Source organism: Nicotiana tabacum, chromosome 6 (genome assembly GCF_000715075.1).
Source record: "Nicotiana tabacum cultivar K326 chromosome 6, ASM71507v2, whole genome shotgun sequence".
NCBI classification, from domain to species: domain Eukaryota; kingdom Viridiplantae; phylum Streptophyta; class Magnoliopsida; order Solanales; family Solanaceae; genus Nicotiana; species Nicotiana tabacum.
In genome coordinates this window covers 3,715,633-3,787,721 of record NC_134085.1, presented here as the reverse complement: position 1 = coordinate 3,787,721, position 72,089 = coordinate 3,715,633, and the positions used below count along the sequence as shown (strand labels likewise).

General features: G+C 37.4%; 1 protein-coding gene across 2 annotated transcripts; it reads left to right on the top strand.

The window, feature by feature from the left end:
- Positions 1-20,177: 20,177 nt before the first annotated feature.
- LOC107803593 (ALBINO3-like protein 2, chloroplastic) lies at positions 20,178-58,746 on the top strand. 2 transcript variants are annotated; one of them, XM_016627337.2, is made up of 14 exons: positions 20,178-20,720; positions 21,805-21,911; positions 23,206-23,333; positions 31,192-31,263; positions 35,882-35,983; positions 50,556-50,615; positions 54,243-54,308; positions 55,454-55,501; positions 55,983-56,159; positions 56,251-56,306; positions 56,399-56,516; positions 56,778-56,867; positions 58,095-58,204; positions 58,340-58,746. In XM_016627337.2, exons 1-14 carry the CDS (start codon positions 20,311-20,313, stop codon positions 58,494-58,496), a joined length of 1,701 nt encoding a protein of 566 aa, XP_016482823.1. In that variant the 5' UTR covers positions 20,178-20,310; the 3' UTR covers positions 58,497-58,746. The 2 variants fall into 2 exon arrangements, with proteins under 2 accessions (XP_016482823.1, XP_016482824.1); XM_016627338.2 differs by lacking the exon at positions 31,192-31,263 and having other exon boundaries at positions 20,179-20,720.
- Positions 58,747-72,089: the final 13,343 nt, after the last annotated feature.

The window sequence follows — 72,089 nt, the reverse complement described above, 5'->3', positions numbered from 1 at the left end:
TTGTTTCATCACAAAATAATAACGCTCATTTGTTCTGCACCAAGAACAAACATTTGGTATTATTTTGGGTTGATTCAGAGTGCCAAATCCAAGTTCGAGCTTGTCCGGTGAGTTCTTTCCTAGTTTTTGTTTATTTTCATTAGTATTATTCTATTGTTCGTCTTTCCCCATCTCTTTTTCTTTTCTCTGGTCGATTTCAATTGAAAACTCGACCAATCTTTTGGTATAAACTATCTTCTGTTCGTTGTTTTGTTTTTCAGAATATTTGGTGAATTTGTTCTCGGTTTCATAAGTTCGTGTGGTCAGTTTGTTTAGAATTTGGAAATCATATCTCGTTTAATAATTTAGTCAGTTAAATTAAGGATTAGCTTGAGTTTGGTTAAATGTGTATAATAATCGACTGATTAATGTAAGTTTAATTCAAGTGTTTACCTAATTAAAGAAGTTTCTAGTGGATAATAGGGTTAGGATTGCACTAATTGAGTGTATAATTGAGTGGATAATTGAGTGGATGATTAAAGAAATAAAAAGCTGAAATTGATAATGGGAATGGCACTAATTGATTAATTTAGAGAAAACAAGTTAGTGGGGATAATTAAAATAAGAGAAGGGTACTCGTAATGGGGATTGCATTAATTGAATGCCCATAAAAAGGCTGAAAATATAGACCTAAAGGAGGAGAACATTCTAAGAGAGAGAGAGAGAGAGAGAGAGAGAGAGATAGGCACTGAGTTCATATACACAACAGTCTGGTACTCTGAAACACATAGAAGGGAAATTTTGAAAATACTGAAAAGGGAGAAGAACATTCTGGGATTCTGAATACTATACTATTTTTTTACTGTTCCATTGAAATTTCTTCTTCTCTTTATGATTTCTGAATTTTTCAAGCCCTGAAACATTTTCTAATTCAGATGGGGGTTGAAAGGGTTTGATTTTGTTTGGTTTAAGAGTTTGGCCTGAAGTTCTGGTTGATCTTTGTTATTATTACACATTATTTTCTGGAATTGAGTTGGTTTTTTGCTGGGAACTGTTGCTTTTTCCTGCTGTTTTCTGTTGTCTTTGCTCGGCTGTAGCTACTGCTTCTTCACCTTTGTTTCCTCTGTCAATTTCCAGGTATTTCCTCATACCATTGTTAACAAATAAGGGGTTACAAGTTAGAACCAGACTGAATCTGTGTATAGAGTTGAGGATTTAAGCTGGAATTTGAACAGAAGCATTGGTTAATGTTGAACTTCTATTAGCTCCTGTTGTTTTTATGTCCTTAATTTTCCCTGTTCTGAAATAATTCAGTATTTTTCTTTCAAATATGTTTAGTCTATTTACTCATGCTCAATAATTTAAGGTCGTTTGGTCATTTGGAATGAACGATTGGATTCTTGGCCCTGTAATTGTAAAAGGAAGCTCATGTGTGAATGGACTGTTAAACATGTTGTAGATTGCTTGAGGGTGCCATTTGGTTTTCTATAGCTCGAAATTGGGGGATGTTATGATGAAGTATTGTTTATTCTGCAATTTGGATTTGCATTGTTATACTTAATTAGAAGTACCGTTTAAATGGCCTGTATGAGTTTGAATTCCTTGTGTTTACGTGCGAAAGTTAGCTCGGAAATTAAAGTGCAAGTATGATCCGTTCCGATGTTAAAGATGAGAGTCATGCTAAAATATGTGAAAACCGATTTTTGAAATTGTTAATTGGATAATTGGTTGAATCAGAAATCATGTAAGTGGCCGGTATATGATAGTTAGGGAACTGACTGTTTTAAAAATAGAAACAAAAGTTTCTTTTTGTTAAATTAATCTAAATGATTCCAGTGTGGTATCAGTTGATGAATATTCTGAGTTGGCATTAATGTGAAACCTAACTTCTATGTGAGTTGATATGGACTCACAAAGATTCGATCCTGAGTCTCTGTTTTTCCGCTGAAATGTTCATGAATTGAGCCTGCTATCGAGGATTGGCACAAATCATTTTTAAAATCACTAGTTCATTTGTCACTGCAAGTTCTTGGGCTCAGGTTCTAAAAGAAACAGACCCTTTGTTTATTTATTCTGTTTTCTAGGATTAAGCTTTAACACAAAACACCCTTTTGAATTCCATTGGGCCTTTCTTTATTTAAGTTAGACTGTCACAAAGTAGATTGGAGATGCGCCGTATTAGACAATAAAATAGTTTATGACCCTTTTAAATCTAATACCCTTTAAAATTAGACTTGAGGTGCACCATACAAAAAAATGACAATTGCATGGCCCTCGCTTAATTATTTCTTTTAAAATTCTTAGAACTCGAGGCGCGCCATTTAGCGAATTTTCCATGGCCCTCGCAAAGTTAAAAATGCGTAGTTGCTTTAGGTGCGTTATTTTAATAATTAATTTCTTTAAATTCGGGTGCGCATTTCATGTGACCCAAATCCAAATCTCAACAACATTGGATAAAATGTGTCGAGGACCGCGGGTGCATTTATGTGACGTGGTTCAAGACGTATTTCAAATAACGTTGAAATCTTCCTTAAAATGATCAAAAGTGGTTATAAAGTTAAAATTTCACATAGGTTCGAAATGTTTTAAAATCAGAGGGTTAAACCGAATATAACAGTTGAGCGATCGTGCTAGAACCATGGAACTCGGGAATGCCAAACACCTTCTCCCGGGTTAACAGAATTCCTTACCCAGATTTCTGTGTTCGCGAACTATAATACAGAGTCAATCTTTTCCTCGATTCGGGATTCGAACCGGTGACTTGGGACACTATAAGATATCCCAAGTGGAGACTCTGAATTTAATAAATAAATAATTCTGTTTCGATTGTCCTTTAATTGAAAAAACTCCTTTATACACTCTTTCCGGGGGTGTAGGTAAAAAGGAGGTGTGACAACCATCCACTTTTAATACCTTCCTCGATCCTTTCCCCTAGCTTAATGATGTCGGTAAATTTCTGGCCTTTAATCAACATCAACCTCTCATAATATTGTGGGTCTTGAGCCCGAACGAAAAACCTATTCATTTGTTCTTCTTCTAAAGCCGGCCTGACCTTAGCAGCTTCTGATCTCCAACGAGTAGCACACTCACGGAATGTCTCCATAGGTTTCTTCTTTAAGTTCTGGATGTAGAACACATCTGGTGCATTCTCCATGTTGAATCTGAATCTGTCCATGAAATCGGACGCCATACTTACCCAATTCGACCACTTCTTCGGGTCTTCGCTAATGTACCAAGATAGAGCATCCCCTTTCAGGCTTCTCATAAAGAGCTTCATACGAATCTTTTCATCCTTCCCTACTCCGACCAGCTTGTCGCAGTAGATCCTCAAATGGACTCTAGGATCCCCTGTGACATCAAACATCTCAAACTTGGGAGGTTTGTACCCCTCGGGCAGTTCGACATCTGGTTGAATGCAAAGGTCTTCGTAATTCAATCCCTTGATCCCCTTGTTTCCTTCAACACCCTAAACTCGGCTAGTCAGCTTCTTGCGTTCTGCGGCCAGATTCCTGATAAGAGAGTCTTTGTCATCAGACACCGGTGTGCTTGAAATAGGTTGAGTATAGTGTGGTATGGTTTCCACATAGATGGGGGTGTCGTGGAGATGATCATTTGTGGAGTTTAGTGGTTCAGAGATGAGCAGTGGGGTGTTGTTTGAAGTGTGGCATGTGTTGCAATGGTGATGGGGAGTGGGTTGTTTTGTGGTTTCAGGATGTTTTGTGGAGGTGTGGGGTTTCGAGTGTTGGGAAAGTTGACATCTGGGGTGGTGAGGGAAAATGACAAGCTTGCCAAGTTCCGAACTTGGTCCAGTTCTTCCTGAAATTTCAACAACTTTTGCTCGAGCTGGGAGGCACTTTCCTTGGAAACCTGAATACCATGAGGAACCTCTACCCTTTCAACTGAGTTCTCCTTTCTGATGTTGCTCAAATCTTCCATTTTTCCCTTGTTCTTTTTTCCGATAGGAGGAGGAGGATGAGGAGGGCCCTTAAATCTCGTGGAGTATGATGACGATGCCAGAGTACACGAACTAACCTTCGGGAGGGGAATAAAACAAAAAAACAAAAAAAACAAAGGTAGCAAATTAGTGCGGGTGTAAGAAAAAGAAGTTGCGATATTTAAACACATAGTGCGAGAATATAATTCGTGTCCTAATTTGGGAGCCTAGTTGTGCCCGAGGTAGGCCTAGCGATAAGTTAATTTGGAGAACTTATAATTCTAAATGCCTCATTTTATTGATAAAAATAAGACGAATCCCAAAATGCCACTAAAAATAGCAGAAAATAAAATGTCACTAATGGCCATTGGCCTTATTACATTCTTAAAGCAAAAGAAAAGACTCCTAGCTACTTGGTCTCAGAAGGACCTTCTTCAGGTTGAATGTTTTCGTTGATCAGATCCTCCAGCTCGCGCATATTTTCTAGTAAAAATGCCTTCTCCAGGCGTTCTCCTTTGCCTTCATTAGCGTTTTGACAGTCGGTGACTCTTTTCCTCACTTTCCCTTCCAACTCTAGCAAACTGTATTCTAGATATTCCAGCTTCTCACTAGCCCCGGTGACTTTCACTTTCCATTCGTTAATTTGGTTACTTGATGGGAAGTTCCTCCACCAGGTTAGCAAGAGTGAGGGTATGTTGACCATACCAAAGTCGGGAACTTTGTCATTCATTTCTGCAAAACAAAAGGGTAAGGCCATACTTTTGACAGATTCGGCTATTAAATATCAACAATTAGCATGAGCAGCATTTAGTTCTCCAAATAAATGCACAGACATGGTAGCGTCCGTTTGGGTTTCAAGGAAACCTAGTGGACTTTGGATAAGGCTATCTTAAAGAGTCATTATGCGAACAGCATAACTGACTCGACTAGGTTTGACAGTGATGCATGCACAATTGAACAGAGTAAGGTTTCTATGGGTATTAGACCGGTACCCTTGAGTGGACAACTCAAGAGGGAAAGGTACGGAACCGTCGACTGCACCGCTGATCGACTGGTTTTACCGCAAATACGCCTTTGCCAAATTTAGGGGTGATAATATTGGAAGGGCGCAACCACTCATTATAAGCGTTGCTATGGTATTTTGTTTGGCACAAGTGAAATATGATGCTGAATATGCAATTACAAGAATGAAACAAGTTGTCACGTATTTGCACGTTCATAAAGTAATGATTACAATAATTGCTCATAATTACAACGGCATTGAAGGAAAGCGGTAAAAGAAAGCATTAAAATAAGGAACAAAGAGCCAAGTCAGTTTCATAGCAGAAAAGAGGTAAAGACATTAAATAAAGGTATTAAAAAAGCAGTGAAGTCACAAGTAACATGAGATGGTAAAAGCCTAAAGAAGTCCACCATGATGCGTTTGACATCGGTATCTAAAATGCGTAAAGTAATAACAAGGGCATTATTATAAGGGAAAGTCAAATTGTCGGCATCCGACTTGTCGAAGACGATACTTTCTTCGAGTTCGTCGTATCGTTTGCAGGTGATATACCACCTGAGTTTGTTAGTGGTGGTGAACTTCACACTGTTGATAGAGGCATCGTCGTTGCTGTCGATGATCATGTTGATGGATGAGCTGGCGATGACGGCTTTGGCGGGCCTTGATGTTCATATCCTCTGGCAAAGTTGGTCCTCCCTTTATCGCTTAATAGCTCTTTGAGGTGCCCATGTCGTAACATGTTTACGACCTCTTATTCGAGGGTGATACAGTCTTTCATTTTATGCCCACGTTCCTGGTGGAACTCACAGAGAGCATCAGACTTTCTAGTGTTCAGATTTGATCTCATCTTTGGGGGACACTTCACTTTTGTTCTGAGTTTCTCAAGAGCGTAGACAATTTCTGTAGGTGACACGCAAAAACTGTAAGCAGATAAAGGAGGCATACCGTTTTCATTCTGATGGGTCCCTGTCCTTGGCCTAGACGGGTGGGGTGGGTATGGATTGGTGCCTTCTTTGTTAGGTCGCGGAATCGGATGATCTCTTCTAGTACTGTCTCTTTGTTCTTTTCTGGATTCGGCTTGTACAAGGTTAGCCGGTGAGTAGGTCTATTGAGGTCGTCCTCGTCTACTCGGACTTCGGCATAATTAGCATTGTGGATTTCGTCCCATGTGGTTGGAGGGTACTTCATCAATCGGCTCAACAGTTTTCTAGTTGCTCTTGAACCCTCTCTACCCAGCCGGTTCTGAAAAGCTGCGACCGCCATCCCTTTGGATACATTTGGCATAGTCATCCTTACTCTGTTGAACTGGGTGAGGAAGTCCCTTAGTCCCTCTCCCAAGGACTTCTTAATAGCAAATATGTCATTTACTCTTGCCTCGGCCTTCTTGGCTCGAGCATGGGCGGTTACGAATTTATCAACCATTTCTTTGAAAGTTTCTATGGAGCGGACTGGTAGCTATGAATACCATATTAATGCCTCTCCCGTGAGGGTTTCGCCAAACTTCTTCAGCAAAATAGAGGACAGTTGTTCCTTGGCGAGATCATTGCCTTTCATGGCGGTGACGTAATGAGTCATATAATCTTCAGGATCAGTCGTTCCGTTGTATATCCTGAGGTAGGTGTCACGCCCCTTTTTCTAAAAGCAAAATTCGGTTCATGACATTTGGGAGGACAACTCGTTCCCTCTTGGGAACTGGGTTTTTTGGGTTGAAGAGTCGCCACCTAATGATTAAAGTGCATTAGGACACTAAAGAAGAGTTCGAGTTGGAAAATCAGAGTTCGGGTAAGGGCTAGAAATTATCTCGAGGGGAAGGTGTTAGGCACCTCCCAAGATCCACTAGTGTGGTTCCCGACCATATTACAATTGTGACTTTAACTAACAAGTAAGCAAATAAAGGTCTCAAATAGAATGAGATTTACACATAATGTTGCAAGTGAATTTAAAGTTTGAAGAAAGATAAAGAAAACAGAAATCTTAAGAAAATAGCCTGGACAGTTAAAAAGGGATAACAAGTAAAGGGGAAGGGGTCCTAGGTTTACAAACAATATGGATCACATCAATGCAATACCCGGCAATCACTCCTCAGAAGAGGGGTCGCACGTGGTATTAGCGCACCGGTCATCATGTCCATATCTACCCTTTCCCACCCCGTTAAGGTATTAAACGCGGAATAGTGTCGTTACTTATTGCATGCTATTACTCGTCCCGATCCTATCAGTCCCGGAGGCATTTGGGACTACTAGTCCTAAAGGGAGGGAGGTTGGGGCTTTTCAGAGTTTTAAAGGGACAAAATTCTAATGCGACAAACAAAACACATAAGCAAGTAGGGGGAAACAAATAGCAGTTTAAGGGCTCAAACAGGCCTCCTCACTTAAAGGAGCAAATTATTTAGCATGAATTCAATACTGGTTATAGTTTGAATTAAATTTAAAGCGTTAGGACATGCTGCTTCATCTCATATTTCTCAGATGAGGAGTCCGAATTAGGCCTTGTCTGGTTGCAATTTATTAAAACTGACACAGTTAAACAATTACCTACTTCTTACCTAGGTGGAAGTATACTGATTTTAAAGAAGGGTTACTGATTTTAGAACCAATTAAATTCTGTAGATATTAAACAAACATTACTACTAATTTTAGACTTATAGATAAAATAGACGAATCAGATTCAGACGGCTGCTCCTATGTGCATGATTTCTAAGCGTTATTGATTTTAAAACGATTATATAAGTGTAGGAGCCCTATAGGCATGGTATCTAGAATGAAGTTGATTATTATTAAACCTATTATTGTTTGCCTAACGACAGATGAATATGCAGAAATGCAGAAACAAAACTATAGTCATGATTTCTATATGCAGAAACTTATAGGCATGGTTTCTAATGCAGTAATGAAACAACTTATAGGCAAGATTTCTACGTGTAATGCATAACTTATAGGCAGGATTTCTAAATGCATAAGTGGAGAAACTTATACATGATTTCTATATGCAGAAACTTATAGGCATGGTTCCTAATGTAATAATGAGACGACTTATAGGCAGGAGTACTATATGATATGCATAAATGCAGAATTTGTAAATAGTAATCCCTATGAGCCTGTTGTCTACCCATATGCACACATAAATGACCCTCCCCTTTTTCACTAGAACCCCATAGTTATTAAAAATTATTACAGACCTGAATGAATCAAAAAAAGTACATCAGAACTTCTAGCTGCAACCAAACAGCCTAATTATGACTCAAGGTCTAGCAATATGAGATAAACCAACTTCCAGGATCCGTTCTCCAAAAAGCCTTTCTCTTATTTAGGATGTGTCAAAGTTCCCAAGAGTCTCAAAGGGACTCAAGGCAGTACTTACACCCCAAACACATTGCAGAATTAGATTATAGTGCAGTGTGGAAGAGTCAGCCCTCAAATATCCAAGTTCAGAGGGAACTCAGGGTCCCAAAACATGGCTTATAAGAGGGGGACAGAACTTAGAATCTAAGAGTAAGTGTATGTGCATAGAGGGGGATTAGGGAAGGCCATGGCAGGCTGGTGGTCATGCCCAGCAATTTAAGAGTGCTGGCACACCCCTAACTAGCCTGTCAGCCAAAATTGGGAGTTAGGATCCATTAAGGATCAAGTTTGGATCTGGGCAGTAATTTGTATACTGCCAGGCCATGAACCTTAACTCAAATACATAGAAGGGAATAGGGGTAGGGATTCATAACAGAAAATAGATGCAAGGAAAGAACACACATAGTTAACATTAATCATGAACAACAAAGTAAACAGGATTGCAGAAAACTTAATAAACACATAGGGGTGAGGCAGGAAAGCTAAATTAGAACATACCAGTTTCAGGGAAAACAAACAAGTAAAAGTAGTCTTGAAAAAGCCAAGTTGCAAGCAAAAGTTCCAAAAGATCCCAGAAAGAGCAGAATGTTGTAAGAGTATTGAACTCAAAGCAATAAAGTGTGTAAGTAAGTTGAAGTATTGATCTAAAAGTTCGAGGTATTGAACTCGAAGTGGTCTCAAAAGTGCAGAAGGGTAGTCCCTTTTATAGTGCAGAGAAACAAGTAAGAAAGGCAAGGAAATATCATTGAAATCAATCTCCCTTTGGTTAAGGGATTCTGATTCCAACGAGTAAAATCCAGTTAAGAAAATAAATTTTAATTAAAACCTTTCAAAGTAGTACAAAAGGGATAAATACATAGAAGTTATTTAAGGAAAACCATCAATGGTACTCGGTTTGTGCCAAATATGTCAAGGGAATCAATCAAACAGCCATGAAACCAAAATTACAAGTTAAATTCGAATGAACCAAGTCAAGAAAGGTAAAGGAGGTTCAATCAAAGAAAAATTAGTGATAATTCGTCAGCCTTATTAAAAGGATTTCAGAATCAATCAATCAGTTGGTAAAAACCTTTTGAAAGAGAAATTTCACATATATAAAGCATACCAATCAAACGAAAGGAATCGTCAGGTTAGTCAGAAAAAGAGTCTAACATTGAAAGCCTTAGAGTCACAACAAAAGGGAATCGAGTTCAGTTACAGACTCATAGTGAGTCTGAAAGCCTAGGGTCCCAAAGTGGAACCCTAATATCACTTGCCAAAGAAACCCCCAAATCCAAGGGTTTCGAATTGAGTCAGACATAGAGGTGAGAGAGAAGGTCATTGAAAGAGGCTCAGAAGTCTCTTCCAAAGACTTTATGAGAAACAAACATACATGATAGAAAGAACTGATTCAAGGTCATAAGAACATGTTTGAGAAAACTCGGAGTTTAAACAAGTTCAGAAGAAAGAGATGATACGAGCAAAAGCAGGTGAAATATGCTTAGCAAGAACACAAACAGAGCTAAATAAAGGGAACAAAATCAAAGAACTCACAGTAAACACATATAGTAGAAGAGTAAGGAAAACATAACACAGATTAACATGTGAGTACAAGAGTAACGTGTATAGTAGAAAAAGGAAGTAGAAGAATAGTACATGCGTAGTAAAAGAAGTCATACGAGCATAACACAGACAAACACACATAAAGAAAGAACAAAAAGAATCAGAAAGATGCTTTTGAAAAACCTTTTAGAAACCCTAAATCGAAATTAAACGATTTTGAAAAAAGAATTTGGGGAAAACCTTAAAAAGTTCAATAGAACACAGACATTTTCCAGATCTAAGAAAATAAGCAAGTAAAGAACCTCAGACAGCTTAGGGTTTCAGAGAAAACCCTAGAAATGAGAAAGGTTTTGAGAAAAGTCAGATCTTGAGTCGAAAAGGCTCATAGTGCTTGAATATGCCGGAGTAATGGACGGAGAAGCCATAGATCTAAAAATCTGAGAAAGATCTGAAGGAGAACCATCGAGGTCAGGTCTCAAAGCTTCGAACAACCATGGTTTACTGATGGAGGGGAGTGAGTACCAACCATTCATGGCCTGAGAAGCCATGGATTCTGGTGGAGTGGTGGTTGAAGAAGGGTAGAAGGAGGCTAGGGTTTCAGAGAGTTTGAGAGACGAGAGGTTTCAAAGGCGGCTAAGAGATGGGAAATGAGGGTAGGGTAGTAGTTTGGGGTTAAAAAAGGTAAGGGTGGTTTATGGCCGTTGATCAAATTGATCAACGGCCTAGATCAATAGTAGGAACCGGGCAGGTCATTTGGAATTAGGTCGTGGGTTGGGTCTAAATGAAGTTGGGCTGGTTTAATTGAGTCAAATTAAGGGCTACAATTGAAATGTAATGGGGCTGTTATTGAAATAAAAATGGGGCTAAATATTAAATAGCCAATTTCCTTTTTTATTTTATAAAAAAAAGTGAAAATGATTTTAAAAAGCAAATTAAAAGTATTGAAACAATTAATAGTATATAAATATTGATTTAAAAATACTGGACCCAATTTTACAATTATAAAATGCTATTAATCTTAAAGTAGGCTATAATTGCAATTATATGCAATTTAATCTTTTAAATACCAAATAAATTTGTAAAAATATACAAAAATCACCTCAACTATATTTTAGTATAAATATGGGAATAAATAAATTATTCACCAAAATTGATGATTTTGGAAGTAATTGTTGGTCTTTATACTGCTAAAATAGATAATAAATTGATTTTAAAATCTTTAAAATTAGGAAAAAATATCAAAACTCTTGGGCATGCTTATATATGTATGTACATGCTATTTTGAAAGTATTTTGTATATAAAAATACATAGGAAAAAATTGGGTATCAACAGTAGGGCGGCATTTTAAAGGTCTTTGGTATGGCATGCGGGGCTGCATCATCGTTGTACGGATGCTCTACGAACCCGTTGGCGTCCCTTTTTGGCAGCAAATTAGGAGCGCCATGTATCTTGTCAACTCGTTCTTGGTGTTCTTTCATTTAGTCCCGGAGTGCTTTGTTTTAGTTCTCCATTTCTTCCATCCTTTTTAGAATGGCGGCAAGGGCGTGGTCACCTACACTATCAGTAACATTGTGAGTTATACCTGTCGTTGGGGGGAGGAGGTGGTTGCGCTGCTCGTCTGTTTGTTGTATCGTGCAGGCCCTTGCAATTTCTGCAATCACACCCGGAGTGGGTTTGTTGAGGATGCTTGCCAGCGTGTCGGTAAGCCATGCCTCGAGGAGTTTTTTCATGGCGGGGGGCATCCCCTCCTTTGTAGACATGAGTGCCACTTTTTCGTTGGGTTTTGTTATGCTTTAGTGCGGGTATAGTGACCTCTCTCACCTAGGGGATGCGTTGGACATCGTGTCCTCACCTACTGTTTCGCAACTTTTGTTGATATTCATGAGGTTAGTTGGGAAGTCACTTGTTATTTTTGTCCTTTCTCCTTGGTTACCTGCCATTTAGGGTTTTGTATACACAAAGAAAGGAGATCTCGGGGTTTTTTTTACGTCAGTGACTTGCGTTAACTGTAGATCTAGAGAAAATTAAAAATTTAACTAAGTCCCCACAGGCGGTACTAAATTGTTTTACCAAAAATGTGGATCTTGGTTCGAATAATCAAACTTATATTAATAAGGGTCAATCTTAGCTAATAATAATATCCCTAGATGGAGTTCTTAAAGAACCAGTAGATATTATGTAGGTACGGTTGGACACCGGCCGTAGCACACAATAAATATTCTAGAAATTAGAAGCAATAATGTAGCATTCAATATCAATGAATATCAATAAATGATATTTAAGTAAATAGAATGAATGAGTCACCCAAAAAAGAGCGGAATGAGTCGATGTTTCCTCTGATAATGATGAATGATAAACAATCCTTTGAATATTTGAGTTATTCTCGGGTCTAGTGGAAAAGTATAGATAAGAATCTCAGTAAAAAGATGATGTTTGTATCTTAGCAAAGAAGATTTGATTCTCTTGTTCAAGTCAAAGTGTATGTTTTTACAAATGAATATCGCATGTCCCCTATCATTGTGTCCTTTTATACTTATAGGGAACCTGCTCCTAAGAAACCCTAATAGTACAAGTACAGAGAATATCCACTAGAATATTCTCTTTAATATTCTATCTTGAAACTAGTCGTTATAACTCTGTCAAAGGTACTCGACCTCGACCTCGACCCTTGTTGACTCTTCGACTTCTGCCCTTGTTGACTCTTTGACTTCGGCCCTTATTAACTCTTCGACCACAGAGTTCGCCGCTACTTGGGCCATTTCGAATGACTTAGAAACTCTTCCCCTAGTACTATCCTAGCTTAAATATTCTAAAGATAGATTTTGAACCCGTACACATCTAATGTCGTGGCCACCTTCAAGCTGCCAAAAACACAAGACGTCAAAAAATAACTAATTACACAACTGCTGTATAAAAGCTCACATCTATGTGCTTTCTTAGAGCTCTTAAGCATATCTACTATCTCTTTAATCCCTAGTTGTATATGTTGAACTAAAAAGTTGGAGATCTTAAGCATATCTACTCTCTCTTTAATCCCTAGTTGTATATATTGCACTAAAAAGTTGCTATGAACATTTTTGCCTCTGTAAAAATTTTAATTTCTTGTCTTCCAAATCTAAAAATAAATATTAAATTAGAATTACAACAATAACAACAACCCAGTAAAATCTCACTAGTGAGGTTTGGGGAGGGTAGTGTGTCCGCAGACCTTACCCCTACCTCGAAGGGATAGAGAGGTTGTTTTCGAAAGACCCCCGGCTCAAGAAAACAAAAAAGACAAAAGGAGACAATATTAGTATCACCATAGAAATCATAGGAAAAATATGAACAACATGAAATCGAGAAGAAAGATGCAAATCAAAGTAAAAATGATAGCTAGTAAATAGGTCATGCACTGAAAAGCGAAATAGTAAGACACAACGTTGCCACTATCTGTCTTAGACAAAAACCCTACCAGCCTATTCTCACAAAGGTACGAAGTAAGGCAAGAATCAGCTACCTCCTAACCTAGAACTCTAATACTCGACCTCCACATCTTCCTATCAAGTGTCATGCCCTCAGAAATCTGAAGCCTCGCCATATTCTGCCTGATCACCTCTCCCCAATACTTCTTAGGTCGCCATCTACTTCTTCTTATGCCCTCCACAACCAGCCGCTCGCACCTCCTTACCGGAGCATCTGGGCTTCTCCTCTTAACATGCCCAAACCACCTGAGCTTCGCTTCCCGCATCTTGTCATCAATGGGAGCCATGTGCACTTTCTCCCGAATATCATCATTCCTAATCTTATCCATCCTAGTATGCCCGCACATCCACCTCAACATCCTCATTTTTGCTACTTTCATCTTCTGGATATGTGAGTTTTTAACAGACCAACACTCAGCCCCATACATCATGGCTGGTCTAACCACCGCTTTATAGAACTTACCTTTGAATATCGGTGGCACTCTCTTGTCATACAAGACTCCAGATACTAACCTCCACTTCATCCATCCTACCCCAATACGGTGTGTGACATCCTCGTCGATCTGTCCTCCGCCATGGATCACCAACCCAAGGTACCTAAAACTACCTCTACTTGGGATGACCTGTGATTCAAGCCTCACATCCACACCCACCTCCCCCGGCTCAACGCTAAACTTACACTCTAGGTATTTCGTCTTCGTCCTGCTAAGCTTGAAACCCTTAGACTCAAGAGCCTGTCTCCAAACCTTCAACCTCTCATTAACACCGGCTCTCGACTCATCAATCAGAACTATGTCATCGGCTAATAACATGCACCATGGCACCTCCTCTTGAATATGGTGTGTTAACGCGCCTATCACCAGGGCGAATAAGAACGGACTGAGCGCAGAACCTTGGTGTAACCCTATTACAACCGGAAAAAGCTCTGGGTCACCTCCTACAATCCTAACCCGAGTCTTAGCCCCATCATACATGTCCTTAATCGCCATAATGTAGGGAATCGATACACCTTTTGCTTCCAAGCATCTCCAGAGAACTTTTCTAGAAACCTTGTCATACGCTTTCTCTAGGTCAATAAATACCATATGTAGATCCTTCTTCCTCTCTCTGTACAGTTCCACCAACCTCCTAACAAGGTGTATAACTTTTGTAGTAGAACAACCCGGTATGAAGCCGAACTGGTTGTTGGATACAGACACTGTCATCCTCACCCTCGCTTCAACCACCCTCTCCCACACTTTCATGGTATGAGTCAGTAATTTGATACCCCTATAATTGTTACAGCTCTGAATATCACCTTTGTTCTTATACATTGGAACTAGCGTGCTCCACCTCCACTTATCCGGCATCCGCTTCACCTTAAAAATAACATTAAACAACCCAGTCAACCACTCCAAACCTGCTCTCCCCACACACTTCCAAAATTCCACCGGAATCTCGTATAACTCCCATAACCTCCTCAACCTTGATACGCCTGCAGCACCCAAAGTCACGGTGACTCTCGGAATGCTCCAATTCTCCTAGCACAATATCCCGATCCCCTTTTTCATTCAGAAGTTTATGAAAGTAAGTCTGTTATCTCCTCTTAATCTGGGTATCTTCCATCAATACTCTACCATCTTCGTCCTTGATGAATCTCACTTGGTCCAAATCCCGAGACTTCCTCTCTCTCTCAACTTGGCCAGTCGGAATAACTTCTTCTCCCCGCCTTTTTCCCCTAGTTCCTCATATATATGACCATAAGCCGCAGTCTTAGCCTCTGTGACCATTAGCTTAGCTTCCTTCCTGGCTACCTTATACCTTTCCATGCACGCTCGCCTCTCCTCCTCACCTATGTTCCCCATTAACTTGAGGTACGCCGCCTTTTTCGCTCCCACTTTACCTTGGACCACTTCATTCCACCACCAGTCTCCTTTGTGCCCACCAGAAATGCCCGTTGAGGCCCCTAACACCTCTCTCACAGCCTCTCTTATACAGTCTATTATTGCTGACCATATAGTGCTCGCATCACCACTGCTCCTCCAAGCTCCCATAGCCGACAACCGCCCTTCCAACTCTTGGGCTTTATCCTTAGTTAAGGTTCTCCACCTGATTCTCGGTCTTTCTCGAGCTGACCTTTTCCTTCTCTTTAACATAATACCAACGTCCATTACTAAGAGCCTATGCTGCGCCGCGTGTATCTCATACGGAATCACCTTGCAATCCTTGTACAACCATCTATCACACCTCCTAAGGAGGAGATAGTCAATCTGAGTCTTCGCCACCGCATTTTAAAAAGTAACCAAATGCTCCTCCCTCTTTGGAAAGCTAGAGTTCGCAATCACCAACCCAAAAGCCTTAGCGAAGTCCAACAGCGAGGTACCTCCTCCATTCCTCTCTCTAAAATCGAAGCCTCCATGCACCTCGCTATAACCACCTGTGGTCGATCTAATATGACCATTGAAATCCCTTCCGATGAATAGCTTCTTAGCAGGCGAAACCTGGCGCACAATCTCATCTAATCCCTCCCAGAATCGCTGATTAGCCTCCTTATCTAGGGCCGCATGCAGTGCATAGGCACTAACGACGTTTAAGGTGCACTCTCTAACCACCAACTTAATAATCATCAATCTATCATTCACTCGTCTAACCTCAACCCCAGACTCTCTAAGTTCCCTATCTACCAAGATACCTACTCCATTCTTACCTTTTTGGACTCCTGAGTACCACAGTTTATACTCGTTCGCGTCCTTCGCCCTCGACCCTACCCACCATGTCTCCTGGACACACGCTATAGTGACCTTCCTCTTCTGGAGGATCTTCGCCAACTCTATAGACTTACCCGTCAATGTACCTATATTCCATGACCCGATTCTCAACCTATAGACACCCTTGATCCTATTACCTCCCTTGCCTCCTGCCCCACCCCTTAACCCCTACCCTACCTCCTGCCCCACCCCCCGTTCCCCCCGAGGACATGACCTCACTCAACCATCCCAGACCACAGCCACTCTACCTACGACAGACTAAGTGGAATCACTAACACACATAAGGCAACATACCAAACTAAAAGAAGACAAGTTGCAACTACAGGCACACTAATACAGTGAATCAACTAATACGAACTAAGATGACAGTAATTTAACTAACACAACTAAGGGAAACAGGAAAACGGGAGGTACCAGCTCATGCGAGTAGAGCCTGGGAATCGTCTTGGTTTATACGGCGATGTTGCGACCACCTAGCACATTCACGTCCAACTCCCACCGCCCTTTACTGACACTCGTCCGGGTTGTTCTTTAATATTTGCACACGCACGTCTCATTCGCCTCTAATAGCCACATGCCCTAACCTGAAATACACACAAAACACCACGAAGCCAAACAAATGAGGGAGGGGTTATCACTGCTACCACTAGTGGGGCCCCACTGGCGATGATTGAAGGCAGAGATAACAGGTAGAGGGAGAGAGTCCGAAAATGTTGAATCCGTCTGGTATATTTCTATAGTCATGTAGGTGAAATTAATGTAATTTAAAAAGAGAATAACAATCCAAAAACTGTACAATTTTATTTTTTCAACTAGAGAAAATGTACGGAAAGGATGATTCAAAAAGTTAGAATTTTGATGCAAAAGCCAATGATTTCAATTCAAATCACGCAGTAAATGCAAAAAAATCGAAAAGAAACAAAAATTTCAAAATGGGTTAATTCGAAGCTACAAAAAGAGTGATTTTCGGATCTGAGAATGAAACAGAAAAAGGATCAAATCAATCACAAGAACATAAAGAATTGAAACTTTACCAACCAAGTTGACCTTAATTTCAACACTAAAGAAATAAATTCACAAAAACTCCACAAAAGAGAAAGGAAACAAATGGACCAAAATGTCTGTAATGTGAGGAGCTTGGATATGTTAGTGGGATCTCAGTTTACTCAAAAAAAAAAAAAATATATTCTATACTATATTAAAAGTACGAAATCCCTTAGCGAAATATCATTCGCCTTTATTACCCTTTAAAAATAGATTTCGCATTAGACAAATTAGTTATTAAATTATTTTTCTAATATTAGTAATAGTCATTTAATATTTTTCTAAATATTTAGAAATTCGAGATTAACTAGATTTTGTGTATAATATTTTTCCTTATTTAAACTATGTAACATAATAAACTTGTAAAAGAAAGATCAAAATCTTTTGTAAAGTGTTCCAAAACAATCGTTTACATAAACTTTGAAGCACTTTTACGTCTTGGGGGTACTTTTGTTTGTCACATTTCAACAATTAATTCTTTTTAAAAAATTAAGTAATCCAGGTAAAAGTGAGTAATTTTAGTATCTTTTAGGTTTAAGAGTTTTTTTTCCTTTTGTATACGTTATTAAAAATTGAGGATTTCATGTAGGTTTAGGAATATATTTTTAAAAAGTTAACCAACTAATTCTTTATAAGAAAAAGATTAATTCTTTGTAATTATGTTAGGTAAAAAAAATTATTAATACTTTGTAAATATTTTAGGTAAACTTTTTGTGCACTTTGACCTCCTTTTAGGTTTAGGAATTTTTTAATTTTTTTGGGTAAAATTCTCAAGCACTTGTACCTCCTTTTAAGTTTAGGAGTATGTGTTTATGTATAATTCCTAATATTAAGGACTGTAATTACTTACGTCTTTTGTTCATGATTCTTTTTTTTTTTTTTGGTTATTTGCGAGATACAAAAGAATTGTGATTGAATCCTAGAGGCATACCCTTCCTTTTAGGATTTTTCTTATTCCTTCAAATTTATGGTCTTTATCTTTCTCCATTAAACTTTTGAGATTTTTGTACAGAAAGTAAGTTAATATCCAAGCATAAATTTTTCTCAAAAGATTCAAGCTTAAATTTTACAACTTATAAAATAGGTCTTATGGGAAGAAAATTGAATTTGGGCCAAGAATCGAGATTGTACAAGAGGTATTATTCATAAAGATAATTGAAATTTCTCCTCTTCCTTAATGGAAAGGACTCTCTACCGCTCTCTTCTAGTTAAATCTCACATTCGTAAATTCATGCTAAATAAAATTATAATACGGAATATTGTATACTTTGCCTAATAGAAGAGTTAGAAATCAATTAAAATTTTAATGATCTATTGGATAAACTTTGTCCTTTCTTTACTGCATTCAGACTATAAATTATATCTATTCCCGGATCATTATTTGTAGGCTCAAAACCAATGATTATGACAAGTTATGTTAGAGTGCAGCTTTGTCTTTCGGGTTTGCTTTTACATTGTCTATGTTAAGCGTGCATACTGCGTTCGACAATTCTAAAAAAAGTTTGATCTTTCTTATGTTTCTAAATTATGATATTCAAACTAATGTTTGAAATTAACTAAATTTATGTATTGTTTTGATTTATGTTTTCTATGAATATTTTCTTCTTGAATTTTATACTATTAGTATTTGCATTATATGGCTACATGTCCACAAATTTGATTGTATATAGCTAATTGAAGTTATTATGTTCTTCATTTGGATTTTTTATTTTCGATAGATTTACTCTTTTGAATCTTTTGTTCCATTTACAACTTTGAATCGATTGTTACAATTAACTACGTTGATTAGCTTACGAAACGTTTTTCATAGTTTTTTTGATTAAATATTTTACTTAGTAAGTTGTTATTATTATTGTAAAGTAAATGCATCAAAGATTAAATAATAGAGAGTCATTGTTTTTGTTTTAAATGATTTGACTTTTTAGGATCAACAATATCGTCTATGAAAGAGAAATTAGAGTAGATTCAATAGTACTAACATATTGTTATCTCATACAATAAAATAGCTATAATTAATACAACTGAATTATTTATTTTTGTAAGTTCAAAAAAATCTAATTACTACATTTATGTATCACATTTTTTATCATTAAATAATTGTTATTTTAATGACATTCGCTAATTTACATAATCAATTGTTCTTGTATACAAGTTTTAATTGATTGACGCTATATATACGTGCAACACAGGTACACTAAGACTAGTATATATGTATATATGTATACTAGCCTTAAGGGTACGCGCTTTGCGCGTGTACCTGTATCAATAAATACAATAATTTTTTAAAAGTTGTGTAAATATTATTAGAATATTTATTTGAGTTATGTAAAATTTAAAATAAAATTTAAAGAAATTATTTTAACATACTAAATGTTGTTCCCATTTTAGCTAGTTCAATAAATAAAGATATCTTATACCAAAAAGGTTTTCAGATGCCTTATTTGTGATTTATCTTATAAAATTGTAACTTATTTTATAGAATTATTTGGATATGTAATTCGAAACAAGAAATACTTTAATTACATAAAGTAAATTTGTGTATAGTTAAAACAGACAAAAAAAAAAATTACAAATAATTAAGACTCCTAACATAAAAAAGTCAAAACAACTTGTTTTTCACCAAATCTTTTTTATGGGAAATTAGTCCTTCAGTTGTATCAACTAATTAAGACTCCTAACAAAAAAGCAAAAAAAATAAAAAAACAAAAAAACAACGTATGTGAGAATTAGGAAAAACAATTTTACTACAAAATAGTCTCCTAAATCTAATAGGTATTAAATACAAAATAAACTCCAATGTAGGGTGTTGATAGAAGAGGCGAAAATTTAGGCAAAATTTTATTACCTTTCCTAGATGGTTAATAACAAGAGAATAATTAAACAACTATACCTAAATTATAGAAAAATTAATTAAATGACTATTCTTAAATATTAAAGAAATACTCAAGTTACTATGTTGTCCAATATGAACATTATATTTTAAAGAGTAAAAAAACAAACCACATTTCGTGCTTTTAATATAATATATAGTATATATATATACATATAAATTTTTTATTTTTTTAAATTACTTAATCATGCAAGTTGATACGCTTTAAAACACCCAAAATATGGTAAGTTTTTACCATTTATTAGGACGACCAGAACTTCTAATCTTAATAAACTACCAAAAATGTATTTTAGTTGAATTTATTTACTAAATTGCCATCTCGTCGGTTCTCTGCCGCGCCGTCGGCCGCCACCCACCTCTCCGTCATGTCAGTCCAATTCTCCCTATCAAAGCTCCGTCGTTGCTCTCGTAATTTACCGGAAATCTCCTTTCTCCACACTGTCACTTCTTCAGACTCTTATACTAAAACCTCAAACCCTTCCAATCACTATCGCCGCCACAACCATGGCCACCGCCGGCACCTCCACTTTCTCAGCTCGTTATTACCGTCGCAGCCGCAACTTTCTGGACCGCGCTGTGTTTCCTTCTGCCGTTCGTTCTCCACTCGCGGCTGGCGAGTTGGTGATATCGGTGACTCGGTGATGACTCAGTATGAGAACACGGAGTTGTCATTGATCGGAGAAAATGTTAGTGGAAGTGTTGAGGATTCAATTCTCCCAGTACGTGCATTGATTTCATTGCTGGATGGTTATCATGACCTCACTGGCTTCCCTTGGTAAAATTATTTTTGAGCACCTTTAGATTTGTTTATTTGAATTTCAGAAATTCTAAGCTTTATAGTTTGAAAATTTGTAGTTTATGTACAGTGATACAGTAAGGCGAAAACAGAAGTTAAGCAAAAAATAAGGTGAAAACAGCTCTTATGTACAGTGTAAAATGCATATACAGAAGTTAAGCAAACAATGCAGAAAATGCTTTTCTTTATGCATTAAAGCGCTGATAGAAGATAATTGTATCTTGTAAATTGTGATATATGGTGCAAAATGTGTCATATTGCTGGAAGTTTGTCTATGATAAGGGACTGCATGATTTGGAAAGGAAAATGTAAGGGCCTGCATTAGGCTTTCGGTGGTAGTAGAGATAGGTGCATGTCAAGAGTAAATTGTGGCACTAAACATTTCTTTTTGCTTGTGCTCAGCTTACAACCGTTGAAGATGATTTAATGTGTAACTTGTTGTCATGTTATTGGAAATTTTTGTCCTTAAGAGCCAGGATTAGGCTTTCAATACTAGTACAAGTAGTTGCATGCTGTTGTTCTCTCATAATAATGAATTCCAATGGATGCCTACTTATGTCATACTATCCTCTATCTAGCCAAATGCTTTAGTGTCTACTTTTGGGTGGGAGGCACTGGTTTGTTCAAAATTTAATCATTGGATACTTCGGGGACCATGCATATTTTCTTTGTGAACTTTATGCCTTAGGTTTTACCAGGTTTTTGCTGGAGGTATATGCTGTTAGCAGTAATTCAAGGTGAACTTTGTGCCTTAGGATTTACCAGGTTTGTACAAAAGGTTCTATGCTGTTGGTCGTAATTATCAAGTCGTTGTTGTGTTTTAAAAATTGGCATAAGCAGCTTAATTCTGTACTTCACTGGTTTAGACCCACTCCATTTTGCTAGATGGCCCACAAGGCCTGCGTTGTTCCTCAACCAAGACAGGGAGTTGTTGACAAAATTCCGTCCAAACGCACATGGAATAGTCGATAATCTCTTAATTTTGTAGTTGTTTGTAATTTTTATCCAATGATAGTATATGGCCCTTGACGGTAAAATAATGGTGTATGTACTTGGTTTGCAGGTGGATCATAATAGCTTCTTCAACAGTGGCTATGAGGCTGATATTGTTCCCGTTTGTAATATTGCAACTCCACAAGTTGATGAGGATTGGAGAGTTATTTCCTAAATGTGAGGCTTGGTTCTCAATACCGTTCGTTTTCCTTTAGCTGATGCTAACTATGGAACTCAAAAAGTAGGATGGAGTGAATGAATGGGTGGAATTTTCCGTTTGATTGGAATTTCGGATAAAAAATATTTCATTATTTCAACTTCACCTTGAAATATAATTTGTAAATCAATATTTGCTTTACCATTTGATCCATTAGTTCAGCTTCAACTTCAAATAGAGAATTTGAAGTTGGAAAACTGGTTTGAGGAGTATTTCAAGTGAAATAATGATTTTTAATCACAAAACTTAAATTTTTTCCCAAGTGAAATTTATGTCAGACACAACTTCAACTTCCAAATACTCCTTTTCAACTTCAACCTCAAATAGTACTCTTTTTTTTCAACTTCAACCAAATATTGCCCAAACACCAAAGAAGATGCTCATAGATTTGGATTCACTTGGTAAGATGCTGAGTGATTTTGCTGCTAGAAGATGACAAGTTAATTTGCATGCTCAGTGATTTTGCCACTAGAAGATGACAAATAAGATTCTCTTATTTTTTAACAGTTCAGTTCCTTATCATCTCTGTCAAGATTCACAAAACAATAGAAATCTTAAATTTAATGTGTTCTGTAGTTCTACTACTTCTTTCCCTCCAAGTGCTTCAGTATGTATTCATCCTAGAGTAGAGTCGTATACCTGCATTTTGTCATTTCATGTTTCTTGAGGTGCACTTGTTCAAAAAGAAAGCTATGTAGGGTCCCCAAGGGGATGGCCTGATGGTTGAAGCATGGGACTTACAACCTGGACATTTCAGGTTCCAACACCAGCTATATCGCTTGGTTTGAGCCCATCTGCTTCAGCCTTGATGGATGTATCTTGGGAAACCTATGGTTATGCACTGGACAAGTTGCCCTGTAGATTAGTTGAGGTGCTCTCAAGCTAGCCCACACACTGCTAATTTTAAAAAGAAAAAACATAACAACCATGATAACTTTGATGCTGTTGCTATTTTCTTTGTTGCCTCAAGAATCCATCTCATAATGACACGTCCAGCCTCCACAAAACTGATGAAAAAGAAAAGAGTTAAAGAGGCTAGCCTAGTGAGTTGTTTTTTTTAATGAAGTAAGGTGTTATATTGATGGCATTAAGAAGATGCAGAAATTACAAAAAAGTTTGGAATAGCTCCTGAGTACAAAAAAACTAGCCTAGTGAGTTGTTTGAGAAAATGGTCATAGTATTTACCTCTTAATAGAGATGAATGCCCGACAGAAGCTATTATTTTTCAACTGATCTTTCTTATGTATTTTTAAGTGCCTCCTCCATTCCCTCCGCCTATGTCAGGAAGGAGTTTAAGAGACCAACTTAAAATCTTTTTCAAGCAGAAACGAGAAGCAGGATGTCCTTCATTTTTTTGGTACTTCGCCTCTCTGACAGTTCAGGTGATAATCCTTTCTATTTTATTATATCAAGTTAATTTGCTTTAGAAGACCTTTTACAAAATTCGTGGATAACTATTTTTGATTGTACATTAAAATACAGTGAGGAAATTGTGACCTTTATTTGGGAGCCTAGTGTGCAACAAACCAAAACTTACGACAATTCAGTACTATCTGAGTGAATCCGAGATTGACTATTCCAATTTGTGATGAGATATTCTAATCATTACACTTTATGTGATTTATAAAAGTTGTCTTTAAATCTAAGTTAACTTCAGTGATTCCAAAGATATTTCTAGTAGTCTTACTATGTTAGGCCTTCAAGCTCTTCCCAACATAAGATGCTGTTATTTGTTTATCAAGTTAAGTATTTTACTTGTGATCTATAAGACCTTCCCCTAGAGAAATGTCTTTTAGGTTAGGTAGCGAATTATGACCTTGTTCTTGTTCTGCAAAATGAAACAATCTGCATATTAGGTGGTAGTGAGCCAAAACAAACAAAAATTGACTGGAATCTTGGATTGTGGTTATCTCATTTGAGTGGTCGATATATGTAAACAAAAAAAGTAAGAATAGCTGTTTTGGGGATTTTGAAGATATTGTTCTTTAGTTAGTCTTCTAAAAAGGATCTTTTTACAGGATTAACTTCTAGAATGACTTCATTTGATTTATAGTGATGTTACGTGGACATTATGTTTGTGTTAGTGTTTGTACAGCCTTATTCCCCTCTTGGTTCCCAAAAGCGCTTGAGTCTTTTGGTCTTGTTAGAAGTTTGTATGAATTTTTAAATATTAGATTAATGCAGGTCTAAATGGAACCACATGGTTGTGACAATTCATATAGTTGATCCTGACTAGCTTGAGATTGAGACACAAACACATAGACTAGTAATTGTTGCTATCTAGGTGCTATTACAGGCTATTGGGAGTACCCCTGGTCATAGAAGTTTGTGAAAAAGGATTTAAGGGAGTGGAATGAGAACATTTATGGTGATTTAGAGAAGGTAAGAAAAAGAAACAGCTGTTAAGTGTCAAGAAAATTTACAAAGGCTGGAAGCAGGCAGGAAGAGAAGTTATGGTATCAAGTGAGGAAGAAGCTGTAGAAAAATATTAAGAAGGGAAGGAGAACTCAGGAAATTGCGAAAAGCTGAGGGAGATATCCTGGAGACAAAAGTACCGGTGTTTATGGCTTCAGCACGGAGACAAGAATACAGTTTTTTTTTCTCTTCACAAAATGACAAATACTTACGGGAGATATAATTGTGTGGAAAAGTTGAAGGTTGATAACACTACAGTATGGGATCCAACAGAAGTTAACAACATGATAGTTGGATAGCATACAGCCCGCTTCAGGAAGAGGAAACTTGGAGACCTTCTTTTGGGGGTATAGACATGCCCACCATTACAACAAGTGAAAGAGAGTGGCTGCAAAGACCATTCACAGTGGAAGAGATTGAGGAAGCACTTAAACATACTATGGAAACTAGCCTCGTGACCTGATCATTATACAATGGAAGCATACTATGGAAACTAGCCTCGTGACCTGATGATTATACAATGGAAGCATAAAAGTTTTCCAGTGAAGTCATCTCATTAAGGGTAATCAACCAAGAAGTTTAATCAAAATAATGCTCTCAGGCATGGGTTACGAGGTAAGTTACTAAGGTCATTTTCCAACAGTTTCAGGCAGGATCGCTCATCGGAGGGACTAAGTTTTTCTTCAATCTTGCTGATTGACCAAAAACATGGTTCGAGATCAACATAACATGGACAATACTATTTATTTTAATGCGGGAGGCAAATCTTTCGATATAACAGAATACTTTTCCGGGTCTGAAATGTGGTATGATTGGGTGGAAAGCAAAGGGAATTCAATGCACAGAATTACAGTTAGCAAGAAGGCCCTGCTGTGGATTTGCCATTTATTACATTTGGCAACAGGAACCAGGGGAAATAAGTATAACAACTGGAGACTTAAAGACCATTTACACAACTACTTTTGTTCTCAGAAGTACAACAGTTATGGCAGATTCATCAGTATTGTGGCAGTACAAGGGGAGAGGAGATCAGTTATTATTGTTCCTGAACTGGCTCCTAACAGGGGGTGGGGAGATATAGCTAAAAAAATCTCAAAGTTTACAGACAAAGGAGTTGTGAATGAAGTTGAGAAGCTGCCTCCCATTGTGAAAATCTCTTATGGTGATGCTCTAGCCAAAAGCAAATGGTCTTTGAAGGAAGGTGGTCACAGGATTGAGCACCACAGTGACTGTATCAGCTTCTCCGAAGTCGAGGACAACACAGAAAATGATCTGTTAAGCAGGTGCTTAATAGGCAGTTTCTCAGGGAAGTCAGAGGGTCCTACTCGAGCAGATTTGCACAGATGGGTGGCTGATAAATGGAAGTCAGTATATGGAGTGCTTATTTATGATCTGAACGAGAGGCAATGTCTGTTCGAATTTTCCAACAGGAAGATGGCTGTGCAGGTGATGCTAGGTGACTGGAAGTGGAGGCACGAACCTCTGAAACTGAAATGGTGGTTGCCGGAACTTGCATGCACGAAGTCCGATGAAGTAAGCGACTGGTTGTGGGTCAGAATTATTGGGCTTCCTCTTCACCTTTGGACAAAGGAGGTAATGGTGGAAATAGGCAATAAGTGTGGCGGGTGGATTGAAACAGAAGAGGAGACAACATTGAAAAATCACCTGAAGTGGGCAAGAATCAAAGTTAGAGGTCCACCAGAAAATATTCCTCACTTCATTGATCCGGAGAAAAATGGTCTGATTTTTACCTTACCGATTTGGTGTGAATGGCCGCCGACGGTGAGAGTTGGTAGAAAGTACGTCGGGGATCCTAGAGACGTGAAATTACAGGAGTCCAATCGCTTGTCTGAGTCTATAGGATATAGAATGGCTGGGCACGTGAGTAAGGAGATGACTGTGCAAATTTTAAAAAATAAGGAGTGTGTGGGGCACATGGGTGAGACTTCCTGTGTGGAGCACGTCATGGAGGCAGAGGCCCTAGCTGAGGGTTTTAAAGGGTAAGGGCTTTGGGCCAAGTTATGGGCCTGGACCAGAGTTTGAATATAAATGAACAAAAGGAGTTTGCAGCTGTTGGGCCTGATTTTCTATTTGGAAACTCTGTCTGAAATTAGGCCCAACACACAAGTTAAATACGACCCTTTGTTAGATGAGATCGAAGCAAACATCTATCAAACAAAATTGTTGATGTTGGAAGTAGAGGAAGACAGAGAAGAAGTATCACAGAGAAGCTCAGGAGATCTATACCTTGCCTTTTCAGACGTGAGCAACATAGATACAGATGAAGGTATAAATCAGAAAGTTGGGGATTTGGCTAACAGTAGCTATGGGGTGAATGAGTTACAATTGGTTACAGCAGAACAACCTCACCAATGGCCTATGAAGGACCCTCTTCCTCTGGAGATGCAGATTCAGTTAGCAGAACTTGAAGCTTCTTTGTGGGTTCACAGAAACGTGGTGAAATTAAGAAAACAGTTCGGAGTGGATTTCTAGGGTTGCGAATGGGAGGCTTTCTCGCTCTTCATGAAGTTGGACAGGAAAAGACAGGAGAGACTTTGTGTTCCCAGCAGTTCTACCACACCTACACCAAAACAAAAAGGATGGAGGTCAAGAATTTGACATCGTTTGGGATCAAATTCAAAGGAGGAGGATCGAGGAACAGGGGGAGAAACACAAGTAATAGTGATCAATGAAGGTATACATTATCTCGTGGAATGTGAGGGGGTTAAATGGGGTTGATAAAAAAGGGTTATCAAATCTTTGATTCAAGAATGGAGAGCAGACATATATTGCTTTCAGGAAACAAAGTTGGAAGGGGAATGTGGTACAATAGTCAAACATTTGTGTAGTAATAGATAGGCAGATTATGTGGGATTAGAGGCTAATGGGAGGAGTGGTGGTATCTTAATTATGTGGGATAATAGAGTATGGAGGGGGGAGTTAGTTAATTCTAGTTTGTACAGCATCACTTGCAGAATTAACTCCCTGCATAATGATTTTGATTGGTGTCTAACTGGGGTGTATGGTCCACAAACTAGAAGGGAAAGGGAGGAATTATGGTGGGAAATGGCAGCTTCTAGAGGGTTATGCGAGGGGGCTTGGGTGGTTTGTGGGGATTTCAATACAACTAGATTTGCAAATGAGAGAAGACATAATGGTGGGTTTACCAGGGCAATGAGGGATTTTTCAGAGATCATCGGGGAGCTGGAACTTGTAGATCCTCCATTGTTAGGGGGAATGTTTACCTGGGCGAAAAAAGGAAAATCAAGAATGCTCTTCTAGAATAGATAGATTTCTATTCTCTGTGGAGTGGGATGAGGTGTTTAGTAACATTAAGCAGTCCTTACTTCCTAGAATTAGCTCCGATCACTGCCCAATTTCTCTGAAATGTGGGGATTGGGAATTCTCAAAGTCTTATTTCAAGTTTGAGAACTGATGGCTGGAGGTTGAAGGCTTTACGGAGAGGGTGGAATGCTTGTGGAACTCTTTTCAGATAGAAGGAAGACCAGATTATGTTTTGGCCTACAAACTTAAAGGTTTGAAAACAAAGCTGAAGCAATGGAATGCCAACAATTATGGGAGTTTGAAGGTAAAGAAGAGTGCTATTCTGTAGCAGATCTCAGCTTTAGATAACTTACAGGAACAGAGACCTCTTAATGAGAATGAATTGTTGCAAAAGGCAAGTCTTCACATGGAGTTCGAGGAGGTAGCAAAACATGAAGATATATCATGGAGGCAGAAGTCCAGAACATTGTGGCTTAAAGAGGGAGATAAAAACACCAAGTTTTTTCAGTAAATGGCAAACTCTCGCAGAAGATTCAACTACATAGATAAGTTAGAAGTTCGAGGGGAAGTCATTACTAATCCAGATGATACTAAAAGGGAGATTGTAGCCTACTATAAGAATCTGTATACTGAAACAGAACCATGGAGGCCTGATTTCAACATAATGGGTGGGACAAGCATTACAGACGAAGAAAGGGTGTGGATGCAAAGGGACTTTGAAGAACAAGAAGTATTGGAAAGCTTAAAACTGTGTGCGTCAGATAAAGCCCCTGGGCTAGATGGATTCACTATGGGATTTTTTCATAAGTGTTGGAAGGTAGTCAAAGAGGATCTTATGAAGACCATTAAGAATTTCCATTGCAGTGAATACTTTGAGAAGAGTTTCAATGCCTCTTATATAGCACTAATCCCTAAAAAGAATGGTGCAAAGGAGCTGAGAGATTTTAGACCTATTAGCCTAATTGGAAGTGTGTATAAGATCATCTCTAAAACATTGACAGAGAGGCTGAAAAGAGTGGTGGACAAGTTGGTTAATAGTCACCGAATGGCATTCATCAAAGGCTGGCAGATTATGGATGCTGCATTGATAGCAAATGAATGTGTGGACTCTAGAATTAGAAGGCAAACTCCAGGAATCCTATGCAAGCTAGATATTGAGAAAGCATATGACCATGTAAACTGGAATTTTCTCCTGAAAGTTCTAAAGGATATGGGTTTTGGTGCAAAGTGGATTAATTGGATCTCTTTCTGTATAAGAACTGTTAGGTTCTCTATTCTTGTTAATGGTTCTCCAGAAGGTTTTTTCCCATCAGAAAGAGGTCTCAGACAAAGTGACCCGTTGTCCCCTTTTCTGTTTCTTACTATGGAGGGTTTGGGTCAGATGATACAGATTGCCCAGGGGAATGCTTGGCTAAGAGGCTTCTCAGTCTCAAGTAGGGAAGACAGCAGTTTGAGGATCACACATTTACTGTATGCTGACGACTCCTTGGGACTCAGGAACCTCAAGGCACACAACCAAAGTTTACTTATGAAGTGGATGTGGAGGTACAACTTAGACACTAATGCTTTGTGGAGAAAGGTTATAAGGGAGAAATATGGTCAAACTGAGCAGTGGTGCACTTATCCCTGTTAACAGTTCCTATGGGGTAGGTGTTTGGAAATCTATCAGGCAACTATGGAGCTCTGTGTTGGTTAACACTAGCACAAGGGTGGTAGGAAGACACTATTTTGGAATGAGAATTGGCTTGGGCATGGTCCACTCAAAGAGATGTTTCCAGAATTTTTCAGTATTGCAAATATGCCTCATATTAAAATGGAAGCAGCTTGGGGCCAGGATGGTTGGAATATTACTTTCAGAAGAGGTCTGAATGACTGGGAAATGGGGAGAATTGCTGATTTTTTTAAGGTTTTGGAAGGGTTCAAAGGGCTCAATGAAAATGAGGACACCTTATTATGGCACTGCTGCAAGAACGGGGTATACACTGTCAAATCTGCCTATTTCATGCTTACAAATGCAGATCAGCATACAGCGGGATGGCCATGGAAGAACATATGGAAAGCAAAAGCTCCCTTTAAGGTGGTTTGTTTCTCATGGCTGGTAGCAAGAGAAGCTTGTTTTAACCCAAGAAAACCTACAAAGAAGGGGATTTCTGTTATGCTCGAGATGTTTGTTATGTGGCACAGATCTAGAGACCAACAGTCATCTGTTCCTGCATTGTTCTATCACCAGTCAATTGTGGCAATTGTTCCTTAACATTGTGGGCCTCAGATGGACAATGCCTGCAACTACTCTGGAGCTTCTAAAGTCCTGGAATAACATTGGAGGTGTAGTCAGTCAGAAGACATGGTGGAGAGTGATACCTGCTTGTGTATGGTGGACAGTGTGGACAGAGAGGAACTCAAGAATTTTTGAAGACAGATACAATACTCTTCAGAATGTTAAGATGAATTGTATTCTTTTGTTTTATTTCTGGTGTAAAGAAAGGCATGTAGAGAATACTGAGTCCCTGGTTGACATGTTAGGTTTTTTGTAAGTCTGGTGGATCAGTTTTGATCTTCCCCCCTGTACATATGGTTTTGCACTGCCTTAGTGCCTTTTTTCTTAATATATTGGTACCAGTCTAAAAAAAAATGTTTTCCAGTGATAAAAAATGGTAATGGATACGTAAATTATTTCTACCAATATGAAGTCTTTCAAAAAAGCCTCTATGCAACACACATTGCTCTTGTTCCGAAAAGGAATGATGCAGAAGAACTCAACTACTACAAACAAATTAGTTTGGTTGGAGGAAAATATAATATTATTGCAAAAACATTAACAGTAAGGCTGAAAAAGGTGATTGGGAAATTGATATCTGGTCTTTGGAATGCTTATATTCTTTGGCCTTTTGGTTTAAGATGACAGATGCATATGATGTCAACTCTTTACTTGAATTCCTTTTTGGGAAAAATAAAAAAACTCTCTACTTGAATTCCTCAACTCGCTAGATGTTTGAAACAGAGAAGACTGAGTTTTTTATTTGTGTATAGCTGCATCTACTTGGTGCTATTCCTATGGAATGAAGATACTTTTACTTATCAAAACTAATTGTTGTTGTTACTACTTGAGGACATTTAGTTCTCGGTCTTTGACCCAGTCCAGTTAGTTAATGTTCTTGAAATCATGGTCTGCAGATTCTTTTTTTTTTTTTTTAATTTTATTTTTAGAATGAGGTTTGTAGGAATCATTATTTGCTTATTTAGTATGAGTAGGAGTTAAGACTACAATAAGTTATATTTCATTTTCCTGGCCTGTTACCTTCAATCTGGATTCCGGATTTGTTTTATTTTTAGTTTTTGATGAAGAATTCACCCGAAAAAAGTAGATGCACCAATGGAGATTTATATTCACATAGAGGGTATGACGAATGATAGAATGATATTTGTCTGATTGAAAAATCTATGCATGTTTTTTTTTTTTTTTTTTTTTTTTTTGTTATATGAAAGTAAGATGTGGTTGAGTAATCTTGTCATCTTGATTATATTCTTATTCACTTCTAGATGCCCTGCTTTCTTCTTTGGATTACAACTATTAGAAGAATGTCACTGGATCATCACGAAGGCTTTGATTGTGTAAGGGCACTCTTGTTTTATGCAATTCCTGTGTAGGTTATTGTTCTTTTGGTATTATGATTCTTTCTTGTACTTATTTAATTGTTTAGTCTGTTTTTTGATTATCATTCTATTGCAAGGCTCATTAATACACCTAGTACATAAGTTGTTTTTTTTTTGAGCGAAACAGGAAACTTATATTATAGCTAGATAGGGTTCAAAATGTTACACCCATAGTTAGTGTCACATAGGACACATTTATTACCGTAGCTTACTAGACTATTGCAAGCATCATTACTTAGGTTTTTAACAAAAACTACTTCTTCCACTTGGTCCCTCTTCAAGGTTGATTCCACAAAAAGAGGCGGTTGAACAAAAAGTTTTCTTTTAGTTGGTTGAGCCTCATTTTGTTTTGCCATCTGGTGTGCTACTTCATTCCCCTGCCTGAAGTTGTGCCTGAGGATCATGTCCTTCTTCTGGTGCAATAACGATCTGCATACAGTTAGAATATCGTTAAATATGTAGTTTCCTTCATTAATGCATTGGATTACCTGTATACAGTCTGTTTCTACTTCGAGGGGAAATAGATTCCATTCTTGAGCAGTTGTGAGTCCTTCAAGTAGAGCAAGTAGTTCTGATTCCAGTGCTCCATTTGTATGAATGGCTTTTGTGAAGCCTGCTATCCAACTACCTAGTACATAAGTTCAAGATGTTAGAAGTTTTGTTGTTTCTCCATCATAAAAATGAATCGTTTTTGTTTCTGCAGATAATATGCAATCCAACAACATAGCATTGATACTAACATAGTAACTCTAAAAAAAGTGAGGCACATAATATATGTAATATTCATAATAAGTATACAAACATAAATGTTATCCCTTACATCTAGGAGTATGCAACATGAATTCTACTAGTGTACTTATTGAAATGGATGGATGCTCGTTTTACCTTAATAATTGCTTCCTCCCTTCTCCTCCTCCAAACAAAGATGGGATTTACACACATCCAATGAGGTTTTCTATTCTTTTAGTGGTATCCCAAATGGTTTTCAATATTTTAAAAGCTTTATTTTTAACATGAAATATATTTTTATCATTTGGACAGTCCTCTTTGTCCCCTATGGACATTCAATTAACCAACTATGCCCTAATTCTATAGATGGCTATGAATTCTCTATATTTATTCCAATTTATTCAGATAGTTCAGTATCACGAGTATTCCTCATAACTAGATCATTATTTATTAATGTTGGTTTTCAACCAACCACAACCATTCTCTTTTATCTGGATTTGAGATCTGCTATGCCTCACAATGAGGATCTTTTAAAATTACTTGAGATAGCTTTTTCCAGTGAAGTTAAACTATATTGATGTAAGGGGGGGAAACCCCATACAAGCTCTATATAGAAGATGCAGAAGCTTGCACAAAAACATGATTTCTGCAAAGAGCATCCAGTATGACTGGGTTATCATTTATGCTCCAGAAGTGCACTTAAAACAAAAATGTTCCACTAATCTGGACTAAGGGATCATCGGTTCCACATAAGCGCCAAAGGGATTATGTTCCATGCTCTCCTTCACCACCTCTGACAACTCCTTGCATTACCCATTTTACTCCAAACATATTCAGCACAAATCTCTGTAGTTTATTTGAAATAGGGCAATGAAGTTGCAACTGGTTAACATTCTGCCCATCTTTGTGCAAATAGAGTACGCGCCAATGTGGATTGTCTTTTCACTCAATTTTTCCGCGATCAGGATACCTCCCCATGCTACGGTCAAAATAACGAAAAGAACTGAAAAAATCCTTGTTCTCCCTTTTTAGTAGCCTGCTACAGAAAGTTCAGTGTGAACATGTTATCGCACTATCCTTCCCATCTCTCTCTCTCTCTCTCTCTCTCTCTCTCTGTAGGACATTTTGGTTGCTTGAATCTAACAAACTGCTGTGCATCTGATCTTTTGTGGATATCTCTTGAATCTCCGGACCCATAAAATTTCTTCTCTTTTCTCTTCACGTATCTGGGAAATTACTGTTGTTTGTTGCTAGATATTAAAAGTATTCGTCCAAGCTTCACATAAAGGGGATTCCACAAACATTCCTACTTCCAGAAACTGATTCTATTATCATTGCATGCTTTAGCATGACAATATTACTCCATATGGCACTGGTTTCTGGTTTGCCTGTCACCCCTTCTGCATATTTATCAAAGCTGACCATCTTCCACAAAGCTTGGTCCTCTGGACCAAACCTCCAATCTTGCATTCCCGAATCTTCCAGCCTTAGAGATATAATTGTTTCAAATTGTGTGGTACTTTTCATCTCTCTGTGCACATCAAATACAATATTGTTCAGCAGCTTTTGAACTTTTATGCGACGATCACAAGAGTGGACATTAAGGATATGTAACAAGTCAGAATATTGGATAAGGGACTACTGATTTGTGTCCGCTTTCCTTCATTTGATTGGTATTTCTTTTGATACCTACTAGCTTCTTTTCAACTCTATCACATTGGATACATACTGTACAATCCTTGTGAGATGCATCCAACAGTAGTCCCAGATAAACCATGGAAGGAAGCAACCTCACAATTTAAGACCTGGCCAACTAACCAATGTTTTCACATTTTTTCAGATTATTATGCTCGACACTTCTTGATACCTCATAGTAGTGAACACTTGAGGTTTCTGATTCTTCTCGACAGCATATACACTGCGTATCATCTGCGAGTAGAGCTCTATCTTCCTCGATCTTACATAATACAAGCGCATCATCCACGAATAGAAATTAAAAACCTGTAAGCTTTCTTGAGTTCTTGTGTTAGTTGTGAAGCCATTCAAATAAGCTTCCATTGCAGTTGTATCCATCTCTTGGTAAGCACCTCTTTGACAAGTATGAACAACGTAAGGGACAAGGGGTCCGCTTATTAAACACCTTTGGCTTCTGAAGAAGCTGGTAGGATTTCTATTGACAAGAATTGAGAATTTGATGAGAGACATGTGAAATTATATGTATTGTCTTCTCCTTTCTGTGAACCCTATTTGTAATTACGAAATTCAGAAAGTCCCAGTTGATGTGGTCATGTTTGTCCAAATCCAATTTTGCAAGCAATCCTGCCTTTTCCATATGGAGACTAGTAACTCATCTGCCTTTTTCAAATCTGATATTTGTCTTCTTTCAATGAAATGTCTTGGGAGATTGATATCGTGACATCTAAACCTTCTTGTGTCTAAAGGAAAGCACATTCGAAAAGATTTTTTTTTGGGTGGATCAAGAGCGTATTTGCAAAAAATGTTTTAGAAGTCTCCCATTTGAAATCACAATTATCTTTAGAAGCTTCAATTTCTGGGTGAGATAGAAAGATAGAGCTTTCAAGTCCTCATTATCCCCAAGCCGTGTGCTTTCAACCCCATGATTTCAAATTTGAAAGGCGTCAGACACTTTAGTATTCCATTATAATTGCGTGTGATGCAATCTAGTGTTATGATTAATTGAAAGAAGGTCTCTTGAGATGGTTTGGTCATGCCTTATGTCATCCTAGAGATACACCAGTATGTTGCTGTGAAATTGTGGTGAATGAAGGTGTTAAAAAGGACATATGTACCTAAAATCACATGGAAGGAAGTTGCCCCGAAAAACTTACAAATCTCTGGAATCAATGCAGACTTAGCTAAGGATAGGGTATTAGTTGAGAATAGCTTTTAGACTTGGTAGAGAACTTCTAATATTATTATTACTATTATCTATCTGTTATATACTTGTCTTTTTGCAATCCAAGAATGTTTGAATTGGTTGTAGTTATATTTCTCTGATGATGATATCAGTTGAGCTTAAAGAAAGAAGTGAGGATTCATATCGCCGACCCCAATTTTGTTTGGGACTGAGGCGCAGTATATTTCTTTGTTTTTATGCTAGTTGAAAAAGTGGAACTTGGATTAACCCTGTCGGGATAAGAAATCTCAAGTGTTGATTAGTCTCGACTCCTCAGCTTTGGACCTTGTAAATTTATTACCTGTCTGAGGGAAGTCAGCTAATTGGTGATACAACAACAACAACCCAGTGAGATCCCACAAATGGGGTCTGGGGAGGGTAGTGTGTACGCAGACCTTACCCCTACTCCGGAGGAGTAGAGCAACTAATTGGTGATAGTTTATAAAATTTAAGATTTCCTTAGAATATGTCTCACATTCCACGCTCTCCTCTGACAACCTTATCTTATTGAAATCCCTCCTATAACCCTTGTTACCTCATATCTTGCGACTAACCTAATTTTGTCAACACTCTGTAAATTGGACTCTTCTCCTTCAAGCCCATGAGAACTCCCACAAAAGTCCACTCAGTTATCCCCTTGATTTTCTCCTTATTCCTCTAGAAGAACCATTTTCTTCTTGTCCACCTCCTTATCTACAAGCTCCTAACCACTGCCTTCATTTTTTTCCTTACTGTGAATAGTAGATTGCAGAGCATGTTTGATCTTTTATGAAGGACTTTAATAGCATAACTATATAGTTTACTTTTTGTTACAAGATTATTTCTGGTTAGTAGTCTAATTCTTGCATTTATAATACTATGTAAAGCTTCGGAATTCTTTTGGGTTATTTTCCACTCGATGGTACTGATTTCCATTTCATTTCATTGTAGGGGGGCATTCTTTGGTTCCAGAACTTGACTGAGTTCCCTAGCGGTATTTTAGGGCCAGTCATTCCTTTACTGATTGCGGGCTTGCATTATGTCAATGTTCAGGTATCTTGCTTTTATCAACTTGAGAGTTACTGCTTATCTGTTTTGTTGTTGTCTGTCTTTGTGTTACCGGAGTTTCATTATGGGATTAAGAGACCTGTACGTTGTTCTTGTCCTTGGTACTAGATACACTTTCACATATAATTTCTTTTCTGTTTGGCGGGTTGGCTGCCATCCAATTTACTCATGCTTAAGCATTTGATCATCAACATGAACCATCACTTTATGTATAAGACATGTTCATTCGAGGTCCACCCTGCAAGGGGTGATGGGTCTTGGATACTGTTTCAAGTTTGGGGCAGGCCTGAAGCAAGTAGGTAAAAGGAAAAAAAATCTTCTACAGTTCTATAGGTATGAGACACCTATATACCAGCATCCGTTTTGTTTTTAAATATTTTTTTCCATTGTCTAGTGCTTGTTAATTGTCAATACTTGCTAGATTTGCCTTTACTTTCTTGCCCCTTCACATTTTTAAGCTTTTCGATATACTGTTGGAAGGAAAGATAATCCATTCTTGCATGGTTTTGAATGCTAGGAACTCTTCTCCCAAATAATATAAGAACTTTAAATCCGTAAACATTGAGTTTTGTAATCTCGTGCTCAAAACTCTCGAGGATCTAAGATTTAACCGACAAGTGGATTTTCATGTTACCTCTGTTCAGTTAATTTATAAGACCTCCTCGATAAAGTTTGGTCTTCCCAAATGGTGGCGTAGAATCTTAGAGAAGAGAGGATTTGATCTTGGTTTGGATGATCACCGAGCAAAGGCTTAAACTTCCTGGAAGAGTTCAGCAATTAGCAGATTGGTTAGGAAGCAAAAAATACTTACGAAATTGCCTCTTCTTGTTATTTTGTGCTTACTGCTTTTCTGTTATAAAATCTCCCTTGTTTCTCCATTTTCCCCAAAAAGCATCTTGAAAAATGGGTTTCCGGAAGTTTTACCTGCAAAAAGGTAAAAAAGAAGAAAAGAAATGAGCCATCTTGTGTATTGCTGGTAACCATTGTGTTTTGTTCATGACAGTTGGGAGGGTGTGAATTCTATCTTTGTGGTGCTGGATAGGTATGGAACTGATGCTGAAAACCTGCAGTTTACCAACCATATACACACTGATTTAATAATCTTTCCGGTCTTTTGTGAACTGAGGTTTTAGTTTCAGTGCTATCTTCAGGATATTACTAACTACTTTTAGCTTATAACTTGAAAATGAGAAGTTGGAGTAGAGAAAATTAGATCTTTGGGCCCAGGGATTTGGTTTAGTGGTAAGAATGCGGTTTGTGATGTGTGGGTTAGGCGCACGCCACAAGCTTGAACCTTAAGACAAAATCCTGATATTTAAGTGGAGAAGGATAGAAGGGCAGGCCATTATCCATGGAGTTTTGAACCGTGTGCCATTAGCGGTCAGGGATTTCTCAGTTGTCAAAAACTTTAGATCGTTGGAAGTGGTAGGCACATGTTCTAGGACTTATTACAATTCTGTTTTACACCCCAACAATATTAGCTTGAACTAGCTTTTGCAACTGTTACTGAAAAAGGTGGCTTCTTGAACCAATTGTAGAGGCTATTTGTGGTCACTCCATTCAATTGCCTTTCACACCAAAAAACAATGCAATAGGCATGAAACACTGGATTTTTGGCAAGATGGGTTGCACTTTGACCATCACTGAACAACAACAACTTACCCAGTGAAAGTGTGGGGTCTGGGGGGGAGGGCAGGAAAGGTAATATGTACGCATATCTTTCCCTTACCTTGTGAAGGTAGATATACTGTATCCGGTTGATCCTCGGTTCAAGAAAATTATTTCTCAGCAGGTTTGAACAAGAAAAACAGTAATGAAGAAGCCAGGCTGAAAATATTGAAGACAAGAATTGTAACAACATCAAATTAACAAAGCGGTAAGAAAACCGAAGCAAGGGGAACGAGTAGTAATAGATATTGAAGATTAAGAAAATACGAGAATAATAATAATAATACTGATATGGGAAATACGGAACAGATAAGGTGTCCCAAACTCGACTATTTACTAACCTTCTACCTTAATCTTTGACTTCCATATCCTCCTATCTTGGGTCATGTCCTTAGTAAGTTGAAGATGTATCATGTCTTATCTAATCACTTCTCCCAAATACTTCTTCGGCCTACCTCGACCTCTCCTTAGACCCACAATTGTCAACCTCTCACACCTCCTCACTTGATTCTTAAATTTTTAGATTGAAATGGTATTAACCTTTTAAACGATAATATTAGTTTTAATAAAATATTTATCTTTCAATTATCAATTCAAATTGTTTATTACAATTCTCATTAGGTTTTGTCCTAAAAGTGAAATGACTTTTTCTCAATGCGCCACTTGGTTTAATCACAATGCAGACTACCATCCTTTTTATATAATATAGATATAGATTCTAGGGATGAAGATTGTTTGAGAGCGAATAAGAAATAAGTTGTGGCTATCTTATGAGTAGTACCTTGAACATGTACAGGAACGCTTCAACATGAAAATTGCTAAACCCGTTCTCACTCCTCTTGTTGGTCATCTGAAATTGATCAAGATGTGTCATATAACAAATGAATAAAAATAGACCACGTCCAAAGTTCCTTGTTCCTCAACAGTCGGAAGCCTGATGTATGCAATAATATGTACCAGACCTCATATTGCTTATGCAGTCGTTGTTAGTAGGTTCCTTAAAATCTTGGAAAAGAACATTGAGAAGCAGTCAAATGGATACTCAGATACCTAAGAGGTGCCTCCGGAGACTGCTTATGTTTCGGAAGGTCTGTCTAGTCTTGAAGGGCAATGATATGACAGGTGATCTTGATAATTGAAAATTTACTACTGGATACATGTTCACTTTTTAGGTGGAGCTATATCATGACAGTCGAAGTTCCAGAAGTGTAGCGCGCTCTACAACTGAAGCAGAGTATATTGCTGCTATTGCAACTGGCAAGGAGATGATATGGCTATAACAGTTCCTTCAAGAGCTTGGATTGCATCAAGAGGAGTGTGTCATCTATTGTAACATTGAAAGTGCAATAGATTTGAGCAAGAACTCCATATACCATTCAAGAAAAAAGCACATCGATGTGAGATATTATTGGATTTGTGATAAAGTGGAGAACGAGTCATTGTAGGTCAAGAAGATTCACAAGAGTGAAAATCATGCAGATATGTTAAGGTGATACTGCGAGACAAGTTCGAGCTGTGCAAAAACTTGTTGGCATGAGCTCTATGTAAGAAATTGGAAATACCTCATTCAGATGCATATACTGGAAACGGGAGATTTGTGCGTCCAACCCATGTTTTAAGGAAGATGTTTTCTTCCTTTGGTATGAATTTCAAATGTATACAGATTTGGCCAACCGACCAATGATCTCTTCACATCGCAATTGGTGACATTGCTATCATGCCCATGTCATTGATGACATTGGCATGTTATTCTCCACCTTTATAAATACAAAAGTTCTTCTGTATTGGCGACACACCAAACACACTGAACGAAAAGTAATATAGGGAATAAGTGAGCAATTCACAGAGTGAGAAGTAAAATATTATGTGAGGAAATATAGAGAGTGCAAGTGATATAGTAGTGAGGTGGAAAATCAAAAGAGGGTTATTTCTTTTGAGTGTGTAGTGGTATTTGGAGTATTTTACACAAGACATTCAAAGTGTAAAAATTCTTTAGTATAGTAATATTAGTTGCTCTTCTCGGGGTCGTGGTTTTTTCCTTAGGGTTTTTCATGTAAAAATCTTAGTGTCCTTGTTACTTTTTTTTATTATATTCTTGTTGATTATCGTATCTCGATGCCACGTTGTCATTTCTTTGTTACCGTGAATATTATTTATGTGGTCTATATTCCCAACAAATAGTGCAATGGAAGAGATTTATCTGATAATGCTTGCATTCATTGCGGTGGTGGGTTAGAAAGAATTGAGAAGGTTGAGCCATGGAAATGACAGTGTGTTTTCAGAGGTTTAATAGGATGAATAATCTGATTTGCTGGAAATATGGCAAGCTTAGAAAATAAAGAGAAACTTGAAACAGACTTGGAGGACTATTCCCATACTAGATTACGTTGCTCGGGCTTACGCACGGGCCCAACAATCTGAACTCTGACAAAGTTTGTTTTCTACTTGTTAATTTGTTTTTTGTTATAATTTGTTGTTGTACTTTAATTTAAATTCAATTCACCCAACTAAATGTTTTATCTTTTTAGTCCTACAGGAATAATAATAATAATAAAAAAAACCTGGCTCTGATACCAAGGGGGTACAGGATCGCTTCCGAATGAGGTTCAGGAAATGAATTACAAGGACTTCAGCCCTGGCTAGCTACTAACTTCTAGGTAAACCTTAGGCCCCGATGTTCCTCACAACTCTTCAACGGCCACCTGCCTAAACGGGTTCAACCGAACACCACTGCTTAGGTTGGCCTAACCAAGGTTTACTGTCGAAATTGGTAACTGCCTGGTCTATACAGTTCTTAATCCATAACCTCATCGGGGTGACATAGTAAACTCCTAGCTACAAAAACATGTTTAGTAAAAAACCTTCGAATACTAAGTTTAACACTAACCTGTTTAGCCTATCATTTAGGCTAATAGTACTGCAAATATTGAAGAGAGAGGGACCTTTTGATTTTATGTCAGAATTCGAAATATTACAAGGGAGAGGGTTTTTTACAAGAGAGAGAAACGCGAGAGAAGTCAGTGCGTTTTCTAAAGCTTTTTCTAAACTTAGTATTCGAAGGTTTTTTACTAAGCATGTTTTTGTAGCTAGGTGTTTACTGTGTCACCCCGATGAGGTTATGGGTTAAGAACTGTATAGACTAGGCAGTTACCAATTTCGACAGTAAACCTCGGTTAGGCCAACCTAACCGGTGGTGTTTGGTTGGACCCGTTTAGGCAGGTGACAGTTGAAGGGTTGTGAGGAACACCGTGGTTTAAGGTTTACCTAGAAGTTAGTAGCTAGCCAGGGCTGAAGTTCTTGTAATTCATTTCCTGAACCTCATTCGGAAGCGATCCCGTACCCCCCTTGGTATCAGATCCATGTTAGTAATAACCTTTAGAAGCTAAGTTTAACACTATTTTCTTAATGAATATCATTAGGAAGAAGACTACTGTTAAAAACAGTAGAAAAGAGGAATATGAATTGCCCCAGCAATTAGACCTGCTTAATAAGTGGACTATGCCATTAGTCAAGCCTAAAGTAATATATCAGTTAGGTACTTTTGAAAGGATAGGTTTAAAACAAGTAGTTAAAACTACTGAAGAGACTATCACTGTAGATAGTGACCATGCTACGTTCAGATTATTATCTGAAAGTGATTTAGCCCCTTATAGGGATTCACATAGATTTATACATATAGGCTTAATACAAGTCGCCTTTAAGCCACTTACTTTAAGAGGCTTACCTGAAAGCTTTATAGCAGCTCTCAGAGATGGCAGAAACCAGAATTGGAAAAAGTCTCTAATAGGGACTGTGCAAACCAGTTTGGCCTATGGCCCTGTTTATTTTAATGCTTATCCCAATTTGCAAATTTCTCTGAATGATGAGAATTCTTTAAATGCTTTAATACTTAGCATTAAATTACATGGTTATGATTATTTACCTAGTATAGAAGTTATATGTATCTGTTATTGGATTTATTACAAACTTTTATATACTTTGAATCCGATGTGCAAAATTATGGATTTCAAAAATGAAACTATTCTTATAGAAACCAACTTTGGCAAGTCCAAGGGAACCACCAGAAGACCTATGAAATGGGATGAAATTGATTTCCCTAAAGAATGGGTCATAGAGGAAGCAGTTGCCCCTCGAAACACTGGTAATACTGAGGTTACAGAAATAGAACAAACCTCAAATGGTACTGTTAAAATCAGGTTCAATGAACCCGTACAAACTGATAATATCAATTTATCATTTTATCTTTTTACCCTATGTGGAAAGATTGTTGTGGTGGAAAAATAGAATTAACAATATTTTCATTAGTGAGCGTATAATCTCTTTCTGACACCAAACATAGTTATAAACATGTTTAGACATAAACCAAGGAACAAAAACAATAATCTTATTTTTTTATCCTCGTAAAAATCATCTCTAAAAAATTGTATTAATTCACTAGTCATGTTTTCATGAAACCATTTTCTGAAAACAGCCCATCTGGGTTTTAGAAATTCTTCTAAAATCATTTTTCTCGCCGGTGAACCCGGACTAAAATCTATCTGGTTTTCAACCATTATTAACACCATTTGAAAAATCCATTTCGGATTCAGTTGGTTCAAGATTTGTATTGACCTTGACTGTATTATCACTTGTGATGCTAATATTGTTAGCGGAAACGAAAAAAGAAAGAACACAAGATTTAACGTGGTTCGGATCAAAATAATCCTACGTCCACCAGAGAACAATTGTCCTTTTAATATTAACAAAGGAAGGGGAGATTTCCCAATTACACTTAAGAGAATTTCTCTCTTAACTCTCTACTCACTACAATGTATTGTATTATTTTGGGATGATTTCTACAAGTGAAGGAGTGCATCTATTTATAGAGGTAAAGACCTCCTCTTGATGTCGTTGGTGACATCAAACTACCTCCTCTTGATGTCATGGGTGACATCAAAGGAGGAAGCTTCCTCCTAGCATCCACACCAACTCTTTCCACCAACTCTTCCAATTGGCATGTCATTGTTGACTAAACATAAACCAACATTTTCAGCATGTCATTGTTGACTAAACATAAACCAACATTTTCAATCTCCACCTTGGTTTGCGTTTCGAGCGTGTGAACAACTCTGGCCAAAACTTCTATGCTTACTGGGCAACCCCGTTGTAAGAAACAAGAAGAATCAAACTATTGTTGAACATACCACCTCCACCTAGCAACTGTTCTCTTCGGAGTTGCATCAGTTGATGCACACCCCCGCCAAGTCCTTGCAGTGTGCAAACTTAGTGAGCGGAACTATCTTGGTCAACATGTCTGCAGCATTATCGTCTGTGATAACCTTCACGACCTTGATAATTCCCTCATCAATAACATCTCGAATAAAATGAAATCTGACATCAATGTGTTTAGTGCGCTCATGAAATCTCTGATTTTTCATTAGATGAATAGCACTCTGACTATCATATCTAAGAGTTGATTCCAGCTGAACCAAACTCAATTCCGCTACTAAACTTTTCAACCAGATAACTTCCTTTACCGCCTCCGCTGCTGCCATGTATTCTGCTTCTGTCGTAGACAAAGAGACAATCGACTGCAGAGTCGACTTCCAACTGACGGTACTGCCAACGAGGGTAAAGATGTATCCAGTTGTGGACCTTCTTCTGTCAAGATCTCCTGCATAGTCAGAATCCACATAACCGAGAATTGAAATACCTGTACCACTTTTTCGAAAAGTAAGACCAACACCAGAAGCTCCTTTGAGATATCTCAATATCCACTTGACAGCTTCCCAATGCCTCTTTCCTGGGTTGGACATGTATCTACTTACCACACTTACAGATTGAGCAATATCTGGACGTGTGCATACCATAGCATACATAATACTACCAACTGCACTGGCATAAGGAATCTTTGACATATGCTCCACCTCATCCTCGGACTGAGGCATTTGTGACTCTGAAAGTTTAAAATGAGGAGCTAATGGTGTACTTACAGGCTTGCACGTTTGCATATTGAATCTCTCGAGAACCCTTTCAAGATACCTCTTCTGAGAAAGATGTACAATATCGTCTTCTCTTGAAATCTCCATACCAAGGATTTTCTTTGCAGCTCCTAAATCCTTCATGTCAAATTCCTTACTCAACAGTTTCTTCAAAGCATTCATCTCTGTAATGTTGTTAGCAGCAATAAGCATATCATCAACATACAACAGTAAATAAATCATTGAGTTGCCAGACATCTTCTTGTGATACACACAGCTATCAAATGCACTCCTTGAGAATTTATGTGTAGTCATGAATGCATCAAACCTCTTGTACCACTGTCTAGGGGGTTGCTTCAAACCATAGAAAGACTTCTTTAGTTGGCATACGTGATCTTCTTTTCCCTCAGCTAGGAAACCTTCAGGTTGATCCATATAGATTGTCTCTTCTAGATCACCGTGTAAGAAAGCAGTTTTGACATCAAGTTGTTGAAGCTCCAAGTCAAATTGTGCAACCAATGCTAGTAGCACGCGAATTGAGCTATGCTTCACGACCGGAGAGAAAATCTCATTGTAGTCAATTCCCTCCTTTTGGCTGAAACCTTTTGCAACCAATCTCGCCTTGAACCTAGCATCTTCCACTTCAGGAATTCCCTCTTTCTTTCGGTAGACACACTTGCATCCAACTGTCCTCTTCCCTTTTTGTCTTTTCACTAAGACCCATGTCTGATTCTTGTGAAGAGACTCCATCTCTTCAGTCATGGCTAACCGCCATTGTGCAGCATCCTTGCAAGAAGTTGCTTCAATATACGAGGAGGGCTCCAGATCTTTAATCTCTTCTTGTGCAGCTACGAACGCATATGCAATCAAGTTTGCTTGATTTATAAGGCGTTCCGGTTCTCGTGTCTGCCTCTTCTCCCTCCCTTTGCAATTGTGTATGGTTCATTGACAGCAAGTTCTTCAAGGCCTACATCTTCTGACTCATCTTTAACCTGAGTCTCTTGATCCTTTTCCTTGGCAAGCTCCACCTGCTCGTTGTTCTTATTTCCTGAAAACTCCACGGAAACTTTACGGGGATCAAGTATAGAGGATTCATCGAAGGTGACATCTCTACTAACTATAAATTTGAGTAAAGACAAACACCAAAGTTTGTACCCTTTTACTCCATCCACATACCCTACGAATATGGCCTTCTTAGCCCTTGGTTCAAGCTTTCCTTCATTAACGTGATAATAAGCTGGACACCCAAATACTCGTAAGTATGAATAGTTAGAGGGTTCACCTGACCATACCTCATTCGGAGTCTTAAAGTCAATTGCCGATGCTGGAGATCGATTGACAATATGAGCAACAGTGTGAACTGCTTCAGCCCAAAATACTTTGGACATTTTGGCTTGTACGAGCATACAACGAGCCTTTTCAAGAAGAGTTCTGTTCATTCTCTCGGCAACTCCATTCTGCTGTGGGGTATGCCTGACAGTCCTATGTCTTGAGATCCCATGAACCTTGCAGAATTCATTAAACTCTTCATTGCAAAACTCCAAACCATTGTCTGTGCGAAGATACTTGATTTTCCGTTCCATTTGACTTTCAACCAAAATCTTCCACTTTTTAAATGCTTCAAAAGCATCACTTTTTGCCTTCAAAAAATACACCCAAACCTTTCGTGAGAAATCATCAATAAAAATGAGAAGATACCTCTTTCCGCCCTTCGATGGAAGTTTAGAAGGACCCCATAAATCTGAATGGATGTAGTCTAGCACTCCTCTTGTCTTGTGTTTGCTAGTGCTGAAGCTGACCTTCTTCTGCTTCCCTAGAACGCAGTGCTCACAGAAGTCAAGCGTGCTGATCTTCTCACCTTCCAAAAGTTTACGATTGCTCAACATCTCCAGTCCACGTGCGCTCATATGACCTAGTCTCATGTGCCATAGTCTTGCCTTGTCATCATTAGATAACTGCATTGTAGATGCATTTGCAGAGCCAACAATGGTGCTTCCGGCCAATGTGTAAAGGCCGTTCTCCAGCTTGCCTTTCAGCATGACTAAAGAACCTTTAGTCACCTTCATAGTTCCTGCTTCGCTCATGTACCTGTAGCCTTGTTCATCCAGAGTACCCAAGGAGATCAAATTCTTCTTCAGATCAGGAACATGACGGACTTGTGTAATAGTCCTCACGATTCCATCATGGTAGCGAACCCGAACTGAGCCAATGCCAACTATTGCACAAGTTGCATTATTGCCCATTACTACGGTTCCTCCACTTTTCTCGTAGCTGCTAAACCAGTCTTTTCGGAACGTCATATGCAGAGTACAAGCAGAGTCTAACACCCATTTGTTTTCATAACTACTATTATTATTACACGATGTTGTTAGTACATAATCATTATCAAAATTATGTACCTGTTCAACTGTAGATGCACTCGCCTTTTCCTTGGACTTTGACATTGGGCAATCTCGTTCAAAGTGCCCCTTCTTGCCACAACCCCAACACTCTGTATTCTTCTTGTTCACACGAGACTTTGATCTGTGCTTTGATTTGCTCTTTCCCTGTTGGCTAGTCCGGCCTCTTACAAAGAGGCCACTTGCCTGGTCATCTCTATCTCCTTCAATGTGCCTCCGCACATCACTAGAGTTAAGTGCCTGCCGCACTTGCTCAAGTTTGATAGGCTCCTTGCTATACATCATTGAATTCTCAATATCACGATATCCTGAAGTCAATGAAAATAGCAAAGCACATGCAAGCGTCTCCTCCTCCCTTTTAATTCCTGCAACTGTAAGTCCATGACAAGTTTATTAAACGCATCTAAATGATCTTGTAACGAAGTACCTGACCCCATCTTAAATGTGTGAAGACGCCGTTGTAACAACATTCTTGTTGTCACTGATCGATTTTGGTATAGCCCTTCTAGCTTTTCCCACAACTGTTTGGCCGTCTCTTCGGTACCCGTACTCACTTCACAAAGCACGTTAGGTGCAAGGGATAGCTGGATTGCACTCAATGCATCCCCTTCAATCTTCTCCTTGTTGGGAGCTGATATATCCGTAGGATACTTTCCGTCAATAGCATGGATTGAACCTTCCCTCCGCAGTAACGCCATCATCTGGATCTTCCAGATATTGAAGTTGTTGCGTCCATTGAATCTATCAATTTCAAACTTCATGGAACTCATATTTGCTTGTTCTTCCTCCTTGGATCGTTAAAGAATCTTGTCGCTCTGATACCAATTGTTAGCGGAAACGAAAAAAGAAAGAACACAAGATTTAACGTGGTTCGGATCAAAATAATCCTACGTCCACCAGAGAACAATTGTCCTTTTAATATTAATAAAGGAAGGGGAGATTTCCCAATTACACTTAAGAGAATTTTTCTCTTAACTCTCTACTCACTACAATGTATTGTATTATTTTGGGATGATTTCTACAAGTGAAGGAGTGCATCTATTTATAGAGGTAAAGACCTCCTCTTGATGTCATTGGTGACATCAAACTACCTCCTCTTGATGTCATGGGTGACATCAAAGGAGGAAGCTTCCTCCTAGCATCCACACCAACTCTTTCCACCAACTCTTCCAATTGGCATGCCATTGTTGACTAAACATAAACCAACATTTTCAGCATGCCATTGTTGACTAAACATAAACCAACATTTTCAAATATCATTAATTCTATTACTTTCTCTAATTTGAGATGTGGATGCTCTAGATGGAAAATCTACCACATAATCAATTGGAGAGATATAAGAAGAATTTGATCTAGTTAATCTAGATGATAAATTGATATTATCAGTTTGTACGGGTTCATTGAACCTGATTTTAACAGTACCATCTGAGGTTTGTTCTATTTCTGTAACCTCAGTATTACCCGTGTTTCGAGGGGCAACTGTTTCCTCTATGACCCATTTTTAGGGAAATCAATTTCATCCCATTTCATAGGTCTTCTGGTGGTTACCTTGGACTTGCCAAAGTTGGTTTCTATAAGAATAGTTTCATTTTTGAAATTCATAATTTTGCACATCGGATTTAAAGTATATAAAGGTTTGTAATAAATCCAATAACAGATACATATAACTTCTGTACCAGGTAAATAATCATAACCATGTAATTTAATGCTAAGTATTAAAGCATTTGAAGAATTCTCATCATTCAGAGAAATTTGCAAATTGGAATAAGCATTAAAATAAACAGGGCCATAGGCCAAACTGGTTTGCATAGTCCCTATTAGAGACTTTTTTCAATTCTGGTTTCTACCATCTCTGAGAGCTGCTATAAAGCTTTCAGGTAAGCCTCTTAAAGTAAGTGGCTTAAAGGCGACTTGTATTAAGCCTATATGTATAAATCTATGTGAATCCCTATAAGGGGTTAAATCACTTTAAGATAATAATCTGAACGTAGCATGGTCACTATCTACAGTGATAGTCTCTTCAGTAGTTTTGTTTTAACTACTTGTTTTAAACCTATCCTTTCAAAAGTACCTAACTGATATATTACTTTAGGCTTGACTAATGGCATAGTCCACTTATTAAGCAGGTCTAATTGCTGGGGCAATTCATATTCCTCTTTTCTACTGTTTTTAACAATAGTCTTCTTCCTAATGATATTCATTAAGAAAATAGTGTTAAACTTAGCTTCTAAAGGTTATTACTAACATGGCTCTGATACCAAGGGGGGTACGTGATCGCTTCCGAATGAGGTTCAGGAAATGAATTGCAAGAACTTCAGCCCTGGCTAGCTACTAACTTCTAGGTAAACCTTAAACCACGGTGAATAATTATTAATAATAATAGGAACATATATGTATTTCTATTGTCAACTTTTAGAACATTAAGATAAGATACATGAAAGTGAGGAAATAAACACGTCTTTCAAAGGCAACTAATTCTATTTTTTTTAAACAAAAATTTCTCAAAAAAAGTAAAATGCTTGAATTAATAATGTGAATTTTTTTTGCTCATTCTTGGTTCTACCTTTCTTTTGTTTTAGATACCTAATTTTATTATGATGTTTTAATAAATTTTGTTATTTCAGTTTGTTGCTTGATAGATATTTAAAAAGTTTCAACCTTAGAACTATGAACGATTAATACCTTTTTGTGTGCTCCATTTATCTCATTTTCATTCGGATTATTTAGAAAGTACACTCTTAGTTAATACAGGTTAGTAATTGCGAAGTAAACAATAAAAATCTTATCTATTTTATAGAGATCACTTACATATCTATTTGAAAACCTTATGAGAAAATTTTTAACAGATAAAAAGACCTTAAAATGAAATCTAACTTTATAATAGACAATTAAACAAAAATATGACGCAAAAATAAAATGTCTTCTGCAAAATATTTTTCTTCAACTTGAATTTATCAAACTATTTAACAAAACATTGTGCACGTATTTTACCAACCCAAATAATGTTTGATACAGTCACCATATTAAGAGTTTTTAGAACTGAAATTACCAAAGTTAACCATAATAAAAGGTATTAGAAGATGATTTGATAAATATTTTCCAGTAAAATGATTTGATTTTTAAAAGAAAGTCTTTGTTGAAATAAGTTGACATCTGTAACTTTTTGGGCATTATAATTTCAAGTAAAAAATCAATTACCACATAAATAATTTTAGTATGTGATCTACAAAATTAATTTAGAAGGAATTTATAAAATTAAATTACCATAATATCTATTATAGCTTATATATATAAAGTTAGTCCTTGAAAATTTCTAAACAGTTTGATAGTGGCAGCTCTGAGCTTTAGAGTTTAGAAGTAATCATGAATATATTTAAACCAAAAATTTGTCTCCCCACAGGCATTCATAGAATTGGGCGAGTTATATATAAAAAGTTACCAGGCATGGTAATGGATTTTCCAGCCGCAATTTGTAATGAGAGATGGACCCACTCGAAAAGATATACGGCTCCCTCAAAGGGCTAAAATGTCTATGAACCAAAATTAATAAATTAGCACAATAATCAAGTTATTTGAACCAATCAAAACTTAGAGCCACTTTAAATGATCAAACAATTATAAAAGCTAAATATGAAATGACCAAAAAGAGCATTGGTCGGCAAGCTGGCAAGACAACGGCCAGCTGCTTCCAAGGCTCTTCTATATATTAGAATGTATCGTGTGGACTTTATGGCTGGAAAGAAACAAGGCATGCTTTGAAGGGAAGAGGGTGCAGATTGCTAGAGTTAAAAACAAATGTATCAAGAATTTATTTTTCTGGTGTTTTAGTAAAACTCTAGATACGATGGATCATTATTTGGATTTTTTGTATTTCTTGGGGGGAAATATGTAGCATGATGGGGAATCTGTTGTAGTTTCAAAGTTTGTACTGATTTCTGTACCATCTGGTACTTTCTTTTAATAAAAGCCTTTACTTATAAAAAAAAATCACCATATTTGTTTTTTTTTTTTTGGGGGGGGGGGTTGTTAATGAGAAATACAGATAATACCAAAAAGATATATGAGGAAAGTGGGAAGAAGACTGTAAGTAGTTGGCTGAGTTGTAGATGATGGGATTTGAGCAGGAGACTAGACTTAATTAGAAAGTAGCTCCTATGTTTTTGAATTTTGAAAAGCATGATATGGTCTTATAATAGTGTTATCTACTCCTAATAAAAAAATATAAATAAGAAAGAAAAACACCATTTAGTGTTTCTTGTGGTTACATTTAAAAAGAGGGTTTTCCCTAAAATTTCTCCTTCCCTTATGCACCAAATAACTTTTACAAACTTTTGTCTTGAAAAAGAAAAGGGAATAAAAAGGAGAAAAGTTTGCAAAAACGCTTACTCAAAATTTATTCTTTTTAAAGGCAACACATTGTATTTTATTATGCAGTGAGCTTGGTCTAGTTTCTTATGGTAGTGATAATCCAGCAGGTATTCTGTCTCCATGCTTTTTGAGCTGATATCTTCTCTTCATATTACTCTTCAGGTATCCTTTCAGAAATCTTCAGTTGGAAATATGGGTGGATTCCTGGGATTATTAGCCGAGGTCAGTAATCTGTCTAGAAATTTATGTGACATCTGCTTTAGTAAAAAGGTTCTTATTGTTAGAAAGAGAAATTTATGAATTGTGGTTTTCTTCGTTGTGCTGTATAATTACAGACAATCTCTATTCAAACTCCATTGTAGAAGTATATCTTTAATTTTCGGTTATCTTATTCCAAGAGTCTTATCCTATGAATTGGAGACAAGCTAAAAGATTCTCCCTTCGTTCCAAAAGGAATACCTAGTTTCAGAGCATGAGGATCGAAGCATATAATTTTTGAAGTGCATTCAGATATCGATTTCCAAATTAATCCGAAATATAATTTAAATATCTACACATAATATTAAATATTACAAATTACATTTTCCTATAAATCTTTTTAAAAAAGTTTGAATCGCACTCAGAAGAACTGCTCAATTCTTCAAACAGTAGCATCGTCATCCTTTTTGGGATGAAATGATTGCATGACATTTTGTTTGAATATCTATTTATCCTTGTTCCTAATAGAAGTCCAAGTGATTTGGCTTGATTTTTTTTAAAAAAAAAAAAAGAAGAAGAAGAAAGAAGTCTAAATGATATGGTGTTTTAGTATTTTTGTAGTTTGAGTTCTCACATTATTATGCTTGTACTATAATCACTTTCCACCATTGTATAGATGCCACTTTAGTCGCTTTATTGTCCATCTTGGTGCAATGTTTTTGTTAATCTTAAAAGTATTTGGTATAAGGTCGTCTTGGGGTATCAAACTCAAGGCTGATCTTCTGGGTACTACAAATCTGTTTTATTCTGGAGGTACAACCCTATAAACTCCGGTTGTCTGGTCGGAAGAGGTGTTTGTATGCATTGAAGACACATGGGGGGACTGATTGGAATAGATGATACTACGAAAAGATGAGCTTTCTTAGGTGAAGCTTGACTTGCAATGAGACTGACGACACAACCAGTGCCGGAAAAGATTGATCTGGTTGTGGGCGGAAAAAGTTTGCCATCTTAATAAGAGAACAACCTCGCTGAAAATTTTAGGATACTTGCAGACGTGACAGGCGTTCTGAATGAGGTTGGTCCGAAGATGTATTAAACTTCAAGCACAATGAGCAAGTAAAGGGGAAAATCAGAGAACTCGATGTGGCACATGGTTACTATGAGACATTTGAAATCTTGGGGATCCAATTTGAATTTTTGAAGATTGGAAATCAGAGGGGAGCCAGCTAGCCCCCTAGGTTCAACACTTCCGGACCATTCATTTTATTAAAAAGGCCCATCGTATAGAAGCAGTTCAATCTATCATCTAGGCCCACTGCTCATCATTTAGGGAAACCTTCAGACCCCCTTGAACCCTGAGAAAGGCCCACTGCTCATCATTTAACCTATCATCTAGGGACCCTCTCTTGGTAGATATTCAAGCCCATCAAGGGTCCATCTCTGATTCCCATCAAGATACCAAGAACAGCTCGAAGTGAAGTCTAGGCACAGCCTCCAATGGCGATGATGGTTACCTCATGGAATAGTACTCCAAACCATACTCAAGCGAGTCGGGAAGGGAAAAGATTTCTCCTTTCGGTAACCACTTCAGATATTGGACTCTCTTTGCAGTCTGAAGGAGATACGGAGGAGAACTACTCATTGCAGGCAGGGGACGACAAATTACTTCTCCCTTGGTATGATCATGCAAACGACATGCAGAACCAGAAACTCATCTTTAAAGTGGTTGAAACATAACTATGACTAAAAAAGTATGCTCAGAGTCGGCATGCAATTGGAGGTCAAATCTAGGGGCTTTGAGACAGAGTTGCTGGAGCTCTTCTTGAATATAAAAGCAAAGGAAATCACTTTCAGATCAACAGGTCTCAGTCAAAAAGGAGAAGGCCAAAGCACAAAAGGGTAAGAATGAACTTAAAAACCTGGAATTTAAGGTAAATTTTGAAGAATCTTTGGAAGGGGGAAAGTGGAGAAAGAAAAGTTCTCCGTAAATGAAGATCAAAATTCTTTAGCTAGAATGTGAGGAATTAGGGGATCCAGGAAAATTCAAAACATTGAAAATTCTAGCAAAACAATGGGGGCTGATTTTACGTGCTTCCAAGAAACAAAAGTAGAAGAGTGGACTGTACAAAAGTCGATGCACGTTCGGGGAACAAATGGGCTGATTGGGCAGATAAAGAGTTTGGCAAAGTAAGGATAAGTTGGCACGGAGCTATAAAATTTCATGTGTGCTTGAAAACATATCAAAGGAGAGTTCACTGGAACATTTACAGGAATCTATGGACCTGACGAAAGAGAAAGTATGTGGCTGAAGCTTGCTGCAATTAGACTAATTTGGGAAATTCCTTGAGTTATTGGGAGGGTTTTTAACACTACCAGATTCACCAAAGAAAAGATTGGTACAACAGAACAAGCAGGGCTATGGGAAATTCCTAAGGCCTTCTCTGATCATAATCCTTTTCTCTTGGGAAGTGGTGAATGGACTCCTAGTCTAAGCTACTTCAAATTTGAGAATATGTGGCTCAAGAGCGGTAGATTTTTGGATAAAGTTAAAAATTGGTGGAACAACTATGCAATTCAAGGAACCCTTGGTATCATATTGATGCAGAGCACTTAAAATGCTGAAAACAAATCCTAAAAAATGAAACAAGGAAGAATTTCGTAGTCCGGTAGATGATAAAACTTTAATTTGGGAAGAGTTACAAACCCTTGATCAGCAGGCAGAAAAAAGAACCCTTTCATAAGATGAAACAACAAAAGGATGGAGCTAATGGAGGAGCTAGAGAATCTGGCAAAACCAGAGGTAATCTCTTGGAGGCAAAAATCAAGATGTTGGTTAAAAGATGGAGACAGAAACTCAATTTTTCCATATAATGGCAACATCACATAAAAGATGCACTTGGATTGACAACTTGCTGTCAAGAGGGGAGTCGATTTATAATCCCGAGGTGATAAAAAATGAATATTTGAACACATCTATACTCAGAGGATGTTACATGGAGATCTTCTCTGAAACTGGATGACATCGATATCATCCCTAATGAAGAAAAAGAATGGCTGGAGTGAGCGTTCGCAGACGAAGAGATTGTTGCCACAATAAATAATTGTGCCCCAAATAAAGCGGGGCCATCATGGGTATACAATGGCGTTTTATTATTCTTGGATAAAATAAAGATCTGAAAAGAGCCGGGGTACAACAAAGTTGTTTGGAGTGGGGATCGAAACTGCAACCTCACATTTCACAAGCTATAGCAATCCCAGCAACTGGAATGTTGTGACCAATGGTTCTCTTATTCTATGTAGTCATGTAGGCCCTATGGCTATATAGGTCCCCATAAAATCTTAGAGGTCCTATAGCTATATGATTCACCATTAAATCTTATTAAATTTTAAGGTTATTGATTTGTCTAAAAGTTCTGCTAGGCAGACAAACTTTCAGGGTTTAGCATCTTTTTTGCTGTAACAAGTATTGCTGAAGGCTTTTGATAGATTTAAGCTGTTTTGTGGTAGCTGCAGCGTCTTGCAGCTGCAGTAAAATTAGAAGCAAAGTTAAACTTTTGAAAATACTTTAGCTCAAGGCTTGTGATGTTTTTTGGTTTTATTGATTATAACTTTGAGAAGTAAGTCTTACAACTGCATTTCTTGTTGCAGTACTACAAGAAGTACTTGGAAGTCCTGACCTTACCCTTATTGTTTATTGCATTCAATATTCCCCAGGTAATCAACCGTTTGATTCTAAAATTTGATGTGCCATAAGATTTGTCTACTTTCATTTCATTCATTTGCAGTAAAATATGAACCTGGCATCTGATGATTTTCTTTTATTACGTTTAGCTTTATGGCCCAATTTTAAATTGAGGGAAGAAGGAATCTTATTTTGATTTTGAACTGTTTGGTTTGTTTTCCCCTAGAATCTTTTTTTGGGTCAAGTTGATTTATTGATCTTTGCAATAGCTGAAATCATTGTTTTCCTAAGAGGTTGTTAATGGAGGTACAGTTTGACTTTTGCCTCCATTCTTCGTGACCCCCTCTGATCATAGAAATATTTCCTCCATATAGGGCAAAAGGGGCTTATCATATTGTAAATATACTGATATTTCTGCTTTGAACCTGAATATCTCTACCTGTGTTTTAACAACTTATTGATGGTAAGGAGTAACTCATCGTGTCAGAGCTTTGAGTTGGAATTGTCGGGATGTTCTTGGTAGCCTGCATCATGTCTAGTTTGGAGATGTCTCCTAAGGTTTTCTTTGTTGGGACAGGCTGAACCATATCATAGTTGGGTAGAACAGAGTATTTTATGGATTAATGTTTTTGTTGATAGGTTTAGTTTCTCTTGCAAATCATTGTTCTCTGTTTAATACCTTCGGAGATGGACTGTACTAGGAATAGAGATGCAATTAATGCAACTGACATTGTGGCGAACAAGCGGCACATCTAATGGTCATTTGGAATTGGTGAAAGCTGATGTTGTGGGAGATGATGAGCTGCCAAATGAGTAAATGACCTGACGACTCCTCAATAGTACAATATAATATCTTACAGAAGGGGAAGCCCGTATGGAGTTTTGGGTGATGGAGAGAGCAACTTGATTTAGTTTCTCTATGTGATACTGGAGACTTATGCGAAAGAATGGCAGCTGTGGGTGGACTGATCACTTAAAAATAGATATTAGTGTTGTTGAGTCCCTTACGTTTGCTCTTCTATTTTTTTTAATTGTGGTGTTGAGTTGGAGAGGGTGTTGCAAAGGTGAAACAAGTTTCATTACCTTTTTGACTCATTCATTTGCTCTTCTATCTTGATATGCCTGATAAAGGATCATGTGCATGAAATGAAGTTTCTTTCATTTGTCTATTTTTCAGGGGAGTTCAGTCTATTGGCTTACCAATAGTTCGATGACTGTTGTTCAGGTATTTCTTCTGAAGTATCCTTCCCTGAATGATTTCCTTGGTGACTGGGCATGCAGATAAATGCAAATGTTCTCAGTTATCTTTAAGGTTTTGTAACTTCTTATGCTTGGACTCCAAGAGCTTTTCTTGCACAAAAGGCATTAGTTTCGAACTTGCATGATCCATGTGGAGTGCTGGGACTTCTTATCCTTTACTTTTCCTGGATACGTGGAAAGAAAGCATGATAGATAAACTGCTAGATAATGAAGATCGTAACTTTCTTCAAGCTTCCCTTGGAAAATGTCTATGAGCTCCTTGTTTTCTCGCTTTTGCTCCCTCTAACAGTGCTGTCTAGCAGATCGTACATAACAGTTGTCTTTTAAGTTTGTATTCTTTTCCTGGTCCACTTGTTGCCATTGAAAATGCGCTTCTTAAGATTGCACTTTCCACATCTTCATGAAAATCAATGAATGTGGTGAACTCATTACCTTTTTATGGGCAGCAACTATCACTAAAGCATCCAGATGTTCGCAAGAAACTGGGCCTACCTCATATGGATCCTCAGTCAGTGACTGCACATCAGAAAGAGTTAGGTAATCCTGAAGAAATCAAAATAGAACCATCAAAAAAGCAGCGGAAAGTATCTGTCCAGAACCTATCACCTCATGAATTGGTTAATGTTAGTAACTATTTTCTTTTCCAGTTATTGACTTGAAATGTTGAATAGTTCTTGCTGCTGTCTAAATTTTTTGCTGTTGAAACTTCATCAGCTTTCAATCAAATTCTTAGCAGGAGGACGTAAAGATGAAGCTATGCCCTTTCTTCGGTAGGTCTCTCACTAAATAAAAGCAATCCTCACCTGCTCATTTATTTTCTTTCTTCACTGTAGTATCTCCCATTTTAATGTATGTCTTACAGACTTGCTCTTGCAAAGGATCCCGAGTATGTTCGAGCTTTGCTTGTTATTGGCCAGTCACTTTTGCAAGATGGTTCCTTACCAGAAGCTACTGAATACTTGGAACGTGCTATTGCTAAGGTTCGAGTCTGACATCCTGCATTTCAATTTGAGTTTACTGATCTTTTTGAGTGGAGAAACTTCAGTTTGCTTTTGTGGACTAAGAATTTTTCATGAAATGGTGACTAAATTCTGTTAAAAGTCATGATCTGTTTTTCTATATCTGGTAACCTTCTAAAGTTTATGTAGTATGCAGTATCCTCTACAGCAGACCTTGATCTGGCTGCTAGAATCCAGCAAACTTGATTTGTTGCTAACCATAGTCTATTTCTGCAAGTTCAGCTTCAGCTAAAGGAGAATCCGATGGACATTGAGGATGTTGATCTCCTGATTCTATCATCCCAATGGGCAGGTGTTGCCTGTATACGGCAGGTAATGGTTTTTTAAGAAATTGGCTTGATGGTTGACCTAATAGGCTTGACATGACAATAAGAATTCTTTTTTATTATAAGTAGTTTAATTAAAAGAATTCTAGTACAGATAATTGAGTACCTTGCACTATTTACATGATTCCCTGTGACATGGCAGAGTGGTGGCGATAGAGAAACCATGTATGTAGGGGATGTTTTCCTTTTTTCTGCTTTTAGTGGGTTGAGTTATTGAAACTCTATTGTGGGATAATTTTCAAATATATTTTCAGCCTAGAGAAGGCTCCTAATACAAGATTTCCGTTTTTCCTTTTTTTTTTTTCCTGGCCCTGGATATGCTAGAATTTTTATCTTAGTTCTCTTTCCTATTCAAGTGTTTTGTGAAATTCGTGTCTGTTTCATCTGCAGTATGTTCGAAGAATATTTAGCTTGTTTGTGTCAATTATCTTTCTTTGAATTTAATGTCCATATAAATCTAAATAACACTAATGATTCAATCACTCAGCTTCCTTTCTTACAATATGTTTTATTCTTGAAAACTCTAAACTGCCCCTATGGCCTGCTGATTGCTGCTCTCCTATATAATGACAGTGAAGAATCAACCCGACTTACCCCAATTCCTAGCTGCTCTCCCCCCTCTCCCTTCAATGTTCTGAACAAACTGATTACCCCTCTCTGTATCTCTGCCTTGTCCTTCATTGAAAGAAACCCCAGGTTTACTGTTCTTTGCCATCAAAACTAGCTATAACCTTGCTCTTTCTTTTCCTCATTCCACTCTTTGGACTCGAATTGAGATTAAATGAAACAAATAATATGAAGGCGGATAGGTTGTCTGCTGATTGCTCAGTGCCTGGAGTTAGTGTGGATGTCAGGTATAAGAATGCTGATACCTCCAGAATGGTGCTCAATGTAGTCGTCAATCTTTTGTATTTTCTTCTCTTTTTTCGGAATCTTTATATAAGGATTGTAGACAGATTTTTGTTTCCTCTACATTTGATGACTGTATTGCTCTCTCACCACTATGTAAACCCAACTTCTATTTTATTATGTTGTTTTGAGCTTGGCTTGCCATATTTTGGGGCTTATAGTCATAGTCAGATCTGTCTCAAGGCTTCTCTTTCTTGAGCCAAGCCCGAGCTCTTGGATAATGTGACCAGCACAGCTTGTTTATGAAGACGTCATGGGAGTAGGTTTCTCAGTGTGATATTGCACCTTTCTTTTTTTCTTACAGGGTAAGATGGGAGAGGGACTTGTACACCTGGAACGAATAGCTAGTATAAAAGAGCCAGAGGACCCAAAGAGCAAGGCTCATTACTATGACGGATTAGTACTGCTGTCAAGGTAAAGGTTTTCCTTTAATTCTTGACACATGGTTTATCATCTCCAATTAGTTCCACCTAGAAAAGCCAGTTCTAAAAGACCTCGTGTTTATTCCAATTCCACAATTGATTAAACTGGTACATGATGTTTTTACAGTGCGTTGGTCAATGTTGGTCGCAAGAACGATGCAATTAAGCATCTGCAATTGGCTACTGCTTATAATGAGTCTTACAGGGAACTTCTGCAACAATGCGAAAATGAAGAGGATGATATCACTGGTGACCTTGTCAATAGTAGAAGAGCAGATTACTGAGTTTTGCGAGCGCATTTTGTGCATTTTCCCCTTTATGCTTTTGTTGGCTTGTCTTATTGTTATTTAGTTGTATCATAGTGAATAATTGCCGCTGTAAAACTTTGTAGGCGCCATTCTTTTTGCTGAAATTTTTTTGATAGGTCAATGATGTAGTAAGGTTTTCGTTGAATCTAGATCTTAAATTGATCGAGGTGTCAACAGAATCTGTACAAAATGATTTTGATAGAGATCAGATTTTTTCCCCTTGAAATACCATGAGGTTTGTTGTTTGTAGATCTCCTAAAAGGAGAATTCGTATAGGTACATTCAAATTCTGGGATTGGATAAGTTGGTGAATCAATGTTTTTAGCATAACTCAGTAATTATTCAAGTGTTATTGCCAATTAACTGAACATTTGTTATTCCCAATAACTTATAAAATGGCGCCTCCCTATTAACAATATTCTTTTCTGTTTGTAACTTATTAGAAGTTAAATTGGAAATTTCCATATGTTTATGCTTATTTACAAGTTCACATTACTTGAACATAGAAAATTCATGTATAAGTCTTGATTAAATTTATGATTGATTAAATTTACATAGAAATTTATTGTTTAATGAGTAACTAATGGAAAAATTTGAGTAATGTTTGGCTTTAGACTGGGGGTGTTTAAGATCAAATCAAGTTCACGTAAAAAACTAAATATACTTGATTTGGTTTGTTTTTTTAAATTTTAAAATAAAAGCTACATATTTGATTTGGTTTGATACTAAAGAAGCTAGCAAAATATTTGTTTATTTAAAAAAAATAGTTTATCTTAGCCAGTAAAGTTGTCTACACATATTAATGATGCTTAGTTGAGTTTTGTATTCTTTTTCATTGGAGTTATTTTGGAGTGATTTATTCATTATTTTAATCATTAATGTTAGTTAAGTTTAAACCAAAAAATAATAATAAGATGTTGTTACTTGATTTATAAAGTGAAATAATTGTAGTGTCTCAGTCTTGCAGTGAAACTACCTCTCAGATATAGATAAATGCAAAGATATAGGTTCAACTATTTGTTTAATTCTTGCCAAATATATAAATCAAAGGGTTAATTATACTAAGGGAGAAATTCAAAAATAGCCAGATTTAAAAGTGGTCATTCAAAAATAACCACAGTTTCAAAAGTAATCAAAATTTAGCCACTTTTCATGTAAAGATAAGTCTGAACGAAAATACTGTTCAAATCCGAAAAAAATACTCCAGTATTAGACTGGAGTTTCAGCATAATATACTGGCCCAACATAATATACTGGAGCCAGCAAAGTATACCGGTCCAGCATAATATGCTGGAAGTTCATACACAGGTGCACTGAACTCCAGTATATTATGCTGGACCGGTCTCTGTTGCAGCAAAATAGTGATTATTTTTCATTGACTTGATAAACGCTGACTATTTTTAAATGACCAGTCCAAAAACTGGCTAGACCGTGCTATTATAACTTATACTAAACACCAATTGTATTTTAAACTTAAATACTTACACCCCTTATACTATAGAAATCTTACACTTACACCCTGTGAGGTGTAACATATATAAAAATATAAATTTTATAAGACAAATTAAAACTATAAATAAAAAGTTTTTAAATTATTATTATGAAATTTAAAAAGATCGCAAATATTTTTGTTGAAAATCTTTATTGACACTTTAGATTAAAAAGAGAATAGATATTTTTTAAATACGTGTCTTTTGAAACTATTAAATAAGAACTGAACACAAATTACTTAATAAGGTGACTTGAATTTTTACGTATTTAGCAAATATTTTTATTTTTCGAAACTCTTAAATATAATATTGACATCCTTATTTTCAACATTTAAACTCATATATAATGAAACAAATTAAAAGTGATTTAAGATAATTTTGAAGCAGAAGAACAAATAAACAAACAAAAAAAATCGGAAAAGGTTTTTATTTATAATTTTATTTCTTTTAATAATTATATTTTATTGTACTTAGTTATAAATATACCTCTGCATATAGGATTTTCATAATATAGAGGGGGAGGGGGGAAATGTTTGATTTAAAAAATGCAGGGGGTGTATCCGAAATATGAGTTAGATAAATTAAATTTGTATTTTAAGTGAAATTTTAAAAATCAACTAAAACCAAAAAACAAGAAAAATCACTCTCTAAAAGTTGGGATAATAATGCTACTAAAAATGGCCAACATTTTACATTCTTACCTGGTTTATCCTATTTTATATTTCAAAAAGGTGCTCAATGAAGAAGACAAGCCAGATTAGATAATAGCGTGTATAAGATTGTGTAATAGTATATGTGTGTATAAACACCTCTTATATACTATTATACACTTTTATACACCTATATATATAATGTTCTACCTTGTGTAAAAGTGTATAACATTGTATAAAAGTGTATAAGAATATGTAAACGACCTTCTTCTATAATTTTAGATGCAATTCTTGTTTAAAACCAGTTCAAATCTCTATTAAATGACTTCCATTTTTGTAATCAAGTTCCATAAATTATTTCTAACAAGTTTAAACAACATCCACTCCAAATTTCTAACAAAATCATATTTGAAAATTAAATCCACTTATTTAAGCTCGTTGAACAAAGGCGAATTACCTTAAAATTTTAATTTTCACCACCCAAATGGATTTAATTTGTTGAACTAATATTTGAGCATAGTTAATGATTCATAGACTAGGTTAGAATCTTGAGCTTTTAAAAAAAATGAATAGCGATTTTGAGAATCATTTGAAATTGAATGTTGAATCTTTGCCTATTATTTTTGGGCTACAACTTCGCGAATTTAAATATAGGCTACCTAATTACAACATATGTGTGGGAGCTGTATTTATGTATGATTCTCTCTTTAAGAATCAGGATTTTGTATCTACAATCTATTCTTTTTTATTTTCGAAAAAATGACTTGATATATTTATTGATTTTGTTTTATTGTTCAATCATGTCCTCTTTTATATTTTCGATTCAAGATCTAGTCCTGTCATCTGTCTAAGTTTTATATTTTTCTATATATTAACCATCAATGGTATCGGAGTGCGCCTCTTCACGAGGGCCAATATATGTTGCACATTCTGAAGGAATCAACCTAGTCAACTAAGAAATTAACCAAATCGGACTTTATACCTTTGCCCCACCCGATTCTATACCCTTTTAACCTTATTAAATTTTTGTACCTACTGTAAAAACCTTTCTCACTTTTAATCTGGTCTACGGTTTCTTCATCATTTCCTTCTTAATGCTCAGCTAGTCGGAAAGGGATCGATATCGAAGAATAATTATTCATCGAAGGGGATGTGCCGTTATTAGGAAGTTGCTAATCACTTCACTTCAAAAACTCTCTTAAACCCGGAAGGAGATTTTATAATTGTCATAAACCTGAGGTACTTTTATAAGGTTAAAAAGGCATAGGATCGGGCGAAGCAAGGGTATACGTCGGGTTTGGTTAATTTTTTAGTTGGGTAGGTGATTCTTTCAGAATGTGCCACGTATTCCGATCGTTAAAATATGGATAAATATCGAACTTCGATGGATGACAATGCATAATCTGACGGAAAGCATAACGTGGGACATGGTTGAACAATAAAATAAAGCAAAGGGTATATCAGGTCCTTTTCTATTATATAATGTAGTCAATGTTTAATAAGTGAAACTTTGGGCATGCAGTCTGAATTTTTTTCTTCGGACTCTCATCAATCCAAATTCTACAACAATAACAACAATCCAGTAAAATCTCACAAGTGAGGTTTGGAGAGGGTAGAGTGTACGCAGACTTTGGAGAGGGTGGAGTGTACGCAGACCTTACTCCTACCCCAAAGGGGTAGAGAGGCTATTTCCGGTAGACCCTCGGTTCAAGAAGATGAAAAGAGAGACAATATATCAATACTATCAACAGAAAACATAAGAAATAATGACAGCAACATAAGAAACAGAGAATTGATGAAAAACACTAACAACAACAACTAGATAAGGCCCAACACAATGAAAAACGGGAGAATAATGTGAACATAACATTAACCACTAGCAGTCTAAGACAAAACCCTATCAGACTATCCTAACACTTGTACAGAGTAGAAAAATGTTCAACTATCTCCTAACCTAGAACCCTAATGCTCGACCTCCACACCTTCCTATCAAGGGCCACGTCCTCGAAAATCTGAAGCCACGTCAAGTCCTGTCTGACCACCTCTCCCCAATACTTCATAGGCCGTCCTCTACCTCTTCTTGTACCCGCCAAAACTAATCGCTCACACCTCCTTACCGGGACATTTGGGTTTCTCCTCCATACAAGCTCGAACCATCTGAGCGTTGCTTCTCGCATCTTGTCATCCATAGGAGCCACTCTACCTTCTCCCGAATTTCTTCATTCATAATCTTATCCATCCTGGTGTGCCCGCACATCTACCTCAACATACTCAGTTTTGCTACTGACATCTTTTGGGTATGTGAGTGCTTAACTGGCCAACACTCAGCCCCATACAACATGGCGAGTCTAATTACCACTCTACAAAACTTACCTTTAAGTAACAGAGACACTTTCTTGTCACACAACACTCCAGATACTAATCTCTATTTCATCCATCCCACCCCAATACGGTGTGTGATATCCTCGTCTATCTCCCCATTCTCCTGGATAACCGACCCAAGGTACTTGAAACTACCTCTCTTGGGGATGACCTATGATTCAAGCCTCACTTTTGTGCTTGCATCCCTCGGTTCCACGCCAAACTTGAACTCTAGGTATTCCGTCTTAGTCCTGCCCAACTTGAAACCCTTAGACTCAAGGGCCTATCTCCAAACCTCCAACCTTTCCTTAAAGCCGCTTCAGGTCTCATCGATCAGAACTATGTCATCAGCGAATAACATATACTATGGAACCTCCCCTTGAATGAGGCGTGTCAGTGCGTCCATAACCAAGTCAAATAAGAACGGGCTGAGCACAGATCCTTGGTGTAATCCCATATTTCGAGTCACCTCCCACTGTCGTAAACCGAGTCATAGCTCCATCATATATGTCATTAATCGCCCTAACGTAGGCAACCGGTACACTTTTAGCCTCCAGACATCTCCAAATAACCTCTCTAGGGACCTTGTCATACGCTTTCTCCAGGTCAATAAACACCATGTGCAAATCTTTCTTCGTATCCCTGTACTGCTCCACCAACCTCCTAATAAGGTGGATCGCTTCTGTAGTCGAACGATCCGGTATGAACTCGAACTTGAGATCTATCTTTGTCATACGATATGATCATTGAAATTCCCTCCTATAAATAACCTCTCAGCAGGCGGAATACTACGTACAATCTCATCCAATCCCTCCTAAAAACGCCTTTTAACCTCCCGAATTCTACATTAATACTAATTAAAAAAAGTCTTTTGAATAATAATGAAATCTTTAAGTTCAATTGGCCATTTAACAGCTTGTTTGGATAGTTGTTACCCATTGGAACGTATTGTATTATCATCCCAAAACAACGTTTGTTTTGATTGTTTAGTTAAAATTGATTGTATTGTATTGTTAAATTTATTATTCTGAAACAATGAAAAGTTTCACTTTTTGAGACAATCGATTTGATGTGGTGGGATTGTTTTCTATTTATTTTTTTCAATTATGCCCTTGCTTATTATTCCATTATTCTATTTTACCCTTTATTTTCTTATTTTTAATTTTAACTCCAAATCTCCAACATATAACCTACTTTTGTCTTTCATCCCTTTTCTCCTACAACTGGTTATGTCGTTTCCAATTCTATGGCCATAGGTACAAGAATAGATTGTGCCATTATTTATTATCGTTCATAATTTGTCTTTGTTCGTTATTGTCTCTTATCATCGTTCTATAATTTTTTTTCTTTAATGATAGGTAACATTTTTCTTCATGTTTTTGCTTTTGTTTCCAAATTACAAGTACTTCTTTCTTTTTTTTTTTTTTTTTTTTGTCAGTTACCATCTGTTTAGTTCTCCTATTATATTGCAACTATGTCTGGTAGTTTGAGTAGTTAACCCCTTATTATGCTGAAACTATGTATAATTATTTTGGATATTCTGATTTGTATGATAGAAGTTCTTGATGATCAATATGGTTTGCTAATGTGATTCACCAAGTAATATACTACAACAACAACAACGACCCAATATAATCCTACAAGTGGGGTCTGGGGAGGGTAATATGTACGCAGACCTTACCCCTACCCCGAAGGGTAGAGAGGCTGTTTCCAGGAGACCCTCGGCTCAAAAAAGCAATAGGAGATGATATATTAGTACCATAAAAATGCGTAATAAAAATAACAACAATAACAACAACAATATATAAGAGATATGAAATATGAAATACAGACCATGAGGTTATCTTTCAGTTAATTTTTGAGAGCTCCTTGAATCCGCTCATAGCACTAAGTGAGCATAGAGTTTCAGCAGTTGGTTGGTGGCTATTGATCAGGGATGTGAGTATTTAGACTGATATCAAGATGTTGAGAGAACTATGTTGGATATGAAACTACTAATGCTATTAGAGTTTTGCTTGTAATAGTCCTTTTTTTATTATTTGTTGATAAGAGACAAGATTGAGAGGCAATAGCTAACGATTTTGATTTGTAACACAATTATTTTTTTACTTGTTTTAAGACAACAATGCAACATAGAGTAATGACATATTCAAATCATTGTGTTCAGTCTGGGCGATTAATGTGGTCCATGTTCTCAGAGGTGGATCTATTATTTTATAATGTGTTAATGGTCTTTATTTATCTGTATCCGATTAATCAATATAGTTTGGTAATGTATTTTACTTAGTCAAAGCCATAGTTGTATATTTTCTTCTTTTATACATAATAATATTTTCTATGAAGAAAAGTTTATTTTCAGTGCAGATATATTTGTACGTAGTTAATTAGTTGATGCATCTCACGTAATTTTAATATAGATAACTGATCGAAATAATCAAGATAATAGACAGATATTGGGACAAGTGAGCTCTTTAGCTGCATATGTTGATTTCTTAGTAGTTATTTGGTTTTGGACTATGCACGTGAAGTTGATAATAATCGATGTACGATCATACATGATATACAACTTGAAAGTAAACAAGTCATAAATGAATTATTGGATCATTTATTCTCAACTGAACTTTTTCGTAGTATTGTAAGAATGATTCCTTCAGCTTTTACCAGTCTATACAATGAATCGCGAGTTACTTTTTGTCTATCGACACTCTGGGGAGTCGGTCAGTCTCCATTTTCATATTATCCTACAAGCAATCTTGGGGTTATATGAAAAATCTATTAAACAACCTGATGGCTCCCAAATTCCTATTGAAATTTCCAGTAGCTAAAGATTCTATCCATATTTTAAAGTGAACACAATTATAATTTTTATGAAACTTTTAACTAAAATTAAGATTGTTTACATTTTAATTCATGATTATAGTGTCAAGATTGTATTGGTGCAATTGATGGTACAAATATACGTATTAAAGTTTCAAAGTGAAGCACCGGGATATCGTGGAAGAAATATTATCCAACACAAAAATGTATTAGCTGCATGCACATTTGATTTAAAATTCACATAAGTGTTAGCTGGATGGGAAGGGACGACATATGATTCAAGAATCATGAAAGAAGCATTAAATAGAGAAAACTCACTAAAACTTTCAAAAGGTAAATGTTACATATATTTATCTGGGTAGATGTAATGAACAAATAATTGAAGCTTGTTTAATCTTTAGAAAAATACTACCATGTTGAAAATGGATTGATATTGAGAAGTGGACTTATTACGCCTTATAGGAGAGAGCGATATCACTTGAAAGAGTATTCAAGAAATACATCTCAAAATCCTCGTGAATTATTTAATCTAAGACACGCATCTTTGCGTAATGCTATTGAACAAGCATTTGGAGTTCATATAAAGAGATTTCCTATAAGTTCTAGTTCAACTTAGACACATATGATATGGAAACCTAAAAGCTTATTATTTTTGCATATTGTATTTTGCACAACTACTTAAGAGGTGTAGATCCAAATGATGTGCTACTTGCACAAGTTGATGCAGATCTTATGAATGATAATAATGCAGGTGAAGAACTACCAAATCCTAGGGAAAATAATGAGTTTAGAAGGGGGATGATTCGAGATGGAATAGCAGCTAACATGTGGACGAGTTATCAAACTTAATCTTCTAGGAAATAAAAACTCAATAAATTTTTCGTAGTTGTTTAGTTGATGTTGTTTGAAAGTAATTTCTTAGATATTATTGAATAATATGTGCAATTTATTTATTTTGTTTTGTATGTGTTATGTTGTACTTTTTGTGTAGGCTAACCTGAAGCTGCTGAATGGAGAACAAGTCGATTAGAAATTATGATAAGCTAATTGAGTTATATGGAAGAATTATATGAAATTACGATAAGCTAATTGAAAAATATGTTGAGACTGGACTAGACATGTTAAGAAGACCATGAATAAGGTTGATTTTTATGTACAATTCTTGATAAATTTAATAAGTAAAATAATTGACGGTATTTTAGTAAACTTATTAGTTACAATACAATGATAAGAATATACCACCTGGAATTAAGGGCAAGTTCTACAGAGTGGTGGTTAGACCGACTATGTTGTATGGGGCTGAGTGCTAGTCCGTCAAGAAGTTTCATGTCTAGAATATGAACGTAGCTGAAATGAGAATGTTGAGATGGATGTATAGGTTGTCACGACCCAACTTTTCCCTCTGTAAGATGTCGTGACAGCATCTAGTCTCTAAGATTAGGTAAGCCTAACAATTTCGAAATAACTGAAATGATAAATGAAATAACGACTAAACTTCAATAGATATAAATAGAGTTGAAACTGTCGCTCGACATGTACAAGTAAAATCAACTATTCCGAGTAAAACAACTCCCAAAACCCGGTGGTCACAAGCCACAAGCTCTAATGGATGTACTAACTGTCTCTATACATCAGCATCTAAGAGAATAAAGAAAAAGACAACATAAGGATAGAGGGGGACTCCGAGGTCTGCGAACACTGGCAGATATACCTTGAAATCTCCAAGTAGCAGCACACATACTCTACTAATATCGGGACTTGTAGGAGGTACTTGGGTCTGCATACAAAACATGTGTAGAAGATTAGTATGAATACACCACGATACCCAGCAAGTGCTAAGCCTAACCTCGATAGAGTAGTGACGAGGCCAGGTCAGGGCCCTATTGGATTAAAAAAGAAACATGGCAGAAGATATAATATTAAAATGAAAGACTGAGAATTTAATAATGAGAAATTATAGGAAATAACAACATCGCAAATAGAGGTAAACAACAACGGCACTCCCGAGGTACCGCTTCGTAGTCCCAAAAGTAAATACACAATAGGGGAGCTCCTGAGGTACCGCCACGTAGTCCCAAAAGTAAATATGCAATAGGGGAGCTCCTGAGGTACCACCTCGTAGTCCCAAAAGTAAATGTACAACTCGTAATCGGTGGAACAATGAATTTACAGCAAGAAATCCTACAATTAGAGGCTAAATAAAAAATCAAGGAAACAAAAATTCAACTAAGCATGTTTCACAGATTACAAGTAAGAATTAAGATACGTAGACATGCGATATTAGGCTAAACATGATGACTACATATGCTAAGGCAACCCAGTTAAGGAATTAAAAGAAGACTACTCAGCAAGAACCGGATTTTTCAATATTTAACCCGAGTACGCACTCGTCACCTCGCATACACGGCCTTCCCGTATTTCAAATACCATAACAGTACCAAAACCTAAGGGAAATTTCCCACACACAAGGTTAGATAAGTTACTTACCTCAAACCAAGCTCAATCAGTCAATAAGAATGCCTTTTCCTCGACTTTCTGACTCCAAATGGCTCACATTTAGCCAAAAACAATTATACTATAAATATAACTATAAGAAACTAATCTAATTAAAGAAATTACGATTTTAACAAGAATTTAGAAAATCGCCCCAAAAAGTTGACCTGGGATCATGTCTCGAAATCGTGTAAAAGTCACAAAATCCGAACACCCGTTCAACCACGAGTTTACCCATATCAAAATTATTCAAATCCGATACCAAAATCTTGATCAAAACCTCAAAATTCGGCCTAAGAGCTTTTCTCAAATTTTCCCAATCTTCTACCCCAAATCACTAATTTAATGATGAAATCAAAAGCATAATCATGAAAGTTAACCAAAACTAGGTAAGAATCATTTATCCCAAACACCCACGTAAAAATCTCTCCAAGAATCGCCTAAATCCGAGCTCTCTAAGTTTCAAAATTGAAAATGGGACAAAAACACTCGGTTTGAACTTTAATCTGCTGCCCAGGTCTTCTCTTCTTTGCGAACGAGGAATGTGCCCCATGTTCTTGAAGCACAAAAATTCTCCCAGATTCTTCTTAGCGAACACGATGCATACTGAGCCCAGGCCTACGCGAACGCGACCCCTCATACACGAACGCGGTGAACAACTTCCTACACTTTCGCGAATGCGTTGCCATCTTTACGAACGTGAAGAACAAACTTCGCATGCCTCCTATATACCCTTCGCGAATGCGCGACCTCTCTCGCGAACGTGATGAAGGAAACTAACATCAGAAGCATCAGTGATTTTCTATAATTCAACAAATCCCGAAATGTTCCGAACATGATTCAAATCGCACCCGAGGCCTCCGGGACCTCAACCAAATATACTAACAAGTCAAAAAATATCATACAGACTTAGTCAAGCCCTCAAATCACATTAAACAATATTACAAACACAAATCACACCTCAATTCAAGCCAATTGAAACTAAGAAATTCCAACTTCTACAAACGACGCTGAAACCTATCAAATCACGTCCGATTGACTCCAAATTTGCACACAAGTCACATTTGACATTACAGACCTACTTAAACTTCTAGAATCGGAATACGAACCTGATATCTAAAAGTCCACTCCCGGTCAAACTTTTCAAAAATTCTAAAACTTCCAACTTTCGCTAAATAACGCCGAAATGACCTATGGACCTCTAAATCAATATCCGGACGCGCTTCTAAGACCAAAATCACCATACGGAGCTATTGGAACCGACGAAATTCCATTCTGGAGTCATCTTCACACAGTTAAAACTACGGTCAACTCTTACAATTCAAACTTCACACTTGGGGGTTATGCGTCCCATTCCACTCCGAAACTCTCCCGATCCTGACACCAAGCACCCCTGCAAATCAATCATGCATAAAAATGAAGCAGATGGGATAATAAATAGGGGACCAGGGCTCATACTCTCAAAACGACAGGCTGAGTCGTTATACCCTCCCCCTCTTAAAATAATTGTTCGTCCTCGAACAAGTATAGAGACATACCTGAAGTGGTGAAAAGATAAGGATAACGGCTGCACATATCATGCTTGGTCTCCCAAGTTGCCTCCTCGACCGGATGACCCCTCCACTAAACCTTCACTAAAGCAATGTTCTTTGACCTCAACATTAATATGTCTGTCCAAAATGGCTATCGGCTGCTCAACATAAGACAAATCTTTATCCAACTAGATTGAGCTGAAATCTAACACATGTGACGGATCGTCGTGATACTTCCGGAGCATGGAAACATGGAATACTGGATGAAATCCTGTTAGACTAGGAGGCAAGGCAAGATCATAAGTAACCTCCCCAACTTGCTGCAACACCTCAAATAGGCCAATAAACCTTGGGCTCAGCTTGCTCTTCTTCCTGAACCTCATAACACCCTTCATGAGCGAAACCCGAAGCAAGACCCGCTCCACAACCATGAATGCAACATCGCTAACCTTCTGATCTGCATAACTCTATTAACTAGACTGGGCTGTACGAAGTTAATCATGAATCACCTTAACCTTTTTCCAAAGCATCATGTACCCAATAGCCTAGCCTCGCCCTGCTTGAACCAACCTAGAAGAGACCAGCACTACCGACCATACAAAGCCTCATACGGTGCCGTCTGAATGCTAGGTTAATAACTGTTGTTGTAGGCAAACTCCACAAGTGGCAAGAACTGATCCCATGCACCCCCAAAATCCATCACACACGCACGAAGCATATCCTTAAATATCTAAATAGTGCGCTCGGATTGTTCGTCTGTCTGAGGGTGAAATGTTGTACTCAAATCCACCCGAGTACCCAACTCACGTTGTACGACTCTCCAGAACCGTGATGTAAATCGCTTACCCCCAGTCAAAGATGATAGATACCGGTACTCCATGAAGCCTGTCAATTTCGCGAATGTAAACCTGAGCCAGCTGCTCCGAAGAGTAAGTAGTAACCACAGGAATGAAATGAGCTAGCTTGGTCAATTTATCTACAATCACCCAAACTGCATAGAACTTCCTCTGAGTCCGCGGGAGCCTAACAACAAAATCTATAGTGATCCGCTCTCATTTTCACTCCGAATTCTCTAGCTTCTGAAGCAATCCACATGTACATTGATGCTCATACTTCACCTGCTGACACTTTAGGCACCGAGCAACATAATCCACTATGTCCTTCTTCATTCTCCTCCACCAATAATGTTTCCTCAAGTCCTGATACATCTTTGCGGCCCCTGGATAAATGGAGTACCGCGAACTGTGAGCCTCCTAGAGGATTAACTCATGTAAACCATCTACATTAGGCACACATAGCCTGCCCTGCATCCTCAATGACGCATCATCTCCAATAGTGACCTCCTTAGAATCACCGTGCTGAACCGTGTCCCTAAGGACGGGTGGATGGGGGTCATCATATTGACGCTCCCTGATACGATCATATAGAGAAGACTGAGAAACCATGTAAGCCAAAACTTGACTCGGCTCAGAAACATCCAATCTAACAAACTGGTTGGCCAAGGCCTAAATATTCAATGCCAGTGGCCTCTCTGCTGCTGGTAGATATGCTAGATTGCCCAAACTCTCTTCCCTACGAATCAGGGCATCGGCCACACATTGGCCTTCCCGGGATGGTACAAAATGGTGATATCATAATCTTTAAGTAGCTCTAACCATCTCCGCTGACGCAAGTTGATATCTTTCTGTTTGAATAGATGTTGAAGACTCTGGTGATCGATGTAGAGCTCACAAGGGACACCATACAAATAGTGCCGCCAAATCTTCAAGGTATGAGCAATAGATGCTAACTCAAGGTCATGGACATGATAGTTTTTCTCAAACACCTTTAGCTGTCTAGATGCGTAGGCAATCACCCTACCGTCCTCCATCAATCTCGTGCCGAGACCAATCCGTGATGCATCATAATATACAGTATAAGAACCCGAACCTGTAGGGAATACCAATACAGGGGCTGTAGTCAAAGTTGTCTTGAGCTTTTGAAAGCTCTCCTCACACTCCTTTGTCCATCTGAACAGAGCACCCTTCTAGATCAGCCTAGTCATAGGCACTGCAATAGATGAGAACCCATGTACAAATCGACGGTAATACCCCACCAAACCAAGAAAAATTCGGATCTCTTTAGCTGAGGACGTTCTGGGCCAACTCTACACTGCTTCAACCTTCTTCGAATCCATCTTGATCCCCTCACTCAATACTACACGACCCAAAAATGACACTGAATCTA

Bases quoted from the DNA above. Each gene is read 5' to 3' on its own strand.
- LOC107803593 (XM_016627337.2), top strand. From the start codon at position 20,311: ATGTCAGTCCAATTCTCCCTATCAAAGCTCCGTCGTTGCTCTCGTAAT. The intron at 54,309-55,453 runs GTAATCAACCGT...TCTATTTTTCAG, and splicing joins TTGCATTCAATATTCCCCAG to GGGAGTTCAGTCTATTGGCT. The intron at 56,160-56,250 runs GTTAGTAACTAT...AAACTTCATCAG, and splicing joins CACCTCATGAATTGGTTAAT to CTTTCAATCAAATTCTTAGC.